Genomic DNA, 72,089 nt, shown 5'->3' on the forward strand with positions numbered 1-72,089 from the left:
TGCCATGCTGTGTACCAGACCTGATGTAAACCTTGCCGTAAGTTTGGTAGGAAGGTATCAAAGCAATCCCGGCAAGGAACACTGGACAGCGGTCAAGAATATCCTGAAGTACCTGAAAAGGACTAAGGACATGTTTCTCGTTTATGGAGGTGATGAAGAGCTCGTCGTAAAGGGTTACGTCGATGCTAGCTCCGACACAGATCTGGATGACTCTAAGTCACAAACCGGATACGTGTATATTTTGAATGGTGGGGCAGTAAGCTGGTGCAGTTGCAAGCAAAGCGTTGTGGCGGGATCTACATGTGAAGCGGAGTACATGGCAGCCTCGGAGGCAGCACACGAAGTAGTCTGGGTGAAGGAGTTCATTACCGACCTAGGAGTCATACCCAATGCGTCGGGGCCGATGAGTCTCTTCTGTGACAACACTGGAGCTATTGCCCTTGCCAAGGAGCCCAGGTTTCACAGGAAGACCAGGCATATCAAGCATCGCTTCAACTCCATTCGTGAAAGTGTTCAAAATGGAGACATAGAAATTTGTAAAGTACATATGGACCTGAATGTAGCAGATCCGTTGACTAAACCTCTCCCTAGAGCAAAACATGATCAACACCAGAATTCCATGGGTGTTCGATTCATCACAATGTAACTAGATGATTGACTCTAGTGCAAGTGGGAGACTGTTGGAAATATGCCCTAGAGGCAATAATAAATGATTATTATATTTCCTTGTTCATGATAATTGTCTATTATTCATGCTATAATTGTATTATCCGGAAATCGTAATACATGTGTGAATACATATACCACAATGTGTCCCTAGTGAGCCTCTAGTTGACTAGCTCGTTGATCAACAGATAGTCATGGTTTCCTGGCTATAGACATGGGGATGTCATTGATAACGGGACCACATCATTAGGAGAATGATGTGATGGACAAGACCCAATCCTAAGCTTAGCTCAAAGATCGTGTAGTTCGTTTCCTGTAGCTTTTCTGAATGTCAAGTATCATTTCCTTAGACCATGAGACTGTGCAACTCCCGGATACCGTAGGAGTGCTTTGGGTGTGCCAAACGTCACAACGTAACTGGGTGACTATAAAGGTACATTACAGGTGTCTCCGAAAGTGTCTGTTGGGTTGGCACGAATCGAGACTGGGATTTGTCACTCCGTATGACGGAGAGGTATCTCTGGGCCCACTCGGTAATGCATCATCATAATGAGCTCAAAGTGATCAAGTGGTTGATCACGGGATCATGCATTACGGTACGAGTAAAGTGACTTGCCGGTAACGAGACTGAACAAGGTATTGGGATACCGATGATCGAGTCTCGGGCAAGTAACGTACCGATTGACAAAGGGAATTGTATACGGGGTTGCTTGAATCCTCGACATCGTGGTTCATCCGATGAGATCATCGAGGAGCATGTGGGAGCCAACATGGGTATCCAGATCCCGTTGTTGGTTATTGGCCGGAGAGCCGTCTTGGTCATGTCTATGTGTCTCCCGAACCCGTAGGGTCTACACACTTAAGGTTCGGTGACGCTAGGGTTGTAGAGATATGAGTATGCAGTAATCCGAAAGTTGTTCGGAGTCCTAGATGAGATCCTGGACGTCACGAGCAGTTCCGGTATGGTCCGGAGGTGAAGAATTATGTATAGGAAGTGTACTTTCGGCCATCGGGAAAGATTCGGGGTCACCGGTATTATACCGGGACCACCGGATGGGTCCTGGGGGTCCATCGGGTGGGGCCACCCATCCTGGAGGGCCCCATGGGCTGAAGTGGGGAGGGGAACCAGCCCATAGTGGGCTGGTGCGCCCCCCTTGGGCCCCCCTGCGCCTAGGGTTGGAAACCCTAGGGTGGGGGCGCCTCCACTTGCCTTGGGGGGGCACTCCACCCCCTTGGCCGCCGCCCCCCCTTGGGAGATCCCATCTCCAGGGCCGGCGCCCCCCTCAGGGGGCCTATATAAAGGGGAGGAGGGAGGGGCAGACGCACCTCAAGTCTTGGTGCCTCCCTCTCCCCTGCTACACCTCTCCCTCTCGCAGAAGCTCGGCGAAGCCCTGCTGCGATCATTGCTGCATCCACCACCACGCCGCCGTGCTGCTGGATCTTCATCAACCTCTCCTTCCCCCTTGCTGGATCAAGAAGGAGGAGACGTCATCCGCTCCGTACGTGTGTTGAACGCGGAGGTGCCGTCCGTTCGGCACTTGGTCATCGGTGATTTGGATCACGGCGAGTACGACTCCATCATCCCCGTTCTCTTGAACGCTTCCGCTTGCGATCTACAAGGGTATGTAGATGCACTCTCCTCTCGTTGCTAGTTGACTCCATAGATTGATCTTGGTGAAACGTAGGAATTTTTTTTGTTTTCTTCAACGTTCCCCAACAGGGTGCTCATGCTAGCCTCAAAGAGTCTCATGATCAACTTCAAGTAAAGCGAACCATGGAAAAAGCCACTTTTCCTCGTATGATGTTAATTGATAATGCAAATGCTACTAACCCGTGTTGTGAGCATGTGCATCTCGTTGAGGAGAACGCTAAGCTAAAGGGGCAACTTGAGAGAGGTCTTGCAACTCGCATACAAGGCAAGAAGAACCTCAACGATCTCTTGATCAACAAAAGGGAGTTGTGGCCAAGGAAGGGGTTGGGTACGTGCCTGACTCCAAGAACAAGAAGAAGAATGACAAGACCAAACGGCCTCCTCCTCTCATGCAAACCTTTGTGAAGGAGGGAGAGAGTGCCTCCGAGGAGAAGAAGAAGAACAATGCGAAGGGTGGCGTTGTCAAAAAGGGCAATGTCACTCCTCGCATCAAAGCCGGCGACTTTAATCCTTCTTATGTGTTATGTTGTTCTAGTGATGGGCATGTCTATGCCAAATTCGTTGGTTCTCCTCATGAATACATTGAATGGTCTATTTGGGTTCCAAAGACCCTTGTTACTAACATCAAAGGACCCATTACAAAATGGGTACCTAAAACCAAGCATTAATCTCTTGTAGGTGTTTGCTTTCGGTGGGGGATCATGGTTGCTCGATAGCGGAGCTACAAATCATATGACCGGAAGCAAGGACTTGGTGGTGGACGTGCACAAGATTCCATCTATGCCCACCAATGTCGAGTGGGGTGACACCTCATCCTCTAAGGTATTGGGACTTGGCAAGGTGGTCATTTCTCATGATCTCACGATTGAGAAGGTCATGCTTATTGAGTCCCTTGCATACAATCTACTTTCCGTTCGTCAACTTGCAATCATGGGCTTTGCCACTTTCTTTGATATAGATATTGTGGCCCTCTTGTGGAGCAAGACTCTTAAAGTAACCTTTGTTGGGCATGTCGAGAACGGTCTATATGTGATTAACTTTTCGGAGCGACCCACTAAGACCGCGACATGCCTAATGGCTAAAGTTGATGTGGGATGGCTTTGGCATCGCCGTCTAGCCCATGTCAATATGAGATCTTTGCAAAGTCTCCTCAAGGGGGACCATGTCCGTGGACTAACGAATGTTAGTTTTGCTAAAGATCATGCTTGCAGTGCTTGTATCGAAGGAAAGCTAAATGATAAGGCTCACCCTCCCACGACTATCATTTACTCAAAGAGGCCTTTGGAGCTCCTTCACATGGATCTCTTTGGGCCTCCATCCTTCGATAGTCTTGGGGGTAGGAAGTATTGCTTGGTGATTGTGGATGACTACTCAAGATACACTTGGGTGTATTTCTTCAAGAGAAAGAGCGAGACCCAACAAACCGTCATTGACTTTGCAAATGAAGCACAACGTCAACACAATGCAAAGATCTTGACAATAAGAAGTGACAACGGCACCGAGTTCAAGAACTACACCTTGGATGAGTTTCTTAGTGATGAGGGGATCAAGCATCAATATTCCGCACCTTACACCCCTCAACAAAACGGTATTGCGGAGAGGAAGAACCGTACGTTGATGGATGCGGCAAGGACCATGATGGCGGAGTTCAAGTCTCCATACAACTTTTGGGCCGAAGCCATCAACACCGTGTGTCATGCATCCAATCGGCTCTACCTCTGCAAGGGCTTGAACAAGACTCCATACGAGATACTCACCGGTAACAAGCCCAACCTCAAGTACTTTCGGGTATTTGGGTGTAAGTGTTTCATTCTCAAGAAAGGTGTTCGGTTGTCTAAATTTGAGGCTAGAGCTTATGAGGGCATATTTGTTGGTTATGCTACAAACTCTCATACTTACCGTGTCCTCAATAAATCCACGGGACTTATTAATGAGACGTGTAACGTGGAGTCTGATGAGAATAACGGCTCCCAAGTGGAGCAAAGTGGCACTTGTGATGTAGGTGATGAAATTCCTCCTCAAGCCATAAGAAGAATGGGTGTTGGCTTTATCCTACCCATTGAGGAACCCCTTGTGGCCGAAGGAGAAGGACAATGCTCCACTCAAGTGGAGCCATCACCAACCCAAGGCCCACACGCTTCCGAAGAACAACATGAAGGCCCTCGTCCTCAAGAACATGACCAAGGGCAAGATCATGCTCAAGACGGTGTTGACACATCAAGTGATGCCCAAGGTCAAGTTCTCTCCTCCGAGCAAGTTCAAGAACAAGAACAAGCTCAAGACAACGCTCAAGATGATCAAGTGACCACTCCTCGTCTCACCCCCGAGGAGGATTTGGAGCGCCGTGCCGCCAAGGTTGCTTCCAAGCTCTCCACCAAGGATCATCTCATGACGAATGTGCTTGGAAGCTTAAGAAAGGGGGTAAGCACTCATAGACAATTAGCAAACTATTGTGAGCATCACGCGTTTGTCTCTTGTGTCGAACCCCACAAGGTCTATGAGGCGCTAGAAGATCCGAATTGGCTCAATGCCATGCATGAAGAAATCAACAACTTTGAGCGCAACAAAGTGTGGAGATTGGTGCCAAGACCGACGGGGAACCACAATGTCATTGGAACCAAGTGGATATTTAAGAACAAGCAAGATGCCCATGGGATTATCATTCGCAACAAGGCTCGTTTGGTAGCACAAGGCTACTCCCAAGTCGAGGGTATCGACTACGGTGAAACCTTTGCTCCCGTTGCTTGTCTTGAATCTATTCGCATGTTGATTGCTTATGCTTCTCATCATAACTTTAAGTTACAACAAATGGATGTGAAGAGTGCTTTTCTTAATGGTCCCATTAATGAATTGGTTTATGTCAAGCAACCCCCCGGGTTCGAGGATCCCTACTTTCCCGATCATGTGTATCAACTCGATAAGGCACTCTATGGCCTTAAACAAGCCCCACATGCGTGGTATGACCACCTTACCGAGTTGTTACAAGATCGTGGTTTTGAAGTTGGGCTAATCGACCCCACTATTTTTACTAAGAAGGTCAAAGGGGAGTTGTTTGTGTGCCAATTGTATGTTGATGATATTATCTTTGGTTCCCCTAACAAAGCTTTCAATGAGGAATTTGCCGCTCTCATGACCTCAAAGTTTGAGATGTCTTCCATGGGAGAGTTGAAGTTCTTTCTAGGGTTTTGTCGGGGATATACCCCGCGGCGTAAACCGGCCGGAAGTATAACCTGGCCGGACTTGGCGGTTTACTGAGATCCGGCTGGCACTTGGCGATTCACTGGCGAGCCGCCCTGACCTGGCGGTTTACAAGAAACCCACCTGGTCATTATGACTCACTGGTGACCCGGCGGGCGGGTCAGAGGAGCGACAAGACCCGGTTTCCCAACTGGTGGTTTATGGAAGGCCGGATTAAACACTATGGTGGGTCGGTTTAAGAGGAAAGGAATGTTTACCTTACAAAGAGTGAAGACCCGGACTTGTATCCGGTTTGTATTAGAAGGGAGACTAGTCCTAATCATAAAAGGACTCCATATGTAACCCGCCCCTTCAACATATATAAGGAGGGGAAGGGCTCCCCAAAGAGGGACAAGTTAGAAAGGACAAGCTACAAGCAAGAAACAATCTCTAGGGCTAGATACAACTAGAGGAGAGCCGGTTTACGGCGACTTCCTCATGATGATAATGAGATCTAGCCTCAAACAGCATGTAGGGTTTTTACCGGATGATGTTTCCCGGGGCCCGAAGCTGTCTAAACCCTTGTCTCGTGTTGCGTCTCTCGATTCCGCTCAACCCCTCTCAAGCTACCACATAGATGCGTTGGCCTCGCGACTAAGTCCTCACACTAGGACATCTGACGTGTTAATTCCACGACAGTTGGCGCCCACCGTGGGGCCTGCGCACGGTGGTGTGGAGTTCTTGAAGGGATCTTTTTCTGGGATAGAGAAGTTGCGACCCGCCGGATCAGCAAGAACCGGTTTGGAAGTACAAAGATCATCAGTCAAGATCGAAGAAGTTTTCAGCGGCGGTGTATAGAAGATTGAGCAGAACCAGCAAAATTCATTGTTTTGCGGTCAGGATCATAGTTAAACTTGGAATTGGCAGTACAAGGTTTTACGGAAAATTAGGTTTGCGTTCTGTGCGGCGGACATGACCTAACGATCCGTCAAATCTGAAGACAGATCGACACCTATTGCAGCGGTTGCCGTACAAACTGAGATGATATCTGATTTAGCAAGTTAGCCGTGTCCTGGCCGGACTCTTTGATACTCGCCGGATAAACAAAGACAACAAGCGGCGACAGGATCAGCTCCCAAGAAGATTGGATTGATCATTGATGTTGCTGCGCTCACAGAAAAGTCATGGCCAAGTATTAGGACTGATGGTTGCACGGTTTACGAGGTCTGTTTTTAATAGTGCTGCTGTTACTGCTAACACGTGAGCTCTAATCAGAACAAGATCAGCTCCTGTTGGTCATGAGAAGATGTCTGAAGCATTAAGGAAAGATTCCAACGCGTTAAGCCACCTCCGAGTCAACCCGCCTCGCCGCTGTTGAAAAAAATAATAGTAATAATATTACGGCGGCAGACGCCCAAAGGCCCCGGACAAAGACGTGCTCAAGGCATGTGCCCACTAGCCATGTTTGATGATGCACACACATGCAGCAGCAGTCTACGGAAGTCAAAGGCTAAAAAAAGGGAAGAATAAGAAAAGTACTACTAGTATACATCTCACAGAAGGTCTAGTACAGATAAATATCAGACCGGATGAGGACAGGCGTCAGACATCACAGGTCCCGAGGTCAACATGACCCGTGACCCGGAGGCTCTGTCCTAAACCGCCCGGCTCCAGGCCCCGTGACGGCCATAGTTGCCGCAACATGTTCCAGCGTCCGTATTCACCGGACAAAATATACCAGGTGCTATCTTTTTATATACCTTATCAGCACATATTAAATTACTTGAGAACAATTACTCTGGCCTATATCTTTTTATACAGGACAAGTGCTCACTATAAAAGTGATGCCCTACTGCGGACGGCGTGCGCTAGCTGTTCTACACCAGCATCTGCATATATCACACTGATAAATCGGACACAAACCGCCGCCCCGTAGTCCGGTTTACATCAACGCGTCGGCCAACTCGCCCGTCTGTACCACCTTACAGCACCACGGACGACTCGCCCGTCCACCCTGGCCACAGGTTCATGCGTCCGCGCCAGTTTACAACACGGAGGACAACTTGCTCGTCTGCACCGGTTTACAACACCGCGGCCGGATCATCCGTCTGCTCGTCTGGCCGACTCGGCCGTGATTAATTTTAGCATCACTGTGGTGATCATCAACTCCATGGCGGATAATTTCTGGCCTAAACGCATCAGGTGATGTCCATTTAATATATATTTTATTAATGCATATTATTTTTGTCAAAGAGCAGTTTATCTTTGCCTTGGTCTGCAATATTGTATGCAGGAAAATTATTCATTATAAACGTGGTTTATACCATGGGTACGAAGCACGCGCTGGCAACGTCCTGCCCGGTGTTCGTCCGTTCCACATTACACGGTGAATGGACGCGTGCAAGACACCGCCCTTACGAACCGGTTTACATCAGCTTGCCGGGACCGTGCCTGCGTTTGACTCGCCCGTCCGAACCGGTTTACAATACCGTGGCCGGTTCATCTGTCCAAGCCACCTCTAATATTGTGGATGTCTTTACCGTCCATTTATTGCGGCCTGGTCCACATCAACATACCAGGCCGCACCTGTCTGCATGAGCAAGTCACAGCTGGGGTAGCCCGGTTTTCTTTCAAAAATGGAGGCAAAATGTCATATACTATCAACCGCCGTCTACACCGGATGGTTCAATGGGCAGGCGCACAAGTCGCCGCCACTATAGTTTGGTTAACTTCAAATCGCCAGTTGGAAGGAGCCATTGGCCGAGTTGCTGACATGGCTCATACGGGATCATTTATAACCCGCCGCAGTCATCACAACCTTCTGTGGATTCACATCGTGCTATCAACACCAATGATATACAAGTTATGCCGGTTTATATAACAGTCGAACATGGAGAATCTCAAGCCAACTCCTCGAGTCACCTTTGAGACTTGGGGGCTACATTATTTAAGTTGAGATTACATCAATTATGCAAGTCTCATGTCGCTGCAAGCATGCACCATGACACTTGGGGGCTAATGCAAAGTCATTTTTTTGCTCATATTATTGAAGACCCGACTCATCACATTATAATGAGCCGGCCCTTGGGGGCTACCAATTGCTCCTGTCAACAACTCAAGGTACACAAGTTAAATCTATTATATTGAAGGGTCCACTTCTCAGTTGGTAAAGCACAAGGCTCTTAACCTTGTGGACATAGATTCAAGTCCCATGATGAGGGTTACATCATATGGTGTTATTTTTATTGAAGTATATATCAAGTCCCAGCTCAATATTATCTTACTGAGCCGGCCCTTGGGGGCTACACCGTTGCTGTTCAAAGATTACATGATTATATTTACAAAGTCCCTGCTCATTATTGCATAATGACCCGACCCTTGGGGGCTACACTGGTTGAAGTTCTTATGAGCATCAGGAAATTACAAGTCCCAGGTTACTGCAAGCATGACAACCCGGCACTTGGGGGCTACATATGGGGAATACTCAATTCTGACTAGTGATTGAGATGAACAACTTGGATTTCTTCAAGATTGTGATATTTATATTGAAGCAAGTCTTAAGCCATCACTTTGTTCTGCTCAAGACTTGGGGGCTACAGGTATTATATTATTATGGAAGAACTATTTTCAAATTCTCTGTTTTGAGCAAACCGGATTGACCCGGCGTCATCAATAAACATGAACTGGCGTTGGCAACAATCATGACTCGGAATTATCAAGTTTTATAACCTGACAATGGTGGTAATCATAAACCGGCAAGTTTTACATCTTCAAGCCGGCTGGATATCAGTTGAATATTTCAGAGACTAATATTTTTATCAAGTCAGAGCATTGAAGGCCAATTCAAATGGATTCTTTATTTACAATATTTTTTCTGCGAGCAAATTGATTATGAAGCTGGTCTATTGACTTGGATTTTCTAGAAGGAGGAAATGACAAGGGTTTAAGGATGATCAGGTGTCGGTCTACAAGAATTCTTAACCCGGAGCACAACCCGCCAAACTTGTTCTTGTGTTTATGTTGCAGATCAGTTTAACATGGACAAATCCAAATTAAACTGGGGGCTAATGTCGGGGATATACCCTGCGGCGTAAACCGGCCGGAAGTATAACCCGGCCGGACTTGGCGGTTTACTGAGATCCGGCTGGCACTTGGCGATTCACTGGCGACCCGCCCTGACCTGGCGGTTTACAAGCAACCCACCTGGTCATTATGACTCACTGGTGACCCGGCGGGCGGGTCAGAGGAGCGACAAGACCCGGTTTCCCAACTGGTGGTTTATGGAAGGCCGGATTAAACACTATGGTGGGTCGGTTTAAGAGGAAAGGAATGTTTACCTTACAAAGAGTGAAGACCCGGACTTGTATCCGGTTTGTATTAGAAGGGAGACTAGTCCTAATCATAAAAGGACTCCATATGTAACCCGCCCCTTCAACATATATAAGGAGGGGCAGGGCTCCCCAAAGAGGGACAAGTTAGAAAGGACAAGCTACAAGCAAGAAACAATCTCTAGGGCTAGATACAACTAGAGGAGAGCCGGTTTACGGCGACTTCCTCGTGATGATAATGAGATCTAGCCTCAAACAGCATGTAGGGTTTTTACCGGATGATGTTTCCCGGGGCCCGAAGCTGTCTAAACCCTTGTCTCGTGTTGCGTCTCTCGATTCCGCTCAACCCCTCTCAAGCTACCACATAGATGTGTTGGCCTCGCGACTAAGTCCTCACACTAGGACATCTGACGTGTTAATTCCACGACAGGTTTGAAGTGAAGCAAAGAAGAGAAGGAACCTTCATCAACCAAGCCAAATATACTCAAGACATGCTCAAGAGATTCAAGCTAAGTGATGTCAAGCCGGCTTCCACTCCAATGCCCACCAAGTGCCAACTTGACATAGATCCCAATGGTAAAGCGGTGGATCAAAAGGTATATCGTTCCATGATAGGTTCCTTGCTCTACCTTTGTGCATCTAGACCGGATATCATGTTGAGTGTGGGAATTTGTGCACAGTTTCAAGCCACACCTAAGGAAAGTCACTATGTGGCGGTCAAATGAATCTTTCGATATTTGGCTCATACCCCAAACTTTGGCTTATGGTATCCAAGTGGAGCAAACTTCAAGCTTGTAGGATATTCAGATTCCGATTGGGCGGGAGACAAGGTGGATAGGAAGTCCACTTCCGGAGGGTGCCAATTCCTTGGTTGCTCTTTGGTAAGTTGGTCTTCCAAAAAGCAAAGTTGTGTGTCTCTCTTGTCCACCGAAGCGGAGTATGTGGCGGCCGGTAGTTGTTGTGCACAACTCTTATGGATGAGGCAAACTTTAAAGGATTACAGTGTCATTTGTGACAAAGTGCCTCTTTGGTGTGACAATGAAAGTGCCATCAAGATCTCTCTCAACCCGGTGAAACACTTCAAGATGAAGCATATTGAGATCCGGTATCACTTCATCCGAGATCACATTAGGCGAGGAGAGATCGAGCTCAACTATGTCAACACTCATGATAACCTTGCAGATATTTTCACGAAGCCCTTGGATGAAGCAAGATTTCGCGAGTTAAGGCATGAGCTAAATATCATTGATTCGAGCAATGTTGCTTGAACCCTTGCACACCCCACCATACTCAATGTGTTGTCTTGTTTAGATGTAGGCATGGACATAGGGGGAGTGTTGTTCTCTCAATGAACTCTCGCTCCCCCCATTATGCATAAATTGATTACATCTTTCACTTTAGCCATGTTTGATGGTATTTGTGCTTCAAAGACGAGTTTTGGTCATGGACCCAAGGATAATTCTTTGCGGTGCCATACCAATTGACTCAAACATAGGTGGCTATGGCCACCGCCCTCTCTTTGGAGAGGTGGTGTATCGTGGTTGTTTCGTTTTGTCATTTGCCTTTTTGCCTATGTGTGTAGCATGGTCTTGTGGTGTCGTGTTGCCTCGGAGTGTTTGTGCAAAGACCTCATTTTTCGTGTGCTTGAAACGTGCATCTTCTTGAGCCCACGGTACTACCGCGGCTTGCCGCGGTACTACCGCTTTGAGAGGCACGGTACTACCGCGCCATAGCGCGGTACTACCACTCAAGTGTGGTACTTCTTCCGAGCGGTACTACTGCGATGGGGCACGGTACTATCGCGCCGTCGAGGGAGCGTGGGGGTTATGACTCGGGCAGGGGAGTTCCAACTCCCCATACCCATTCACTTGTCTCTCTCCCCACGTCTCTCTCTCTCTTTCTCAAGAACGGCGCCGGAGGCCCTCGCCGGATCTCCATCTCCGGCCACTCTCCTTGGATTCCGGCCGGTGGGATCGTTCCCCACCACTTCCTCTTGCCATGGACCAAGATTTTTCCCCAAATCCCTCTTTTTCTTGGTTGTTCTCTCGCTTCTAGGTTTTTTGGGAGATGCTTGTTGTTCTTGAGATTTTAGGCCAAATCTATGCAAGAGTAGGATGTAGGAGTCGTGTTGCGTAGGAATCATACTTGATATGTTGTCTTGTGGTAGATTTGTCCAACCGTAGTACCGCCGCGGTTTCGCGGGCTTTTCTCAGATTTGAACTTGTTCGGATCTGACGTGGTGTGGTACTACCATGTCTCGTGTGCGGTACTACCGCTCGTGCGGTACTACCGCCCATCAGGTGCGGTACTACCGCGCTAGCTCGTGCGGTACTGCCGCTCATCAGACGCGGTACTACCGCGCTAGCTGAGGCACTAAGCTCATACTACCGCTCCTAAACCCGGTACTACCGTGACCTTACACGGTACTACCGCGACTAAGAGCGGTACTACTATCTTAGTTCCGCAGCACTTGGCAGTACGACAGTAGGGGTCAAATCTCTCTCTAGGCAATTATCTTGTGTGCTTTCTGCATGTTTCTTTTGCTTTGTTGTGGTCTTTGCATTGACCCCTCTTGTTTGTCGTGGGTGTTTTGCGTTTTGTGTCTCAGGTGGTGGCTCTCACCGTTCCAATCCCAGTCGTGACACTGGCTCCAAGCGTCTGCGCAACCCCCAAGATGAAGCCCCAGAGGGCTCCAACGCCCCCAAACGCAATGTCAAGACCACTGCCAGCAAGCAAAAGGAACCTGCTAAGGGCATGGACAAGATTTCAGTCACTGAGTATGTCGAACGCTGGAAGATCAATCCCTATGTGAATCCTCGGGCTATCCTCAGAGGCACCGAGTTGTTCTGGACCAAGCAACGGGCTCTCATCTATCTGGATGTGATCAAGAACAAGCAGAATACCTTCGTGGATGTCAAGTGGATAGACATGAATCACATGTGGAAGGACAAGTTTCGTGACTATTTTGGAGAGGCTCTGGACTTGGTGGAGCAGTTTGTTATTGAGCCGGTGATCTCCTTTCACCTTGACTATGACCCTGAGCTTATCTGTCAGTTCTTTGCCTCAGTTTACTTTCATCTCGGGGATGAGCAGAGGATGACCTGGATGACCAACGGTCGTCAGCTGTCTGCTACATGGAAGGAGTTCATGGATCTGCTTCACATTCCTGATGACGGGATTCACACCCCCGTTGGTGTTCGCCCCCACGCCAACTCTGAGTCTGCCAACAAGAACATGCTTCAGCCTTTCTTTGTTGAGAAGGTGCTCCCCAATGGCAAGTCAACTTGGGTGTTGAACTCCTTTCTGGATATCATGCATCGCATCTTCCGCAACACTCTGTTCCCATGCACTGGCGACAAGGACAAGGTTCATGCCTATCTAGTGGACATGTTGCTCCTGTGTGCAGAGGCACGTTCATCTCAGACTCGGCCACTTGATGTCTCACACATCATGTGGTGTGAGCTTCGGTTTGCAGTGTTCACTCGCAAGGTACCTATCTATGGACCGTACCAGTTTCTGCTGCTCTCCACCACTTGGGAGAAGATGTACCCTGGTGATGAGTTCCTTGCTCCAGACTGGCTTCGCCATGAGTCCATCAGCCTCCGCGTCAAGCCCAACTGGGCCAACACCACTACCCGTGCTGAGGCCTCTTCTGCTAGGAGGGTTGTTGGTGAGGAGGAGGCTGCTGCTGAGAATATTGCTGAGGACCATGCTACTAGGTCCACCACACCTTCCTCTGAGCCGTCGTGGGCCAAGAAGTTAAAGGACAAGATGAAGACTCTCTTCTGCATGCAGGCAAAGGGACAGTACAGGGCTCACGTGGCAGACAAGGAGAGTCGCCGCCGTGACAAGAAGGTTGTGAGGCTCTTTGGAGAGGATGTGTCTGGCGGGTCTGAGGACGTCATCACGCCTGAGGCTGCCTGGATGTCGAAGCAGGGATACAAGTGGACCAGTTCAGAGGAAGACATCGAGGAGACCGTCCCCGCCGCTGAGTCTGACGAGGAGCACGAGGAGCAGTGGGACGCCTTCTCTGCCTGAGCCACCCCGTGTGTGTAGGTGTCCTCTCTGCCTTTTTGGCATCTCGATGCCAAAGGGGGAGAGAGTGTAGAGATTTGCGTTGTGTTGTGCTTGGTGTGTTTGTTTGCTTTGTCATTTGGACCTCGTTTGCTTTTGTTTGGTTTGTGCCTTCGAGACCTATCCTACATATGGTGTAAGACATATGCACTCTATCTATCTTAGTTAACTTATGTTTGTGCTATCTTATCTAGTGATAGCCTTCCTATTACTAGATATGCCTTGTCTCTATAATATAGGGGGAGCTTTGATCCTAGTATGTGTGTCGTGCAGTCCAAAGCACTCATCTAGGTGGCACACATCTAGGGGGAGCCCGTCTATATTCTAGAGAGGAGGGGTTTGCGGTTGCTTAATATTATTTCCCTTGTGCAAATCCCGTATTGTCATCAATCCACCAAAAAGGGGGAGATTGTAAGGGCATATTTATCCCTAAGGTGTTTTGGTGATTGATGACAACGCGTTTGCGGACTAATCGTGTGCCTTGAGTATCCCAGACATTTCATCGCTAGGCACAAGGCGGTTGGGTGCCCCTCGAAGACTGTTGAAGATGGCGTCTTTTCTATGTTTCTTTTTGGTGGATTTGAGTCGTAGAAAAGCCGTACTATTAAGAGGGGGTCCGCATCGGAAAGGTTTGGGTGGAATCATCACGTACACGTCTCCTTCTTGTCCCCTCCTTTTCCCTTGGAGCTTCCTCCGCTTTCTCGCCTCCTTGGTTCTGGCTGCTGAGTTGGGTCACGGTAGTACTGCTCCTAGTGAGCGGTAGTACTGTAGGCACCAGCGATAGTACTGTGTGGTGGCGCGGTAGTACCGCAGGTGCCCATGGTAGTACCGCTCCCCTGGAGCTGCACTACCACTGCCCACCAGGCTAGTACCGCTACTTCGCGGTAGTAGGGGCGGATGTAATTTTTTACATCCGCACCTACCGCGGTAGTACCGCTTTCGCTCCGCGGTAGTACCGCTCTATGTTGTCAGGCAGTAGTACCGCCCCTCGGCAGTACTACTGTGTCGGGTTTTTGCTTCTTCCGTTTCTTTGCGGAAGTAGGCACGGATGTTTCCTCCCCCCTGGCTAGGGGATTTCTGCCTCGCGGTAGTACCGCATGGAAGCGCGGTAGTACCACGCTCACGGAAGTACCGCCCTCAGCTCCTGCGCGTTAGATCTGACCTTGCTGTCACTGGGGTTGCAGCAGTACCGCGGGCATGTATGGTAGTACCGCATGGCCGTGCGGTAGTACCGCTTGGTAGCAAGCGTTAGTACCGCGCAGCCCTGTGGTAGTACCGCTGGCCTGGTGCAGTAGTACCGCTGGCCGCGGGCTGGTTGGTGGGTAACAGTTGGATCTTTGTCCTACCTATATAAGGAGTCCCCTTCTTCCCCATTGACTCATCTCTTCCAACCCTAAGCTCCATTATTGCTCTAAGCTCCATTTTCGCCCGATCTCACTCCCTAGCCAATCAAACTTGTTGATTTGTTCGGGAGTGGTTGAGAAGGCCTCGATCCACACTTTCACCAAGAGAAATTTGATTCCCCCCACTAATCCCTTGCGGATCTTGTTACTCTTGGGTGTTTGAGCATCCTAGACGGTTGAGGTCACCGCGAAGCCATAGTCCATTGTGGTGAAGCTTCGTGGTGCCGTTGGGAGCCTCCAATTGAGTTGTGGAGATTGCCCCAACCTTGTTTGTAAAGGTTCGGTCACCGCCTCCAAGGGCAGCAATAGTGGAATCACGGCATCTCGCATTGTGTGAGGGCGTGAGGAGAATACGGTGGCCCTAGTGGCTTTTTGGGGAGCATTGTGCCTCCACACCGCTCCAACGGAGACGTACTTCCTCTCAAAGGGAAGGAACTTCGGCAACACATCCTCGTCTCCACCGTCTCCACTCTTGGTTATCTTGTGCCTTTACTTGTGCAAGCTTATTTGTATCATATCACTTGCTTGCTTGTGTTCCTATCCTTGTTGCATCATATAGGTTGCTCACCTAGTTGCACATCTAGACAACCTACTTTGATGCAAAGTTTAAATTGTTAAAGAAAAGCTAAAAATTGTTAGTTGCCTATTCACCCCCCCCTCTAGTCAACCATATCGATCCTTTCAGATTTCTATCCGAATATTGGCTTTCTTGCAGCGAAAGAAGGGCACCAACTGCCTTACGGGGTGGCCACGAGGGTCAGGGGCGCGCCCCCTTGCCTCGTGGGCCCCTCGAGCATCATCTCACGTTGATTCCACTTCCCAAAATTCACATATATTCCAAAAAAATCCCCGTCAATTTTTATCCCGTTTGTACTCCGTTTGATATGGATTTTCTGCGAAACAAAAAACATCCAACAAACAGGAACTGGCACTGGGCACTGGATCAATATGTTAGTCCCAAAAATAGTATAAAAAGTTGCCAAAAGTATATGAAAGTTGTATAATATTGGTATGGAACAATCAAAAATATAGATACGATGGAGACGTATCAGCTGCTGGTGGATCTTCGTTCGGTCATGCAAGGGTCGTGGTCAAGCTGGTTGCGGCCGCTGCTTCTCAGCCATTTGAGACCCGTCCCCTCCTGGATCGATTTGGAATCGGCTGGACGCCGGTGTGGGTGACTCATTTGCCAAATCCATTGTGCCTGGTGCCTGATGTCGCATCGGGGATGGAAGGAGGCACCTTACATCTCTTCCTCAAGCGGCTGGCGAGCACACAGTCTACCGGTGGGCTGAGACCCAGGATTTTGGTTGCCATCAGCGGCCCTGGGTGATGGATGTCATGGTTGGCCCTCCGGCAGGCAACATGGCTGTGATGGTGGCCGCTCTTCTTGGTTGTGCTAGCAAGAAGGGGAGTAGTAGTGGGTGATTCCCGGCGACGTCACTCTGCAAGGGGTGGAGCCCAGATCTCCAGCGTGTTTGGTTCATGGGAATCAGAGATAGGGAATGGAATTTGAGGGGTGAGGAGATTAAAAGTCCTTGGATTGATTAGAAGTAATGGGATTTTAAGTGGGAAGAGCAATGTGAGTTCTTTATTTTTTTGATTCTAAGAGCAATGGGAGTTGAGAGAGCCAATTTCCACTGATTTCTTTACATGGGGTACTCTGTTAATTCATGCTCCATCCCAGTCTAATTCCCATCTTATAGCAAACAAAGGAATAAGAGTAAAAATCTATTTCCCATTCTTAATCCCTATACAAACTCCCTCATGTAAATTCCCATTCCCTTTCCCTAATGGTCACCAAACAGGCATGACTCGTGGTAAATTGATGACCTTGGTACCTTGGTTTGGCATGGATGAGACTTTGACGGAAAGTTTAGCACTAAGGTCGTGGCGGCGATGCCTTGGGATGTCACGTTCCTCTTAGGGGCATCGTTGTACTTCCCCTTTCCATGTCAGGGCTTCTGGTGGAAACCCTCGTCCTTCTTTTCAGTCTCGATGGTGGTGGTGACTCATAGTGCCTCTCCCTCTTGGGGACGTTGTCGTGGAGCTTAGATACCTTTTAGTCATGGTGTGTTGGCGGCTTTGGGCAAGCTTCTATCTGGAAACCAAGTTTCTTCGACTCTGGCGTGCAACGGTCTTGTTTGTCTCCTATATTATACATTGTGTCCTCATGGTAATCGTTCTCGGTCCTTGCTGCCCGCAGGCAGGATCAGCACTACTTGGCCTGGAGTGACAAGGCAGTTGGTCCTCTTCAGTGACAGCTTGGTGTGTGCGATGCAACGATGCCCATTGATATCCCAAGGTGTGTTTCATTTCTAGTCAGTAGTCTTGGCTGATTCTTGATGCGGTGAGGTTACTTATGTACTCATGTTTTATCATTGATCTTCTTGTAAGAGGGTCTCCTCATCATCATTGTATCAGTTCAACCGTGTTTCTTTATATATAAAGTGGAGCGAAAACCTGTGTCAAGAAAGAGATACCATAGAAAAGATCGTGATGAAATGGGATCTTAACACTTTGGATCCATAACATGAGTGAGAAATCCACTACCTCAAGAAATTCAACTAACACTAGTAGAAAAACGAGCATTAAGAGCGGGCATATATCAAAGGCGGTTGTGAACAAGCTAGTCAAAGTTGCCTGTAAAGACGCCCATAGTAGACAGTCTAAATTACTATGGACAACTTCGGAGGCTGTTAGAACAATGAAACCACTTGCAAAAAAAAGTAGAGGAGGTTGATGTTTTCTAACCGCCTCAAATTTCTCGTCAGTACAGGCGGTTTTTATTTGACAACCGGTCGCGTTTGTTCAGTTTCTCCGGGGGGTAGCCTTGCTACTCTATTTTTCTTCCATTTCCCTTGCCCTTCCCCATTCCATGGCCAAACCCGGGCACGAACGATCTATCCGCATGTCCGCTCGTCCCCCTTGGTTCTCTGCTCTTCCGCGACGCCACATTGGCTGATCGTAACACTCTTTATCCTTTAAATGGGACCGTAACAGTCTTGAATCCATAACATGGTTGAGAAAATCCACTAGCTCAAGAAATTCCACTAAATTGGTTGTACCTGGCTTGGCAATTCCAAATCAATACCAAACTAATGGGTATGCTTTTCTATCGTTGTACAATAGACCATGAGGCATCCGGGCGACCCGCCGGCCATGACCATGGATTGACCCCTTGGTCAGGTCTAGTAGAGCGGCGGACTGGTCGTCGGTGCTCGCTGAATAGGAAGCGCGGAGCCGTGTGAAAGGACTTCCTTATGATGAGGAATCGTTTGAGGACGAGGCAGGGGTCAATCTTCTTTCTTATGGCCAGTGATGTTTAGTTGATCTTCTTGACCTTTGAGATTTGTTCTCTTTATTAAAACCTTGATTGTGAGTTATCATGTTAATTGAGTGTTATGTATAATATAATTGTAATATTAACTGTTGATCGATATATAACTTTTGTGAAGAAGCAATCTTGTGTTTATGAAATGTAACATACTTAGTTTTTATAGTTTTTCTTTAGGCAATGAATTTTTTTCAGGATCTTTAAGCAATGATAGTTCGTATGTATCCCGTAGTTCATTTTTTAAAACATTGGCCTAGCACACTAATTAAAGTCATTATCATTCGGTATCAGCAATACAATTTATCTACGTACAACACAAGTTTCTCAGAAGCTAAGGAACGACATAGCCACCTTTGAGGAACCAGAGCAAGGTCAAGTAATAATATGCTTCTTATATGCTACTCCCTCTGTCCCAGAATATAAGAACGTTTTTGACACTATGCTAGTGTCAAAAACGTTCTTATATTCTGGGACAGAGGGAGTAGGTGCCAGCTAGTTGTAGTATCTGCTTTTGACGACCAACGGAACTTGGAGTCCCTGTTTCACTGCATACATTCCTGACACTACTAATCATTTTCCCTCCTTCTAGAACAATTCTGAGATATGTATAGTGAAGAATCATGAAATAAATAAGAACGCAAAATGACATGCTTCTAGTATAAACTCGAAACAGTTGCTAGTATTTTAGAGAATTGTTGCAACTTGCAGGCGCAAAAGCCAATTGATAGTGTAGCATGGGGTTCGGTATTGGTCCGGATAATGATCTAGTAAAGTGAGTGACGATGAGTCCTATCTTAGGCATCTTGCAGGTGCAAAAGCCAATTGATAATATAGCAAGGGGTTCAGTATTGGTCGGTATAATGATCTAGTACAGTGAATGACGATGAGTCCTATCTTAGGCATCTTATTTTTTATCGCAATAAATCGAGCATGCGACTCATGCTATCTATGTAACTCAAATACCTTGACTCACAATGTATCAGCTCTTGGCAACATGAAGCATAAATCCGGTTATTCTCTCATATAATTTGCATGCCATATAGTTGATTACTTTTGTCGACAAAATGGGTTCATCTTCTTATTTATGTGTGATTCAATGATTGATTATACAGAGCACCTTCATAGTTATGTGGACTATGATCACGTTCAAATATAGCCCTTCTCTCCTTTTCATGTCACAAGCCTCTTTATGTCACGAGAATAATCTCCAATGATAAAGCGGATCGCCAAGCATACCAATCGTATCCCATCAGTCAGTGTAGAGTTTATTTAGCCTGCGTCATGAAGGTAAGCAGGACATCAACTATGCATTACACTTCCAAAATGTTAGGCTTTCACCACATATGTGTATGTAAGACACACCCAACTGGATGCCTCACTCCTTTTCAGCACTACTAACTGGTAAACTAGACCTATTTCTTTCTTTTACACAACTTGATGCATAGCTTCAGTCCTAGAACTATGCATTATTTTTACCTAAGATCGCAAGATATTCCTGCCGCGGAAGTGTCATGTAAATTGTCAGCACATGACAGGCAAATGTCTCAACCTTGTGGCATATCATGCCTGTTCTCCGGAATCCTGGTACCTTCCATCCCCAACAAACCATCTTGTTTGAAATAAAGTAGCTGACAGTAGTCACTCCTAGAAAGCTTAGGATAAACAGGGAAGAGGAAAAACTGGCTGGACCAAAGCAGAGGGAGCTCCTCTGATGTACGGCACCTGCCGTTGGGCCACTGACAGGTGGGCCAAGTTCCAGCCGGGCCCATGTGTCAGTGATGGAACGGCACCCTGCCGTACGGGAAGGGATCCTCGTCCGACTAAAGCCTGTGGATATTGTAAAGCCTAGCAAGTAAGAAGGGAAGAGAGCAAGACCAGTGTAATATATAACCAGAGATAGCTAAGATGCTAGAGTTGTACTACGGGCAACCTTTTTATTTAATTTATTTCGGAAGGACAACCTGAGCACGGCCCAAACAACCATTGTGCTTAACCACAAGAGAATGCACTGCCGGATTATGTCATGACAATTCACATTAAATAAACCTGCTACTAACACGACAGGTGAACAGTCTCCATAACAGCTTTATCTTTTGAAGATCCCAATTCAATTGCAAAGGAGCACATACATTGTACTCCATCCGTCCAAAAATACTTGTCATCAAAAGACAAGTATTTTCGGACGGAGGGAGTAGTTACATATCACTCATTCTGAACGGGGTGGAATCCGGGAAGTCATATTTATTTGGGAAAATGGATACAGCAAAGGAGCTATTACATCAAATTTATCAACATAAACATAAACCGAAGAGCGGAGGGGCAGGGATCATAAGACGCAGATTTTTACTTCGTAGCCTGGGCAATGATGTTACTGATGGAGCCAGCTTCCTCTTTAGCAGCCTCTACCAATGAATCCTGTGCAAGCAGGGAAGCAAATTGTTAATAGGAAACTATGAACTTCTCAAGAGCAGTCCAGCACAGGTTTTGCAATTTCTATTGTACAGCGTTTTTATTTTTGTACAAACTATATTGAAAGCACAAAGTAATTCAAGCGGTAACAGAATAGATTTTAGAAGACGATGTTGTTTATCCTATATTTAAGCACAGAAATGAGCTATACTGAACCATAGGAGAGAAGGTGAGGTCCAGTCAGGACATGAATGAACAGAAAGATTTTAATACCCGAAGTTATACGCCCTTATAACTTTTTTTTTGAGGGATTATACGCCCTTATAACTAATCATGGAAAGTAGAATTTGTGTTAGCCGGTGGTGAGGATACCTGGGCAGCAATAAGTCTTGCGAAGTTTGTCAGCGACCCAATTACGGCCACAGCAGCCCATGGGCCGGGCCTGGTTGAGTGCCACATGAAGGGAGGCCTGATTACAAGTATCCACGTAGGAAGCAGCAAAGAGGCATCCGGGCTTGGATCAGGCAAAGGCAACGGCGGCTCTCTCCTTACCCTTATCTTCTCCTACCTGCTGTTCTTCCTCCTCCCTCCTTTCCCAAATCCATGTATCTGAACTCGAATCATCTGTAATGGAGTAATTCGCGTGCGGAACCTAACATCGTGGCATCAGAGCCTTCTCACCACCCTTCCAAAATTCGTTCAAAATTTTGCCCAATTTTTTTTTCCCTCGCACCATTCTCTCCACCACCATGCATCCCGAGTTGAAAGCTTGCCTTGACGAGTTCAAGGCGAAGGCTCAGGCACGCTTCGAGGCCAGTGCCAGGCTGTTCGCGCAGCACGACGAGCTGCTCTCCAAGCTCCTCACAGGAGCTTCGACCCCGCAGCCGGCGCGCTCTGCGGTCGTGGCCTCCAATGGCGACCTCACTGTCAACGCCACTGTCGTGGCGGTCGTCCCCGACACCTCTTCCTTTGCCACCAAGGCCCAAGAGGTCATCGCGCCCCACTATGGCGCGTTCCTGGACTCCATCGATCTGATGCCCATGACCTGTTCGATGGCTGGCTCGACCCAAGTCGCCTGTGCTGCGAACGCCAACGAGGTCCACAACGTCACCACATCCGTCCGCCTCGAGCCTTTGGTCGCCCACATCCACCAGGAGGTCGACGCCGAGATCGTCACCCCGGTGGCAACCACCACCGATGTCTTCTCCGCCACTACCCAAGCCCAAGAGGCCCCCACGTCCGCCAATGATTCATCCCCAGTTTCCATTGAGATGATGGCCGTCACCTGCTCGACGGAGTGCTTGACCCAAGAAGTAGAGCAACTCATGCCGGAGTCTTCTATCAGCACCAACACCCCTACTTCCGAGGTTCTGTCCTCTGCGCCCGTCACCTCCGACATCATCCCAAGTGTTGCCACGGCAGCCAATCCAGTGTCGACGAAGTGCTTGGCAGAAACCCATGTCTACGCAAATGACTCCGTGCAGCTTCTGATCGCCGCCATCGACAGTGCCGACGAGACACATGCCACTGCCACCACTGAGAGCTTTGAACATCAACCATGGCCACCGCCTGTAGAAGTGCAGACCAGTCACATGGGACAACTTTTCAGGCCTAGCCCGTGGCCGTCGTTCAGACCTCTATCAGTCACAAGCTACCCGGAAGAGACATGTTCAAGTATCCACAGTCAATCACATAGAGGTTCCTGCTTTAGTCCTTGGTTAGTTTGGTTGATGTTCAGAGATGTTCACCTGGAGAAGCATGGTAATGGAACTGATACAATCATGCCGTGCACCAGTGGAATTCAACATAATGTGCCTGAACGTTTAAGTGAAATTGCAAGGAGATGTTCGGTTGATGTTCAGATATGTTCGCCGGGAGATGGTCTAGCAATCGCAAGGGAGTCCGATGTTCCTATGAAAATCAGAAAAATGGATAAAGGCTCCGTGGGTTCAAGTGTGGCTGTAGATGTAATCTCACTTACAAGATGTGCAACATGCAAATATCAATTTTCAAGAGATTCAAGCATGACTGATTTTCCGGCTGGATCAGAAGTTGAAAACGAAGATGAATATTATGAAGGGAATACAACTCCTGGATTGGTTGGGTGTGAAGCTAGCTTAAACCTCCAAAGTATAGACGAATGCTCAGCAGACACTGACAGCGAAACTGATAAAACATCTGACAGTTGCGAGTTTCTTGGTGATTTGAACCCCTCATCTCTTCAGAAGTACTCCCTACTTATGTCTGAACTAGAATCCCAATTTGCATATTCCAGAAAGGTGGACAACTTATTCAAAAATGGTGTTCTACTGCTAGTTGATAACTCTTGCTTGGTAAATTCAGTATGCTTTGTACCTGGTCATCAGAATGATCTTGCTGTTACTGATGTCGACGGCATGCTCAAGTCGACTGCTGAAGATAACTGCAGTACACGCATTTTAATATAGGGAAATGCATTGCGTTTTCCCTGTGAGGCTAGACCTGAACAGCATGAGGACATATGCAACAGGGAGAGTGCCGCTGGAGTTTCTACAAATTTGCAAGTGCAAGAGCATGCTGCCATATGCAACTTTCCTACATCCGACCATCAGTCAAGGATGAAAGAAAACTGCAAGAAATGCTATCTTATACTCCATTGCAGAATTTTCTGGTCTCTTCAATGGAGCAGTAAACCATGGTCTTCTGGACATCTTGAATCTTATCTGAATTCTTACTCAATCAGCGTCACTCTGAATTGCAACTATGGGCATTTGTATGTGCAGCTTGAGAAGTTACGGGCCACTGGAATTGAGGGAGAGATATTTGGTCAAAACTGTACTTCCTGCTGCGTCTGGGATCTTGGAGCCGAGCCAAGGAATGCAAAGGATAGTTCTGCACAGTTTCACAAAGTCCAGTCTAGGTGCAACCTCAAATGGCCCATTCCAGCAGCTCCATTCACAAATGTGCATAAACTACTTGGATATATGAGTTCGCTTTGCTTTGGTTTTATTCAAGGAGTTTCCTGTGATTATGGTTCTTCTACTTCTGCTTGTACTCTCTACATTGGTGATCAATCCCCGGTGGCCTTCATTCCATCCGCAAGAACTGCTCCTTATGTTGTGTGGTCTACAAGATATATGCAGATCGTCTTTGAAGGATCACATGAGGGTCTGATTCTTCATACAGAATTCAGAAGCTATATGCGAACTAATTCAGAGTCTCTGCACCTCATTGGAGTTCTTGGGGAATTGACTCAATCTTGGAGCTTTACTGATCATGTCAGTACCTTGTCAAGCTATTGGTGGTGTTTCTCTTGGGGACCAGATTGGGATCCAGGAGGACCGCTCTTGGATGTTTCATCCCCAATTTCAACTAGTATGCACACTCCATCTCCAGAAGAAAGCATGGAATGCACGGGCTCAAAATGGTTACCACCAAAGGGGACTGCCACTGGTATGGAACAAGATGAAAATAATATTGGTATCCACCTCAACCTCGTTCAAGTACACCTTGACAATGGCTACTTCCGCGACAAATACCACGAAAAATCTGACATGATCAAGGATCTTCAAGCACCCTGGGACCCTGGTGAGCCCTGCGTGAAAGCGGCTTGGGGTCAAGCCGAATCTCAAGGGGTAGGGGATGTCAGCGACCCAATTACGGCCACAGCAGCCCATGGGCCGGGCCTGGTTGAGTGCCACATGAAGGGAGGCCTGACTACAAGTATCCACGTAGGAAGCAGCGAAGAGGCATCCGGGCTTGGATCAGGCAAAGGCAACGGCTCCTTACCCTTATCTTCTCCTACCTGCTGTTCTTCCTCCTCCCTCCTTCCCCAAATCCACGTATCTGAACTCAAATCATCTGTAATGGAGTAATTCGCGTGCGGAACCTAACAAAGTTTTTCTTGCTAGATTCCTGAAGCTCACCAGAAATGAGAATCTCATCCAGTACGTAGTAGGCCTGCAAATTTCCCCATGTACTCATGAAAATGAGCCCATGACTCACAAAAATGGCATAAGTCTGGCAAGAAATTGCATATAACTCCAGTCCTGGGTCTTCAGTGTCAACATTTCAACATATGTGAAAGAGATTACCTTGTGGAAATTGAATATCAAAATCAAATCCAGCTCGCATACCTAAAGATATTATGAAAAAGACAGTCAAAACAATAGTAGTACATTCTAGAAATAATGCTAATCCATAAGAGAAATCACAGGGAAGCACTTACACTGCCCAGATAGCAGTCGAGTATCTCAACAAAATGATGGATAATTACAGGTATCATATGATTTTCCTAGGATTTAAATGCTTGGATCAGGCATGCCACCGAGATAATTTCGCCCCCCCCCCTCCTCCCGGTGGTAGGGCCTGTCCCTCCCTCGTCTGCGTGGGGAATGTGGACTGTCACTATGGACCTACTCTGCCCGGAACAGGTGAAGATTCATAGTGACAGTCCATTCTAACCTATAAGGCCTTGTACAATGAGAGATGCTTAGGGGGGTGCTTAGAAAAATAAACCGAGATTTTCTGAAGCACCGGTGCCTATTTCTATAGGAGAGATGCTTAGTTAACCGTCTACCTATACAAATAAACACCGGTGCTTAAGAAAAATCTGGTTTATTTCTCTAAGCATCTTCCCTAAGCACCTCCCATTGTACAAGGCGAAGGCTGGACAACTCGTCTCCACTGTTGTCCCTCGATTTGCTTTGATTTTGCCGTTGGATCTTGGTGAAACTGCTCTTTCTTTCGTTGGTAGACGTTTGATCTTCGCTGGAATTGTTTTGACCGTGCGGTGAGTTCATAGCGGACCATGACCTATGGGCTCGGCCTCTCACGTGATTGGCTGGGCGAGCGCTTATCGGGTGCACAGACGAGCCTCTCCGCGCACGCCGCGCGTCGTGGGTGCATTTTCAACTGTTGGGGGGAGCAGTCCGAGCAGATGGCCTGACGCTTGCACACCTGCCGCTACCTTTACACACAATGACTGGTGGTCCGCAATGAATCCTGGTCCCACAAATCCGTCGCTTGGGTTGTTTACTTTCGTGTGATGAGGATCTGTTGACTGTGTCTCGTCTGCGATTGGCTAGAGGGAGATAGAGGATGGACCGACGCGTATGAACCCGCTGGTTGTGTCTCGTCTGCGATTGGCTAGAGGAAGATAGAGGATGGACTGACGCGTATGAACCCGCCCCGCGAAATATGACGGGTGGGCCTTGTTGGCTGATGGTCCCACACAACGGTAGCTGGGCTTGTTTTCTTCCGCGTGCATATTGACCGGGTCATCCAGCGGGAGATAAAAATCGTCCCCGCCGCGCCCGGCACACCTCCCTCCTCCACTCCACTTGGAAGCCTTCGTCTGCGGCGTCATACCACTGCCGGGGTGCCGCGCAAGAGGTCAGGATCCGCCGCCACCGCGAGCCAGGGGACGCCCGTTGGTGAGCCTGCATGCAGGAAGCCGACGGGGAGCACGGCGTCAACAAGCCGACAGGAGGCGGGGTCTTCCCGCTGGGATGGAGGAGCAGGCGATGGCCGGGAGGCCACCGGTGGGGGAGCAACGAGGCCCGAGCTCTAGGATCCGCACACATTGCGGGATGGAGAAGAGGCCGGCGTGGGGCGCAAGGAGCAGCAGGGGAAGAACAGTGGGGCTTTCATCTCCTCTCTCATCTCGACTCCTACAAACCTCGCCACTGGTGCTTGCTCGGCTTACTCATTCTCCTCCTCTCCCCATATTTTCCTCTGTTGTTTGTGTTCCTTCAATTTGCAGGGATTGTGGGAAGCAAATGTACGTGGGTGAGTTATTTCTTTTGTGTGAAAGTCTCTTCCATGCTGGTCTATGGATTCCTTGACGCTCTGTTCATGACTGACTCTGTTCTTGTTTTATCTTTTTTACCTTTGCACGGAGTTGTTCTACTCTCTCCCTCGAGGTAAGTTTGCTGGGCAGTGGCTTACTCCTCTCGTGTTTCGTTAGTTTGACCGAGGTGTACCGTGTACCTGGACGAACAAGGAACGTCCCAGCCACTGGTACCCTCCTTTGTTTTGTGAATTTTTTTGTCTTTGTTTTGATTTGGTTGTGTGGCTGTCCTTGCGATCCAGGTGGGTTGAGTTGCAGTTTAGGTGGAGATGTTGGTGCTGTTTGAGACGCCCACTGGGTTCGCCGTTTTCAAGGTTCTGAACAAGGGCAAGCTCGACAAGATCAAGGTGAGTACTCACCGTTGCCTGAGCTCTTGGTTTGGTTTGGATTACTCACATTGATCTCTGCCTGTTTTCTGGACCGACAGAGCTTTGTGTTCATCTTTGTCCGTAGGATCTATGGAAGGAGTTCACCACATCAGACTCGGCGAGAAAGGTTTGTGCTTCATTTTTTATTCTTTCAACGGCAAAGTAACTTCTCTTTTCAAAACACTTAGCACATGATCTATCTATCACACTATAATAGAGGAAGTCAGCAAAAGCCGTTTATTTGAATGAACAAGAATCCGTGGTGTGCTCCTGAGCTATATGTCCCTTCTCCAAATGTTAGAAAGGTTATCTGAAATTAGTTGTCACATAGAAGTTGGTTTGGGAAACTAGGCTCATTTGATGTTTGCATGCCTTCTTTGAACCACAAGGAACACTCTACAACTGAACTCACTTAAGCAGGCTGATAGATGGCAAGTGACATCCATGACTGCACTTACTTTTTGTGAGCCTATTTGCTCAAAATAATAAGAGGCTGAATGGTTCAGTTAGACACTGTGCTTCTTCTTGGTGATATCCACTAATTTTTTGTTAGGGATATATAAAGTTCTTGATAAGCTGTTGAGAGAATTCATATGCCTCTCAGTCCTATTTCTTATATTATGATACTTTTTTTAACTGACTGTAACTCACGCAATATAACTTCAAGCAAATAGGCTCAAAGTTCAGCTCCAAGGAATAAGCAGGTCAGCGGACATGCATCCGCTGACATCCTTATTTCTTGTGCAAGCTTGATGGATGTAACAATGCACATCACAAATGGTTCATTCCGTGTAACCATATGTGATGCAAGTCACCTCACACTCCAGCGGCTCGAGCGTATCTCATCGCACACGATCATGTTTTGGCAATTATCGCACACACTTACCAGCTAACCTTGTGTGATGAGGGGTGTTAATAGTCTTGCTCTGTAGTAGTGTGAAGATCTGAAGGACGCAGGCTGTTGGGGATATTACTACTGGGCGTAAACCGGCCTACCTGGGCCGGATTAACTTCATCAGTAGTTCAAAGGTGTTAAAGCCCAAATAGGCAGGTAAAGGCCTAGGGCCCGTAGTCGGTTTAAAACCTATAGCCGTATACCGGCGTTTGTACATATACTTGTACTATAAGTTAGGAACAAGGAGAGACCAACCCGGATACGAGTATGAACCGGTGTTGGGACTCTCTGAACCGGCAGGCGTCACCCATGTATATAAGGGGACGACCCGGCGGCGGTTCAAGAGGAGACAGACAACTCGAGACATAGGCGAAGCTTGTTTGCTCCCTAGTCATCGAAACCCCATCAATTCCATCACAACTAGACGTAGGCTTTACCTTCCTCGAAGGGGCCGAACTAGTATAAACTCTCTTGCGTCCTTGTGTCCGCTTTAACCCCTTCAAGCTAACCCGTCGCGATGGCTCCACGACTAAGTCCTTTCTCTAGGACATCTGCCGTGACAAACCCACGACAGTTGGCGCCCACCGTGGGGCTATCGCACGATGGTTTCCGGTTCTTGGAGGGCCGCTTTGAAGGACTCAAGGGCTACGCTGTAGGCCGGATGACTAAAAGTCGTCGCGGCAAACTCTACATCGACGACGCAGGCTGGGGCCCCGAGGCCGGCTCAATTGAGTACGGGTACCGGGTCCCCTTTGGTAGCATTCACATTTTCATTGGCAAGATCGGTGAACCGGGCCCTGAGCCGGACATCTGCGCCGACCTCGTCGAGACGGCTCAGCGTGCGCGATCTGCCCGGGTTAAACCGGCCATGAAGCGTGCCTTCGTGGGAATGATCCATGGAGGGAGTTATGAGGATGTATCGGAGCTTCGCGGGGCAACTACCGTTTGTTCCGGTGACGACTCTTCGACCGGAGAAACCGAATCTCTTTATCAGCTACAAGATGGCCGGATTGAGAGCTGTTCCGATGGTGACAGTATTCCGGACCCCTCTGATCTGCCTAACCGGGTTGGAATATTTATGACCGGAACACAAGCAGCGCTTCACTCTTCGACAGCCGCGGCAGCGATCTCCGGTTCAGCAGCGGCAACGGCTGCCGGGGCAGGAGGCCCTGTGCGCCCGCCGGCTCAGGTTCTATCAGAACTGTTTGATGCGTTGGCTGTGCTTATGGCAGAAGTTAATCCGCCAGATCAGGATGCTCACAACACGGAGATTGCAAAGGTAAAGGAACAAATCACCCAGGCCAAAACGGATTTGGCGGCTGAGGACACCAGGATGGCCGCAGAGCGGGCCGCTTTAGATGCACAGGCCTACAGGCTTATGTTGGACCAGAGCGCGTCGCATGAAGTCATGAGGAGGAAGCACCGATCCCGCTTACCTCCGGTTTTCGAGGCCAGGGACCTTTTCAACACTCCAGGACCAAGAGCCAACAATCCGCTGGAGGGGAACCAGGCAGAAGCCCCTGGGACCGGTGCGCCGGTTCAGCCCCGTCAGATGGACCCGCCTCGTCAAAACACCGTTATACCTCGGGATGCTTTAACACCTCCGGGTCATTATTCCAACCCAATGGACAACCTTGTTGCCGCTGCTGCACGGCTGGAGGCCATTCCAGTTGAAGGTGACTCGCCACAGGCAGTAGAGACGCGACGGGTCAAGGAACTTCTGAGGACAGCTTTGGCCCAACAGGAAGCGTACTCGTACAGCCGCGACCGGATCCACTCGACCCCCCGTCCAAGCCGGAGTTATAGCAGACATATGGATGAACCAGCAGTGTCGAGTAATGAACGACGTGGAGCACCCCGTGGTAACAACCCGACGGGTGGTGCTGATGACGCTCAGGAAGTGGTGAACCGGGCCCGAGCGCGCAGGGAGGCCGAGTTAGCCGCACAACATCAGGCTCGGCAGCTCACGCCGGTTCGTCCAACCATTTCGATCGAACCTGGTGTTACTTCTAGTTCTTTGGGGGTGCCTTGCCTCGTCCCCGCTTTACGCAACGTGCGCCTGCCCAAGGATTTCAAAGGCCCACGCAAGGTACCAAATTATACGGCGGATCAACCACTAGAGACATGGGTAGAGAGCTATGAGATGGACATGGAGATGCTTGATGTGGATGACACGGCGTGTGCGAAATACTACACCATGATGCTTGAAGGAACGTCCCGTACTTGGCTAAAAAGCTTGCCCGCTAATTCTATCAGCTCGTGGGCCCAATTACGAGCCCGGTTTATCAACAATTTCAAGGATACCTGTAAACAGCCTATGTCGATAGTGGACTTAGCTGCATGCGTCCAGGAGGAAGGAGAGTCAACGACTCATTGGGTGCGCCGGGTTTCACAAGTGTTGCACTCCTCAGACCGCATCAACGCTGACACCGCAGTATTAACCCTAGAAGGCAACTGCCGGTTTGGGCCCCTGAAGTTGAAATTGGGACGGATGAAGCGTCATTGCACCGACATGGGAACCCTCATGGCCGCTTTGGTAAAATATGCTGATTCTGATAGTACCAAGGATCCCGAGTCTGATGATGACAAGACAGGGAAGGGGAAGAAGAACAGCAGCTCCAAAGGTCAGCAGCATCACTGGGTAGGCAATGGCGGAGGAGGCAAGCGTAAAGCGGATGGCAACATGGATTTTGTGGCTAATACCAACGTACAGGACAATGGCCAGCGGCGCAAGGGCAGGCCGAAAAATCGTAGTGGAGCGCCCAACCCCAACCCAAACCGCCTGAACTATTTGCTAAACCAGCCCTGTCCAAAACATGGGACGAAGGAGGAGCCAGCAAACCACCTTTGGAAGGATTGTTTTATTATGCAGGAGTTCAAGAATTCTAATAATTTCCGGTATGATCACGGATCTGGCGGCGGCTCAGGATCCGGGCCGGGTTACGGTGGAGGAAGTTCCGGTTCAGGATTTAATGGTAATCCGGGCGGGCATAATGGTCAAAATAGTCAGAACAACCAGGGTGGTTACAACCAACAGCAGCAACAGTCAGGTTACCAAAGCAACCCAAAGCAGTTGAGTAGTGGGCAGTACCATGTCTTTACCACTAGCTTGGACAAGCGAGACCGGAAGGTTCAGAGGCGGGCAGTCAACTCTGTTGAACCGGCCACACCCCGTTATCTACGTTGGTCTGAACAGCCAATCATATGGAGCAGAGAGGATCACCCACTCCAGGTCGATAATCCGGGTCAGTTGGCTCTGGTGGTGGCGCCTCAGGTGGGAGGTTACAAGTTCACCAAGGTGCTCATGGATGGAGGGAGCAGCATTAACATCCTATACTATGAGACCTTCCGTCGTATGGGACTAACAGATAAGAATCTCAAACCGTCCAATACAGTATTCCACGGTGTAGTGCCTGGCAGATCAGCATATCCCGTTGGTAAGATAGCTCTTGAAGTGGCCTTTGGGGATGATCATGATTCCAGGTCGGAGACATTAACGTTTGAAGTGGTGAAAATCCAAAGTCCATATCATGCCCTGTTTGGGCGTCCGGCATACGCCAAGTTTATGGCTCGGCCCTGTTATGTGTATTTGCAGCTCAAGATGCCGGGTCACAAGGGGACAATAACGGTTCACGGAAGCCGCAAAATCGCTTTGGAATGCGAGGAAGGAGATGCGGCTTATGCAGAGTCGGTTTGTGCCACCGAGGAGTTGAAATACTATAAAGACAATGTTGATCCGGCGGACATGACTCCGTTGAAGAAGCCAACTACGGAGCACGATCCGGCCCTGAAGTTCAAATCGGCAGCAGAAACTAAGCTGGTTGACTTCGTACCTGGTGATTCGTCCAAGCAGTTCAACATCAGTGCCAACTTGGATCCAAAATAGGAAAGCGCGCTCATCGAGTTCATCCGTGAGAATCGGGACATTTTTGCATGGAAACCCTCTGACATGCCAGGTGTACCGAGGCAACTCGCTGAGCACACACTTAATGTGGATCCTAAATATAAACCGGTGAAACAGTTCCTCCGCCGGTTTAACGAAGAAAGACGCAAGGCAATTGGAGAAGAGGTAGCCAGGCTCTTAGCAGCTGGCTTTATTATTGAAGTTTTTCACCCTGAGTGGCTTGCCAATCCGGTGCTGGTCCTTAAGAAAAACGGCACCTGGCGCATGTGTGTAGATTACACAGATCTTAATAAGGCTTGTCCAGCAGATCCTTTTGCCCTCCCCCGTATTGATCAAATCATTGATGCTACGGCGGGTTGTGAGCGTTTAAGTTTTTTGGACGCATATTCTGGCTATCATCAGATCAAGATGGCAGTTAAGGACCAGGAGAAGACGGCATTCATAACTCCCTTTGGAGCCTTCTGCTATGTGTCTATGCCTTTTGGGCTCAAAAGTGCCCAGGCAACTTATCAACGGTGTGTACAAAATTGTCTTCACAAGCAGATTGGCCGTAATGTACATGCTTACGTGGATGATATCGTAGTTAAATCCAGGGAGAAGGAGACTCTGATTGACGATTTGAAGGAAACCTTTGATAACCTAAGGACGTACAAGATGATGCTCAATCCGGACAAGTGTGTCTTTGGTGTACCGGCGGGCAAGTTATTGGGTTTTCTGGTGTCCAACAGGGGAATTGAGGCTAATCCGGAGAAGATCACAGCCATCACCTCCCTGGCTAAACCGAAGTGTATCAATGATGTTCAACGCCTGGCAGGCCGGATTGCCGCGTTAAGCCGGTTTATCAGCCGCCTTGGGGAGAAGGCGATCCCTTTATATCAGATGTTAAAGAAGACGGATCAGTTCATCTGGAGTTCTGCTGCGGATGAAGCATTTGAGGACTTAAAGCGGCAATTGGCCAATCCGCCTGTGCTCGCCGCTCCCATTGACAAGGAGCCGTTACTGCTATATGTTGCTGCTAATGCTCGTGCGGTCAGCGTGGCTATTGTGGTGGAGCGAAAGGAGACAGGTAAGGAGCATCCGGTTCAACGTCCGGTCTATTATATCAGCGAGGTACTCATTGAGTCCAAGCAAAGGTATCCGCATTGGCAGAAGCTGGTGTACGGAGTTTTTATGGCAAGCCGGAAGCTTAAGCAATACTTCCAAGGGCACCCAATTACAGTGGTCAGTTCTGCTCCTTTGGGGGATATCATCCAGAACCGGGAAGCAACTGGCCGGATTGCAAAGTGGGCTATAGAGCTGGGACCGTACGGTTTGAAGTATGTGCCCCGAACAGCGGTTAAGTCTCAAGCACTTGTTGATTTCATCAATGATTGGACGGAAATGCAAGCACCTGAAGAAAAGCCGGATCATACGTATTGGACCATCCATTTTGACGGATCCAGGCAGTTGGAAGGCTCGGGGGCTGGAGTCGTATTAACTTCCCCATGAGGTGATAAGTTTTGTTATGTTCTCCGTTTAATGTTCCCTTGTACTAACAATGCAGCTGAGTATGAAGCCTTGCTCCATGGTCTCCGGATGGCTAAAGAGATGAATCTAAGTCGAGTTAAGTGCTTCGGTGACTCGGACCTTGTGGCTCAGCAAGTGTCTGGCACTTGGGATTCCAAGGACCCACTCATGGCAGCATATCGTCGGGAGGTGGATATTGTTGCAGGTTATTTCCGAGGCTATCAGGTGGACCACGTGGACCGGCAGAAAAATGAAGCGGCGGACGCTTTAAGCCGGCTGGGCTCTCAGCGCAAACCGGTCCCGCCCAATGTTTTTCTGGATGTGCTGCACAATCCGTCGGTAAAGATCCCTGGTGAAGAGGATTTGGCTATTCCTGATCCGGAGGCTCAATTGGTGGCAGTTCTTCATGTTATTCCGGATTGGACGCTTCCTTACCTGGCGTACAAGAACCGGGGCGAGTTGCCAGAAGATGAGATTCTGGCCCGGCAGATAATCCGGCGATCCAAGTCCATGGCTATCATCAACGGTGAGTTGCATCATTGCAGTGTGTCAGGAGCTTTTCAACGTTGCGTGTCTCCTGAAGAAGGCCGTGAAATTTTGCGTGAGATCCACGAAGGAGATTGTGGTCACCATGCCGGTTCAAAGTCTCTGGTGGCTAAAGCGTTTCGCCATGGTTTCTATTGGTTAACTGCTCATGCTGATGCGAAGGATCTGGTCAGACGATGTGATGGTTGCCAAAGGTTTTCAAGACGTGCTCATGTACCGGCTCAAGAATTGAGGATGATTCCAATTACTTGGCCGTTTGCGACTTGGGGGCTGGATATGGTTGGGCCTTTCAAAAGGTCCAAAGATAAGAAGACCCACCTCCTGGTGGCGGTGGACAAGTTTACAAAGTGGGTGGAGGCAGAACCTGTTAGCAAATGTGATGCGGCCACGGCGGTTCAGTTCATCAAAAAGGTGATTTTCCGGTTTGGATTTCCGCACAGTATTATCACAGATAACGGTACCAATTTGTCCAAAGGTGCTATGAAGGAGTTCTGCGAACGGGAGCACATCCGGCTCGACGTTTCATCGGTGGCACATCCACAGTCCAATGGTCAAGCAGAAAGAGCTAATCAAGAGATCTTGAGAGGCATCAAGCCCCGGCTCATGGTTCCTTTGCAGAGAACGCCGGGTTGTTGGGTAGAAGAATTACCATCTGTGTTATGGAGCATCAATACAACACCCAACAGATCAACAGGATACACACCGTTCTTCATGGTTTATGGAGCGGAGGCGGTTCTCCCCAGTGATATCCGTCATGATTCACCTCGTGTCACGGCTTATATTGAAGCGGACAACGAGACAGCACGGCAAGATGCCTTGGACCGGTTGGATGAAGAGCGTGACATCGCAGCCGCCCGATCGGCGATTTACCAGCAGGATCTTCGTCGTTATCATAGTCGCCGAGTCAGAACCAGAGCCTTTCAGGAAGGAGATTTGGTGCTTCGGCTCATCCAAGATCAGACTGGTATGCATAAGCTATCCCCACCTTGGGAGGGGCCTTTCGTGGTCAGCAAGAATCTGCACAACGGGTCGTACTATCTGATTGATATTCGAGAGCATAAGGACTCACGTACATCAGAGGAGGAGACTAGCAGGCCATGGAATATAGCTCATCTTCGGCCTTACTATACCTGAGCCATTGGCCATACTTATGTACATATTATGACAATGTATATATTATGATAATAAACCGGAACCTCAGCTAAAGCGGGGTATCTGTTCTTTTACATCATGTGAGGTTACACGGAGTTGCTCTAAAGCGGCCTCCGGTTTACCCCTTGAGTTCGCTTTGCTAAAAGCATCGTGTTATATCACTTGGAGGATTGGTCGTGTCCGAACCAATACCATGCCTCTTGATAGGCGAAAGCCACCAGATCACTTGGGGACTTGGTCATGTCTGAACCAGTCACGCCTCTTGATCGGCCTAAGGCCACAGAATCACTTGGGGGCTTGGTCGAACCCGAACCATGACCACGCCATTTGGTCGGCATAAATGCCACAAGAATCACTTGGGGACCTGGCTAACTAGAACCATAGTTACACCTAACGGGAGCTTGGTCGTGTTTGACCATGGTTACGCCATTTGATCACCTTAAATAAATCTTTTTTGGCAAACGTTTTTGTCGTTGCTTTTGCTTCATACTTTTCTTTGAAGGGTTTTTTTTGCTTTTTATTGTGTTCTTTAAACTAGCAAAGTTTTTTAACCAATCAATTGACGGAACACAGTTCACGTCAATCCGGAGACTATTTGCCCGGTTTGATCCTTGTTGTTAACATCCTCTTACGGAGTAACACGGTGTTTATCACAACCCGGCACGGTTTTATTATAAACCGGCACAATATGGAAGGAATTATCAGTACTCAAATTTTGGGTTATCACCCTTACTACAAAAAGTTGGTAAAACCAACGATGTGATTCAATGTCACAGGTATGATATATTTCATATTTGATTATACATATATACAGGAGTCGTTATTTCCTCCAACAGTGTGGGTTTACAAAACTCCGCTTCAAGGTTGGCCAAGCCAACTTCACACTCAACGGTGGCAGGTATTATGTATCGCAAATTTTTTTGATCATATATACTTAAAATTTTTGTTTTGGATGTTTTGACTTTATACGTACAGACATCATATTCCGCCTGACGGTACAACCGCGGTGGCACTTAACGAATTTCTTATTTCAGAAAGTATTTTGGAAAGTTCATTACCACAGGAAGAACACGTTATGCACGAAGGCATATCAACGTCAAAGGTATCAGCTAGCCTATTACAAGGCAACATGGTGCCCATAATAACATAATTGTTTTTCACAAAGGAGAGACAGTTTTAAAACCGGCTTCCGGTTTAAGATTGGCCACCAGCCTGGCCTGATGGTTGTGGGTCATCCTGCGCCGCTTCAGCTTCCGTTTCTCTACCCAGTGGCTGGAAATCCACAGTTGTCCAGTCGATTCCCATTAATGCTTGAAAAACAGCTTCGTCATGGATTAGCGAAGACGGATCAATATCGGGAGCGTAAGTATGCTTACGGATTGGAGGGATCAGGTTTTCCGATTCATGGATTGGTGCAGCTATTCGCTTGTTCTGGCTGTCATATTTGGCTTGATAATGAGACAAATCTGCCTCCTCAGCCAGTTGACAAGCTAGCGGACGTACCTCCCGGTTTATGGCTCGCAAATCCGCTTCACCAAATTCTGACCCGTCTTCCTTCAAGCTGGGATAACCCTGAGCCGCTTCAATAGGATCAAAATCCGGCACCCAGGCTTTTGCCCGGATTAAAGCATTGATTGCACCGGTTCGAGCAGCAGATTTCTTCAGCTCTTCAACCCGGGCAGGAAGCACTGACAGTTTCATCAGAGTATCTTGAATCAAATTGGGCGCCGGTTTGTTATGAGATGCGGTGCAGATGATCCGCTGGGCACCAGTGTACAATTGTTCAACTAAGGTATAGGCGGCTTTCAGTTTCCTCCGCACATCTGACCCCAAGTGACCAATGCGTGTCCCTGAAATACCATAAAGGGTTAATAAACCGGCGACCCTGTAAAGAAGGCAGAACCAATTCAGAAGGCAAGATGGCTTACCAAAGATAGCAGTGGTCATGGCATGAACGTGCCGCTTTATGCTGGTCAGTTCATCTGTCACTGGTTTTAATGCAGCCTCGGCATCCTCTGCTCGTTTGGTCAAAGCGGACTTTTCAGTGGCCCAATCCGCCCGTTTCTTCTTGAAGTTCTCCTTAAGTTGTTCCATGGCGCTTAAGGCACTGGCCAATTCCTCTTTTGCTTTGGAGGTTTCAGCTTGTTGGGTTTTCAAGTTTTCTTGAAGATCGACGACTTGGTTTTCTTTCGCCTTCAGCTCCGCCTGCAGGCAGACAGATATATGTTTCAACAAATCGGTAGAAGGATTCAAGTGCCAACCACATAACAAGTTATGTGCTTAACACTTGGGGGCTAATGCATATTCGATCTTCATCTTTCAATGGTTTACAAAGTCCCAAGCTCAATACAAGTATTCAACTTGGCACTTGGGGGCTAATGCATATTCGATCTTCATCTTTCAATTGTTTACAAAGTCCCAAGCTCAATACAAGTATTCAACTTGGCACTTGGGGGCTAATGGCTATTTGATCATATGTATTCTGATGCGGCAGTTTCATTTACTTAAAGTACCGGTTTAACTACGCTAAGTTGAACCGGCCCTTGGGGACTACATCAGCAAATTTCAAAGCATCAAGATTCATATTATTAAGTCCCGGTTTGAAAGAATATTTCAAATCGGCCCTTAGGGGCTAGGAGAGTCAACAAGAATGAAAGCATACAAGCAAGAAGGAGCATATGGAAGTTACCTCATATTTATCCTTCATCATATTAACCAGACCGACTTCATAGTCACGGCTGGTATACAGCCGGTTCAGATAGCCGGAATGGATATCTCGGGCGTTCAGAGCAGCGTAAGCCGTCAGATCAGCATTCCACTTGCCTTTGCCAAAAGCAGCTAATTCCTCCTTGGCAGAATGTTTGGATAAAGCGACAGGGTTGCTTGGCTCAGTATGGCCAGTGCCAGTAATGACAACTTCATCATCATTCGTACCGCCGGTTTGCACTGGAGCTGTTGGCTTGTCAGTAGGTTTCGCGAGACCGGTGGAGCTTTCAACCCGGAGGGAACCTGTGGGCTGATGGATAGGACCTGAGGTATCAGTAGGTCTTTCCTCAGCAGTAAGATCATCATCTGGCTGCGGTGGATCATTGGGAATATCCTCAGGAATAGCCGCTTCAAGATTGGGTGTTGTGCCTGGTTCAAGAATGACATCTTCTTCGGCCGCTTTATCCAGGCGGGCCTTCTTGCTCGGCCTAGGTTTGGCCCTGAGAAAAATAACAAAATTAAATACAGCATATGTTCTAAGGCAATATACTGCAAACATCACAATAAATATAGCTTACCCAAGCACCGTTTTGAGCGGTGGGAGCTGAGTAGCCGACGACTCGCCAGAAGATGAGTGGGAAATAGCCTGATAATCGGAGTCAGACGGATTAAGAGGTTGACGAAAGCAGCCCGCTTTAGGACAAGTACTGACAAGCGAATTAGAGACCTCGGAATGACGTTTCCGAACCGGACTGTTCGGTAAACCGGCAGAGGTAACTACCTGGCCGCTGTGCCGGGTGGTGCGGCGAGCTTCGTGTTGTTGAGTCTTCATAAGAAGTTTAGGATCCAAATAAGCAAGAGGATGAGAAAATTTAACTTTCCGGTTTGCCTGACGGATTTTTTGTGAAGGCAAAGTTTCTGAATCGGAAGAGAGAATAATTACCTCTGCAACATCCGCATGGCTGGCTTCGGCATCATCCTGACAAATATCATCATCAATAAGATGCATGAAAAATAAACCAAGTGAGTCAAGCTCTACCTCAAAGTCCGGATTATCCACCTCGTCATCAGGGGCCGGATTAGAAGATGCAGTGGTTCTTTTCCGGTGGGCAGTCTTCTTCACAGCTTTAGTTTTTTGCCGGGTTGCTCTTTCCGGTTTATCTGTTTTCTCTGGTTTCTCCTGCGGCAGCTTTTTGCTCCAAAACGGATCATCACCCTGATTATGCAGACACTGATATTAGAAACAATGGCCAGACATATCGATAACAGATTCAGCAAAGAGAAAAATCAAAGTCTTACAGCTGGCGGTTTGTTGGTGGCGCAGAAGGGAAGCAGGCCGGTTCTAGCGCAGATGTGCTCCGGTTCATTCAGTATCTTACGCACAGCCTCCGTGATTTCTTCACCGGACAGCTGGAGTCTTGAATGTCGCAGTGGGTCATCCACACTATCAGTATATTCGCACATCAAACCGGAGCGCTGACTAAGGGGCAGTATGCTCCATGATATCCAACAGCGAGCAAGGTCAACCCCTGTTAAACCGTTGGCCATAAAGGCTCTGAGCTTTGACAGCTGGGGAGCATATTTGCTTCTCTCCTGGGCAGTCAATCGTTGAGGAAAAGGATGGGTATTGCTGAGCCGCTCCGGACGAAAACCAGGCAAGGGATTCTCACCAGCAGGGGAGGTGTCTTTGCAGTAGAACCATGTCTGATTCCACTCCTTGGGGTGACTGTGCAGCTTGGCGTGAGGGTATGTGACCTCTTTCCTTTTTTGAATCGCCATGCCACCCAACTCCGTATTAGAGCCATCAGTAAACTCAGTACGGCGGTTTAGATGGAAAAGATCTCTGAATAATTCCACTGTGGGCTCCTCTTGAAAGAACACCTCACAGAGCACTTGGAAGTGGCACATATTTGTAACAGAGTTGGGGCCAGTGTCTTGCGGATGGAGTTGGAAATCAGCTAGAACATCCCGGTAAAATTTAGAACCGGGCGGTTTAAAACCCCGGGCTAAGTGGTCTACGAAGACAACAACCTCTCCTTCTCGAGGTGTGGGGGGGCATTCTTTGCCAGGAGCCCTCCAATGGATGGTGTCTTTGCTGCCCAAGGCGCCAATCAGGACTAAATCGTCCAGTTGATCCTCTGTGACGCGAGAAGGGACCCAGTTGCACTCATACACTTGCTTGGCCATGATGAAATCTACAAGGTACATTGATATGTGCAACGTTAAACCAGAAGCAGATCTATCTAAACCGGAGTTTTATGAAGCAACAACATATGGCGGTTCAACAAGGGGACTAATGGCATATACCGGTTTGGAAAATTTTGTATCAGGTTAAACCGCCTGATCTAAACATTGAAGCAATTGAGATTGTGGATGGTTAAGTATGCAGAAACAGGTTTCACAAGGTCTTGTTACGGCGTTGGATCTGAAGCAAGTTCAGAAAATAAGAAAAATAGTCGAAGATCAAAGCAGAATAGTATTGAATCAATGGGCAGAAGTATATGTGAGATCTACGGTTTTGGGCAGGAAACTAACGGCGGATACTAAAAGTTACCGCTACACAAAGCAAGGGTTCACATGTGCATCCAGGAGCTAGAGTATGAACAGATGATGAACACCGCAAGAACACGAAGCCCTAGATCAGATCTATGTTGAGAAGAGCAGAAGACCTACCAGAGCTGAGGAAGACGCGAAAGGTCGCCGCGGTTTTCTGGTGCGTTCAGGTTGATGCAGCGGCCAAAGATGATGCAGAAGACGACGGCGGCAGTGGAGCTCTGAGACTGGCGACGCGAAGAAGACGAAGAGGAAGGGTACAAAGGGGAGAAAGGAAATGACCCTTCGGATCTATTTATAAGGCAAAGGACATGTGTCAGGCGCGTGAATCAAGGGACCGCAGATTTTGGAAGTGGAGCTGTCACCTCGGTCATTGCGAATCTATTAAACAAGAAGATATCATGGATGTTTTTCTTTATGACAGATGACGTCACGCCGGTTTACAGCAAACAGAGAAGATGACATCACATCGGTTCAACAACTACAAGAAGATGTTGAAGACGAAGATTTTTTGCTAAGGATTGACATGAACCTGTTCAAATCAATCTGGGGCCTAATGTTGGGGATATTACTACTGGGCGTAAACCGGCCTACCTGGGCCGGATTAACTTCATCAGTAGTTCAAAGGTGTTAAAGCCCAAAGAGGCGGGTAAAGGCCTAGGGCCCGTAGTCGGTTTAAAACCTGTAGCCGTATACCGGCGTTTGTACATATACTTGTACTATAAGTTAGGAACAAGGAGAGACCAACCCGGATACGAGTATGAACCAGTGTTGGGACTCTCTGAACCGATAGGCGTCACCCGTGTATATAAGGGGGCGACCCGGCGGCGGTTCAAGAGGGAGACGACAACTCGAGACATAGGCGAAGCTTGTTTGCTCCCTAGTCATCGAAACACCCATCAATTCCATCACAACTAGACGTAGGCTTTTACCTTCATTGAAGGGGCCGAACTAGTATAAACTCCCCTTGCGTCCTTGTGTCCGCTTTAACCCCTTCAAGCTAACCCGTCGCGATGGCTCCACGACTAAGTCCTTTCTCTAGGACATCTGCCGTGACAACCCCCCGACACAGGCCATGGCCTCCTCCAATCTGCTGGTCCAAGATCTGTCTCCCTTTTGTTCATGTGTCTGCCTTTTTTATTTTGAAATTTTTCTGTAATTTGCAAGGAATTTTTTGGAAGTTGTGAGAATCTAAAAGGTTTGCAAAGATTTCTGAATGTTGTGTCCAAATTGATGGAAGTTGTGAGAATTTTCTGAATGTTTCATCATACACATTACAGTCAATTATCCATTTCGTTCAGCATGGTGGCCAAGATGCGGCAGCCCCATGCTCTGTTCCGATGGACCTCCTCTGCTTGATGGTTGCCGCTGGTTGAGGTTCGTACTTCTTGTTAGATGTGTATAGCCCTTTTCGGTTTATCCCCATTGTATAAAGGGTCTCTTGCACTTTACTACACACCTGTATATGTATTGGCCTTTGGCCTTCCTGAGAATACAGTTGCTGATTATCCAACATGGTATCAGCTGCTAGGTTAGCCCCTTCCTCCCGCACGATGCAACTCCGTGCGCCTCGTACCTAGTCTCCGGCCGTCGCTGTCCGTCTCCGGCCGTTTCCTTCTCGCTCCCCGGCCCTGCTTCGCTCCCAGTCTGCCTCCTCTTCTTCAAGCCGCTGCACCGAGCGCGCGCGTGGTCGCTCACGGCCTGCCTCCTCTCCCTTCTCTCCATACGCCACGTCGGGTTCGTCTCCTAGTCTCGTCCATGCGCCGCCGTCCCAGGCCGATCTCCGCCTTGGTTGCCGCTTCGCTTGGGGCTGCTCCCGCTCCGACTTGGCTGCGTCCGCTCGGGAGCTCCGCTTGGGCTGCTCCCGCTCCGGCTTGGCTGCGTCCGCTCGGGAGCTTCGCTTGGGCTGCTCCCGCTCGGGGGATCCCGCTTCTGTGCGCAGACTTCCCCTCGAGCGAGCTTGCCTTCTGCGCGCAGGCTTCCCCTCGATCCAAAATCGGGGGCGCCTGAGTCCCCTGATCCCGATCCAGTTCTGGTTCCGTTGACCAAAAAAAAGAGGGATATCTCAGTATGTCATCTTCGGGCTATGTGGCTGTTCCTTGCTGCTCGATGATCTTCGATGGCACCAACTATGCTGAGTTTGTGGGCTTCATGTGCATCCATATGCGTGGACTTCTTCTGTGGGGTGTTCTGTCTGGCAAGGTCCCTTGTCCGCCATGTCCTGTTGCGCCCGTGGCCCCAATTCCACCCGTGCCGCCAGTCCTTGCTGCTGATGCTTCTCAGGCTGACCGGGATGCTGCCAAGGCCCTAGATGATGCTGGGGTTGATGCTTATGATCAACAGGTATCCGCTTATTCAGATGCTCTTTCTGTGTACCGGGATGACCTGTCTGCTTACACTCAGTGGTGCAATGATGATGCTCGTGCTGCTGTTGTTCTTACTGCGAGTGTCCTCCCTCAGTTTGCTTCAGAGTTCATGGGACTTGGCACCGTTGCAGCGATGTGGTCTTACCTCTGTCAGCGCTATCAGCCCTCTGGTGATGCTCTCTACCTCTCTGTGGTGCGTTAGGAGCACGCCCTCCAGCAAGGTGATTCCTCTGTTGATGACTTCTACTCACAGTGCTCTGCCATCTGGCGCCAGTTTGACTCTCTTTGGACAGTCGTTTGTGGAACCTGCCGTTGCTGTCAGACTACTTGGTCTGATCTGGAGTTTCAGAGGGTTCATGAGTTCTTATCTCGTCTCCGGTCTGAGTTTGAGCCCCGACGGGCGCACCTGCTTGCTCGTGGTCGTGTTCCTCTCTCAGAGATACTGGCGCTATCAGCATTCGAAACTTCAACCTCACTGTTCACGTCTTAGCACAACAACCAACTAGGCCACCACACGTTAGGTGCCTAAAAACTGTTTTTCCTCCTTTTTTGTGTGCGTCAACTATGTAACACTAAAACGAAGGCTCTGATTATATATTTTGTTTCTTCTTTAGTTTTTACTTTTTTGCTTTATTTTTTATTTTCTTATTTTACCATTTTCTATTTTTTTATTAAAAGCATGAACTTTTTTTAACTTGCACGATTTTTTTTCAAATCCGTGAACTTTTATTCAGTTTTTTTTTGCTAACCATCTAGTGAACTTTTTTTTCAAATACATGATTTTTTTTCAGTTTTTTGGAACTATTTTAGTGAACCTTTTTTTTAATTCCTAATTTTTTAGGAATATGTGAACTTTTCTCAAACCCGTGATTTTTTCTTAGAAATTGATGAACTTTTTCCAAATCTGATTTTTTTTTGTTCAAAATCCACTATCTTTTTCAAATCCGGGAATATTTTTTCAAGATTGATGAACTTTTTCAAAATCCATAAACTTATTGGTCAAAATCAATGAACATATTTCAGACCCGAGAACCATTTTACAAAATCTGTGAAGTTTTTTTTCAAACCCGAGAACATATTTCAATGAATTTTGACACTGTATGCATTTTCTTGCTTTTTCCCGGCGGAAAAAAATCCTAAATAGTGGTCGGACATGACGCAACGTGCGTTCGGTCTCCAAATTTGTTCCATTTTTGCGTGGAGTGATCCAATGGGTATGCCCACTAGCTGGCAGAAGTTGGGTAAATTTTATGAATGTACACCGATACTTGCTGTCATTGTTGAGGAAATCGTTAACTGGTAGCTGCTCGGTTGGCTAGCGAGTAGGGGATTAATCGGCAAGTTAATCGGCCATTTAATTAATTAATCAGACGATTTTTCGGTTTATCGGCTACTCGATGAACCTATGAGTAGGGATTAATCGGCAAGTTAACTGGTTAATCGGATGAATTCTTCAACAGGGCTTGCTGTAGAACGAAGGGATTTTGGTTAGGACGGAAGGGTTCGTTTGGTACAACTTCTTTTCTCACATCCACCAAACAGGCTCAAAGTTTTTCCACACGCTACAATCACCATGGCAAGCATCGGTGCCAAGTTTCAATGATTTTTTTTACACCGTATGCATTTTCTATGGTTTTCTTGGCAAAAAACCCCTAAAATAGTGGTCGGACATGACATAACGTGCGTTCGGTCTCCAAATTCGTTCAACTTTTGCATGGAGTGATCCAATGGGCATGCCCACTAGCTGGCAAAAGTTGGGTAAATTTTATGAATGTACACCGTCGAAGATCCCGTAGCCGCCTGCCGGAGCTCGCCCATGATGGCCCCATAGTTCTTGCCGTCCCAAAAACCAGGGCCTCTCGTCGGGTACCCGTCAGCGGTGATTTTGAACTCCTTTCGGAGAGGGCAGACCGGCGGCACCGTGAGGCCGAAATGGATGAGCTCCTCCGTCTCAGGCGTGCCCAGGCTCGACGCCCAGGCGCTGCCCACCGGACCACCGCTGCCCGCGCCATTGGACGACATCGTCGCCGAAAGGGAGAGAGAAGAGAGTGGCGACAGGGTGAAGGAGAAGCAGTCGGTGGCGGGGGAGAGAAGAAGCAGGGGTCGGGTGCGTGGACGGCCGGCGGGGAGGCGGCGTTTGTAACTGGAATGGCCCCATTTTCGAAAAACTTTTTCATAATTCGAACATCATTGGAATGGCCCCATTTTTTTTCCATAACCTTGTATTCAATAATATCTAAAAAATACCATATTGCACGTAGGATGTGTCAGGTCTTGGCGCTTCAGCCTCCTGATTGTATTCTCGGTATTGTAGCTTCAGAGAACCCTGAACCTTTTGAATAATAAATTGCATCGACGTGGTTGACGCGAAAAAGAGCAGCGATGACCTTAAGATCTACAGAGAATAAGTAATAGAATATTTCGTGCTTTATAGATCACTAGCAGTGGTGCAGTCGACTGGTAAGCTCCTGTAATTTTAGTTGCACATTCCTGGTTCTTATCTTTTTTCTCAAGATTTTTAGTTGCACATTCAAATAGCAAGTGGCGGCCTGTTGGGCTGGCCCAGTCATACCGCTGGCTCGGCCGAGGTCTCGTCACAGGTGATGTATTTTCAGAAATGACCATCGTATCCTTTATTAGGAAGGGGATGGGCTAATCTTAGCCATTGATGTGTTTAGGGGGCGGGGGGGGGGGGGGGGGGGGGTACCCAAGCAGAAGTGAACAAAAAACAAAACGAGTTCTTTGGTGTACACTCATGCTACTCTGAATAATTGCTGCAGAATGAAGTGGCAAGCATAGAAGAAATGCAGAGCCAGTTTCCCTCGGATGCAGTGTATTACACTGAGTCTGAGGATACACAACAGTCTATTGAGGTTGGTTATTGCAATTAAAAGGTTTTTACTATACATCTTACTTCTTTAGGCTTGGCTTGTCTTACTGCATGCTCTTAGTTACAAGTTATGTTGGTTAATATTGATCATTTCGTGAATTAGATCCAGTAACAACAAACAAAATTAGTTCCTGTTGCTATGACCTGGGCAATGAACAACAGATGCAGTTTGCCTCATTTCTAATGTTCCCTGTAAACACTGTTGTGAATGGAACAGCTTGAATTGATCACTGCTTAATATGCACTGGAATTCCTTTTTTTAGATATAATTTCCTACAATACATTTGTTGCTTCACAGAATTTCGATGGTTGCCTTCAGTAATGTCGACTATTTATTGTGGGCGCCTTTGCTATGCCAATTTTTTTTTCTATAGCAGCCTAGCAGGCATGGTTTACCCATAGGCTTCTGTTATTCTTATGTTTTGGGTGTCAAATAAATTGATGCCATTTTAGGCTATGCCTTACATTCTTTTCATACTTTGCAAATTAATAGCATCCATTTAAAACCACAGGCTACTCCACCATCGGTGAAAATCCCCTACAGAATGATGCTGGATGTCCTTTTAGAATCTTTGGGTCTGCCATTGGCTGAGTATCGAACCAAAGTATGCGAGGATGGTTTGAAGTTACAAAGAATCCCATTTTCGTTCAGATATGCACGCCTTTTTTTCATCTAGAATCTTTGCATTTAGGTTTATATTATTGATTCAGGTTCAGCTGTTTAGATCAAAACTGTAATCTTGCGTGTAGATTGGACAGATTATTTCTCACTTTGAGGACTCCGTTTTGTTCATCGGAAAGTTTTCCCAGTGTCGTTCTTCCAAAAATGAATTGAAATTACTAAGATTCATGCAAGTTACTTGGCAAAGAAAATTGTTCTCTGCATAGTGGATACATGTACTGATCATAGATTCAGATGTAGGCTAGGTTTCTGTTATCCGAAAACACACATTATATTGCCTTTGTTTTTACATAAAGATGTAGATGTTGAGAAGTATATTATTTTGATTGTTGAGTCGGTCTATGGTGTAACTTCGGGTTTTTTCTTTTGTGGATACATTTGTAAAGAAGTGACATGGCTTAATAACCCATATTAAATGTTGTGAAAAAAAACATATTAAATGGTGTCCTTGAATAGGGAATAAAAGTGGGAGCAGATTGACTCTTTGTAGTGCTCGTTCAGATGTACTAGGTCAGGTGTTCTGTTATCCAAAAAAACAACACATTATACTGCCTTTGTTTTTACATCGAGGTGTAAATGTTGAGAAGTATATTATTCTCATTATTTTTACCGTATGTGCATGCTCATAACTAAAACAACTAATTCATGTTTTTTTACAATGTGCACATGGATTCAAAAATATCCATGTACTTCCAGCGGCATGATTTTGAATGGGACTTTGTACTACCAAATTAGAATGTGTATGTACATCTCATTACAGACAATATAATACCATTGTTTCATACTAAAGGGGATTAGATTTGTTACATAGATTTTGTTTCAAATAGAACTCTATGCTACCAAGTTTAAATGTGTATATACATCTATTGTAGACAACAAGACCCTGTTTTCCCCAACTAAGAGAGATTAAATTTGTTGTCATATGTGCTTGCCCGTAACAAAATCAACTAAACCATGGGTTTCTTTTCATCGCTAACATGGAATCAGCAGGTCTCTGCGCTATTTGGCACAACGATTTCGCAGCGTGATAACCATATTTTAGCATTCTATTATAAATATCAAATAGTTCCTTGCAAAATAAAACTATTTTCATCGACAACATGACTTTAACGGATCTCTGCGTCATTTGGCGCAATGGGTCAACTAGTATACTTAACAAAAGTGTAATGAAGACCGAAGCTTATTGCTTCTGGACTACCTGACTATTTAGACCGTTCGCGGCGCTCGTGCTTAGGCGAGGTGGGACTAAACCCAGCTCTCACACAGACGAAGAAGTCCAAAATAATCATGCAATGAAACAGCGCTTTGCCAAGAGCCAAGTCACGGGCTCTCGACAAAGCCTACCCACCGTCAGCGAGCCGTTAACCACTACCAAACATGCCACGTGGCACCTCTTTACCGTGGGTTCACTGTTTGGTTCTCGGCCTACAGAGCGATTGTTGTGTTGCCTCCTTTCACCGAGCGGTTGCTGGGTCTCAGTACATGCATGTATTTGTGGTGCTGCATCTATTGCCGAGCATGACTCTTGGCTTACACCGCTTTGTCGAGTGCCCGTGTTTTGGTTCTCGGCGAAGAGCCGGACACTCTGCGTAGAGTGAAATTACAGTAGTGCACACAACTGGATGCATGACTTCATTTCTAAAACTATGCATTATGCTTGAATGAAACGAGTGTCATGTAAATGGTATGCGCAAGAGGGCCAAAACTCTCAGCGTGATGTCTGTGTGCGCTTGTTCTCATGAATCCTGGTACCTTCCATCCCCAAGCAAGTTATCTTGTTGGAAATCCAACAGTTGATCGTTCTCACTCATAGAAAGCCAAAGATCAACAAGGAAGAGGGAACTGGCTTGGACCTTAGCCCGTGGATATTGTCAAGCCTGGTGCGTACTACGTAAGAAGGGAGGAAAGCAAGGCCGGTGTATATATAGGCAGAGACAGCTAAGATGCTAGGGTTGTGGTTGTACTACCCATTTATTTTATTTATTTCCTAAGGACAACATGAGCACGGCCACAACAACCAGTCTGATTAAACACAAGATAACACGCTGCCGAATTACGACCAAGAATTTACAAATATTTCTTAGATACCCACTAAACAGACTACTGGCGAACAATCTCCATGACAGTTTTATCTTTGGAAGATTCCAAATTCAGTTGCAAAGGAACACATGCATTGTAGTTACATATCACTCATTCTGAACAGGCCTGAAGCCGGGAAGTCATATTTCTTTGGGAAAATGGATACAGCAAAGGAGCTATTACATCAAATTTACCAACATAAACATAAACCGAAGAGCGGAGGGGCAGGGATCATAAGACGCAGACTTTTACTTCGTAGCCTGGGCAATGATGTTACTGATGGAGCCAGCTTCCTCTTTAGCAGCCTCTACCAACGAATCCTGTGAAAGTAGGGACACGAATTGTTAAGACAAAAAAAAAAAAAAACTAAGGACTTCTTGAGAGCAGTCCAACACAAGTTTTGCAATTTTCTATTGTACACGTGTTTTTATATCTGTACAAACTATTGGAAGCACAAACTCATTCAAGAGGTAACAGGATAGATTTTAGAAGACGATGCTAATCCTAATATTTAAGCAAAGAAATGAACTCTACTGAACCATAGGGGAAAAAGTGAGGTACAGTCAAGACTCAAGACATGAATGAACAATTTATGTTAGCCGGTGGTGAGGATACCTGTGCAGCAATAAGTCTTGCAACATTCTTCTTGCTAGATTCCTGAAGCTCACCAGAAATGAGAATCTCATCCAGTACATAGTAGGCCTGCAAATTTCACCATTGGTAGTCATGAAAATGAGTAGATGACTCATAAAAATGGCATAACTCGGCCAAGAAAAAAAATCATATAACTCCAGTCCTGGATCTTCAGCATCAACATATGCGAAAGAGATTACCTTGTGGAAATTGAATATCAAATCCAGCTCGCATACCTAAAGAAATTACGAAAAAGACAGTCAAAACAATAGTACATTTCACCCAGAAAAAAAAAATGGTACATTCAAGAAATAATGCTAATCCATAAAAAACATCAAAGGGAAGCACTTACACTGCCGAAATAGCGGTCCAGTATCTCAACAAAATGATGGATAATTTCAAGGACTTCGAGCTCATTGTCATCAGCATCGATACACATGCAGAAATAGAGGCTGGCATACCTGTACATAATTATAAGCAGATATATATAAATAGCTAACAAGCATATCTTGCAAACAGAATAGACTCAATGGCATTCCTTATTCCTAAAACATACCTTCTGTACACAACCTTGTAACCTCTCCACTCAACAAAGTTGCAGAGTTTTGGCCCTCGAGTAAGAATGAGCCCACTAAGCTCACGGATGACCTTTCCAAATGAGAAGGGTGTGGAAAAATTAGCTAACTAGTACAATCCTCCTAGCCAACAAAAATCATGTAGTCGGCAGCAGCAATTTCAGAGGATTACATGTAAAACCGTTGTCGGTGTATGAGCACCTATAATACTTAGCCATCTTTCATAGAAAACAAATACATTGAATGGGCACCCAAGAGGCCAGGAAAATACCAAAAGCATGCATTAAAGCATTAAAGAGCTAGAATCACAAATCATCAACACTGGGCAGCAACAGAAATACGAGCATAAGACGGAGGCTGGAACAGGTCGTAAGGACAGTACAATAGCTGAAATTTATCCTTAGAAGAAGCATTTGCCACCATCTACTCATAATAATAAGTACTCCCTCCATTCCTAAATATAAGTCTTTCTAGAGATTTCAATATGGACTACATATGGAGGAAAATGAGTGAACCTATACTCTAAAATAGTCTATATACAACCGTATGTACTCCCTCCGTCCCAAAATTCTTGTCTTAGATTTGTCTAAATACGGATGTACCAAGTCACGTTTTAGTATTAGATACATCCGTATCTAGATGAATCTAAGACAAGAATTTTGGGACGGAGGGAGTAGTTCATATTGAAATCTCTAGAAAGACCTATATTTAGGAACGGAGGGAGTATACACTAGCACAAACACACATAGCAGCAATCTCTGCTTTGACATATAGTTTGCATCAACTTGCAAGTTGTTTAATTAGCAACAGACAGACATAAAAGCTGTTGACAGAAAGCAGTATAAGATGCTAACCTTAGTCCTCTCCTTCTGGGTGTAAGGCGAGTACCACTTGGTGAGCCTCACCTTGCCCTGGCGGCTGATTAGGAGCACGAAATTAATCTGTGAAGACGCAGAGAAAAAAAAGGAAAGTTAAGCGACAGTGAATCCCAAACAAGATCCAGTGCTAGTGGCAACAAGCAACTGCCTGTGTTGCACAGACACAGACAGATATTTGTTTTTTCAAACAACGTTGACAGAGAAACACTGCTATATGTATTTAAATATAATGTATATAATTCATTAAATCTTAAAAGTGCACTTCAGCTTGACAAATTATCGACTACACTTATTCTGCATCACATTTTTTAGAAGACGACACTTTCGTTGATTTCCAGTGGAACAGATGGGCATGTCCCACTCGCCAAATATACAATCATTAACAGGACAGGTACAGCTACATAACAGGGCCATTCATGGTTGTATCACTAAAGAGTTTGTCCTATCAGTCAATTCCGTTGAAATCCTAAAACCTAGTGTTCTGAAACCATGATACAGGAAATAGTTTATTAAGAAGTTTATTTTCTACATGATCGTTCCACGCTCGAATAATATGCTGGGAAACATGGAAATGTGCCTTAAATATGATCACCAGCAGCCATCAATGTGGTACTGAAAAACGTAGCATTTAAAAGGAGATTCAGTCTACACTCTACAGACAACAAACTTCTCCAAACTACAACAGAACAAAGTGGCGTTCAGAAAGGGGGTTTGGCCTAGGCGCAGAATCGGTGGACAATGGCTGCCCAATTCATATACCGTACAGAAACAGAAAAGATCGTGATGAATGGCTGCAATTCCTCCTTGAAATGGGATTGTGAGCAAATCCACTAGCTCGAGAAATTCAGCTAAATCGGATGTGCCTGGCTTGCTAATGCCAAATCGATAGCAAACTGGTGGGTACTCTCTCCTATTCTCCGAGATCCGGATCCGAAACGAGATCCCACGGCCTCTAGCGTAGCCCAGGGGATCTACAGGAAGGGGGGGAAGAGGAACTCACCATGGCTAGGGACGGTCGCCGCCCGCGTAGATCTGCCGGGGCCTAAGAAGAAGAGCGAGGTGGGGTAGGCGTGGCCGCGCGGATCTGGCGGCGAGGGCGGAAGGGGTGGCAGCCGGTCGTCGGAGAAGGGAGGATCGCCGAGAGACGGGAGCGCGAGCGGCGTGGGTCGGCGTCTGGGCTGGGCGGTCTGGGTCGCGTCGGGTGCGCGATCTGCTACCAGTGTTGAGCCAAACCGGTCTATTTGCTGGTTTTGCCTTGTTCTGGGGTCCTTCCTGCATTTGAAACCCAACTTTGTGTGTATTCTTTTTCATTTGAAACCCAACTTTGTGTGTGTTCGAGAGTGGACTTTCCATACTCCATCTCATGTAGCTACACATTCTATCTAAGCCATCTAGTTTTCGTCAAGATCCGTGTTATCCATAATATTTTTTTATATCTTTCAAAGAAGGGAACATTTAACATTGAAACTTTGTAGATCGACTATAAACAAGCCCCACCACACCAAAAGCATATGAATTTGGTGTCAAAAGCATGCGAATTCCACACGTACACCCAAAAAATGAATTTGACATGCAATGCATTTCTTGTCCATTGCAAACAATCTTACAACTTGAGATGCAAAATGGTTTTCCAACGCAAAGGGTACTTCTTGTTTACGTAGAAAGTTGCAGCTTCAGAAAAAAAATATAGCCAAATGCTAGGGGATTTCTTCGTGAGAAACATCTCTCTTGTGGCAACTTTTGTTTTTTAGGAAGAACAAAAGCAGAAATGCCTAATGGAGCTCGAGCTCCATGGAGCCCTTTATTTGAAAACTTCAAATTTGGATTTATGTTTCGAAAAAGTCTAAAATACACATATACATACGGATGTATACTACTTGTCTGCGAAGTTTCATGACGAAATACTTCTCTACAACTTCACAAAAATGACAAAATCATGTATTTCTAGCACATGTACTTGTACATGCTACATAAAAACGTATTTCATGATGAAATTTCAGACATGTCTAGTATACATCTATAAGTACTTTAGTATTTTCTAATTCTTTTGAAACTTAAAAAGTTATTTTTTTGACTGTTTTGAAATAAAGGGCTCCATGGAGCCCGAGAGAAAAATATCCACTTTCAAAAAAAAGTGCCTAATTGTCAAGAGGAGATGATACAACAGCGTCACACCTAATAATGCTAGGCTTGGAGCTATAGACACTACGAAAATGATACAACAAGCAAAATAGTTCATGTGATTCCCAAACCCCGTGCATAAATCCAACTGCTATACATACCTGATAAATTCAGTTGACTTTTATACAATAATCAATAGATAATTATTTCACCTAAAATGTCTCGGGCACTCAAATGTTATTCCTATGGTTTTTATTTTGTCAAGTTACGCCAGTTATGTATGATGACCGTTGCAAGGACCAGTAACCTCGTAATATAAATGACGGCTCTCTTTTTTTGCGAGGAACATACAATGCCGGTTCTACTACAAAGTGGGTCAAATGATTAGACCTCTCTTAACTTAGTCATATGTCTTTTAGTTTTTGGACCTTTTCTGTTTTTATTTATCTCTTAAGCGTAGCAAGGTAAAAAAACCTTAAGAAAGGATCATGTGAAACATTCTTCCTTTTTGCGAAATGTGATTTATTCTTCAAATTTTGCAAAAAAGGAAGGATGTTTCACATGATCCTTTCTTAAGTTCATGACATAGCGTTGTTTAGTTGTGTGAAAAAAGAGATCAAGTCCAATTTACATGTAAGAAAAGATCATATGAAAGGGGGGTATGGCATGGTGATAGAATTGAGAACATGTTTTCTCTATGAACGTGCATGTATCAACTATGGATGACTAAAGAGCTAGAAAAATAAGAGGGCAATGATCAGTAGTGCTTTCAATAGAAGAGATGAGTTCTACAACTACAAGAACGAGTATATATCATTTATTTCCCCGGCTAAATTATGTGTATGTGGCTTGCATGTGCTTCAACGATATGGAACCTACACGGTTTTCTTGTATATTCACAACTCATATATAATAGTCACACCTACCCTTACCACCAACAAGATCCAACTCCATTAATCCTTGTCAACTTAGATATTTGGAACATCTCAAAAGCTACAAACTTGCATCTATATTTACTCCATGCATTATTATTTTTCAGGATTGGACGTGTGTGGTGAGTGGAAGAAACTTGCATGATAAATACACCAACTAAAAATCAAGAAAACGCATGAAGAAGGTTGAGGTAGAATGGTGTACAATTGTTCGAAGTAGTGGTGAAAAGGATTTAACAAGGATAACTGATAAGAGTTCCATTATTAGAAGACATAAGGATATTGACTAGAGAGAGTTCTAGGACTGGAAGGCGTTGGGATTGCATCCGAAGAAGCATATAGACACATTGCACAAAAACGATTGCATGCACAATATTGATTGCTAGACCTCTCTCTTTGACCTTCTCATGACTAACTTGGAGACCTAACTTTGACCTTATCTTGTAATGCAAAGGTGATTGTCTCTCTTGGTCTTGAAGACCTAACTTAGAACTATTAGTAGTTGCAAAATCTAGATGATATGATGTTGTATTTTCATCACTCAGATGGTGCAATTAGTGACCATGAAACCGGCTAGCAGAGAGAACCCATTTGAAACCCATGTCCATGAGAGCAAGCGGTCTTCTCACACTCTTATATGAAATACCTCCTTGTCATCTGCCGCACCCAGGGCCACTTCTAATATACTAGAGAATAATAAGACGCCCCTATCATCCCGCAAACAAAAAATGTGTATTTTTTCTTGCATTTTTTTGAAACTAAACACACTTTCTTTATTAATCAATAATGTTCATGGCGATACACTGTAAATCTGGCTCTGAAAGATATTTTCGTGCAGAGCTTGCCTTCTAGCACACCAAATTGCCCACAAAGTCACAAGTTCTTGGGTGAATTCGTCTGGGATAGCATCTCCATAAGAGCAAAACCCCATCTTTTGGCGTTAGGTTCAGTAGTACTGTTCAAAGCTTCCACTAGATCGGGATCTTGTAAGGCACATACACATCAAGCAATGCTGCAGTGAAGCGGGGAGTGTTGCCACGAATCATCTGCTCGACATAGCCCGTAGTTCGTGGTGGTTGACATACTTCGGTCGTGAAGTAAGTCAGCAGTGGGGATTGATTGTTGGGCAAATCTCCACAAGAATATCTTCGCTTTAGAAGGAACATCCACGTTCCATAGCTTTGACCATGCCCTCTGCTCACTTTCTGTGCTTGACGAGTTTGGCCGGCCCTCAAGCCAGGCTTCCCTCCTCATCTTGGTGTCCACAAGCATGCGGTTGGCCGAACGAACAGAAAAGGTCCCGTTCTTCTCGTCCACCCATGACCAGAAATGGTCGACATGCCTTGTACAAAGTGGAATGGATAGGATGGCTTCAACATCTATTGGTAAAAAGATCTCCGCAATAGCGTTGTGATCCCATTCCGCGCCCGGTAGGATCAGAACACCCACATATTTAGGTGGGTTTGGAACCCTGCTAACGATAGGTCTCATATTAGATGCTCCAGCAAAATACTATAGTTCTGGTGATTTTCTGAATGCAGATTTGGGGGCCGCTCCGTCTCAGATTTTAAGAGCTCTCCTAGAGGGTTGTGATGTACTCATATAGGGGCTGATTCGATGCATCATCAATGCCCAAACAACAACTATAGGGCTGTGATGTATTTTCTCTTGCGGGAGCCTACATCATCAATACGGCGGACCTACAGGCAAACTTTTAAAGTACATCACATAATTAGCATGGTTTAGTGATCACAAACAAGTTCAAGAAATACTTATTTTTGGAATACTCCCTTGTCTGAAGTCAAACTTTGTAAACTTGATCAACTTTATAGAAAAACAACATCTAATACCAAATCATTATCATTAAATTTACTATGGAATTTATTTTCATATCATATATACTTGGTATTGTAGAAATTCATATATAATTTTCTGTAAAGTTAGACAAACTCCACAAAGTTTAACATTGGCAAATTTAATATGCAAATACATAAATTAGCACGAGTGTTTGACGGGTTTCCCTAATTGACGCATTCTTTGTCAAAATGCCGGGGTGCCGCACACACGGTCAAAGCGATCAACCAAGATAGGCCGGTCAGTTTAGAAGCGAGGCGTTCGTTCCACTGATCCTGGTTTTGGGAACCTTCTGAAAGGTTCCAGCTGGTTTTGAGAACCTTCTAGAAGGTTTCTGAACAGGTTTTTTTGGTTTCTTTTTCGTTTTCCTTGTTCATTTTTTCTTCTCTCCATTTTCTTTTTTGATTTTCATTCTCCTTTTCTTTTTCTTTTTTCCTTTTCCTTTTTCTTTTCTTTTATATTTTCTTTTTCAAGTTTATTTTCATTTTTCAATAAATTTTCAAAAATTTCAAAAATGTTCGCTTCATAAATTCTGTCACATTTGCCAATTTCAAAAAATATTACCATTTTCAAAATTTGTTCACAATTTTTTTAAACATTCATGTTTTGAAAATTTGCTCGCAAATTTAAAAAATGTCTGGGAACTTAAAAAATGTTCTAAATTTCTAATTTTGTTCACGAATTTGAAAATTCTTCATGTTTTCAATTTTTTCCTAAAATTTTAAAACCATCCATGTTATCAAATTTTTTTAAAATTAAAAAATGTTTACGGAATTTCAAATAATGTTCGAGTTCTGAAATAATCGTTCGTAATTTTAAGAAATGTTCTCGTTATCAATTTTTGTTCCTTTTTTCAAAAAATGTATGCATATTTAAAAAATTGTTTGTAATTTTGAAAAATGTTCTTGTTTGCAATTTATTTCCTTTTTGAGAGAAATGTTTCATAATCCCAAATAATGTTCGCGTTTTCATGGAATTTTCGGTGTTTTAAAATTTTGTTCACAATTTTGAAAATGTTATCGCTTCACAAAAAAATACTTTTTTCAAAAAGAAATCATGTTCGTAATTTAGAAAAATGCTTAAATCGGTTGCAGCTTATAGTTAATATACACCGGGCTACAATTTTAGACACAAATTCCCAGGCTAGTGACCAGGCTCCCTACCAGGAGTTGGTCGTTTCGATCCCACAGTGGGACTTTAGTTTTGGGGATTTTTTAGTGAATGTTAAGTTCTATCCCATCTAAAAAATGTTAAGTTTTATCATTGTCCTTTGTTTCTTTTAGTATTCCTCTGCTTAGAAAGCACAAGATCTAGTTGGCCATAGCGGCTAGCACAACACTATGAAGTCACGGGTTCCGATTCCCAGCGCTAGCGCGTTCCCTCTTTCGCGTTTTTTCACCTCGCGAACGCTAAATGGACCGGCACAGGTGAGGTACGCCTGTGCGGAACGTCGACTCTTCAAACGCAAGGAGCAGCACATTGGAGCTCCCGTGTTTGTCTCAAAAAGAAACATAGGATCGTCCAATGCTCAGAGGAATTAGAAAATCTTGGAGTTCATTGTAGAAAATGAAGGTACCCTAAAAAATAAGGATTTTCCTATGGCGACTTGCACACCATTATCTCCCTACTACCGATTTTCTAAAGAAGCGCAATATGTCAGGATGCATGCCCGCTTTGTGGTTGTCAGGGATTCATGGAGGCTTGCCCTAGTGTCATGCACAATGTCCAGGTGCATATGGGCACTATCCGACGACGATCTTGTCTTGCACATGACAACTAACGAAGATCCCAATGCGAGACTATGGCTCTTTGAGCTTAATGATGAGCTGGACCAGGCAAGCTTCACCCGGATGGTTATCACATTATGGTCAGTTTGGTATGCGAGACGCAAGACAGTTTATGAAGCGATTTTTCAAAGCCCCCAACAAATAATATTTTTTGTAGATAACTTCATTACAGAACTGGGATAGGTTGCCAAAGACCAAGGGCACCATGTTGCAAGAGCAACTTCATCCACCCATCCCGAATGGTGGTTACCTCCTCCTGTAGGAGCCGTGAAAATTAATGTTGATGGTGCGGTCGCAAGATCACATCACGGGAGAGCCGTCGCATCAATATGTAGAGACCAAACGGGCTGTTACTTGGGATCTTTGGTCGTGGTCTTCCAAAGAATCAAAGACCCACTAATTCTGGAGACTTTTACTTGCCGTGAAGCTTTAGCTCTTTCAGCTGATCTTGTTGTGCAAAGTATTTGTGTGGCCTCGGATGTCAAGAAGCGGTGAATGATATCAACAAGGGGACAGGAGTCCTGATGTTGCCATAGTACATGAAATATTGAGGTGTCGCAACAGTTTTACTTCTAGTTCTTTCATTCATGAACGTAGGAATTTTAATTTCGAGGCTCATAAACTCGCGAAGTTTGCTTGTAATTTAGGTGTATGTCGACATATTTGGTTGGGCAATCTTCATGACCCAAACCTTGTGCCTATGACCTTTGCTTTGAATGAATAAAGATGGCGAGTTCTCTCTCTCTCAAAAAAGGAGCTCTCGTGTTTGACCCCCACTAAATCTTTTTTTAGAACTACCCCACTACAATCTTTTTTTATAACTAACCCCACTAAAATCTAGGTAGCAGAATTTCGTTGCTCTCCTGGCCTGCGGTGTGAGACGGGCCTAGTGTCGTTGACATTTTGTTTCTTTGCTGGTCGGTGCCAACACTATGCGAAAGCAACTAGTTGACGAGTGCTCCATTGGGAGCCTTCCAGCGATCACTTAGAGGTGGGCTAAGAGCGCGTCACTTGGCACGCCCTCAGCTGCTGCCACATGTCGCGCTCTGGCGCTCGCTACAGATTTGTTTTTATTTTTATTTTTTCGCACGCGTTTTCTGTTTTTAAACGGTTTTTTTTATTTTTTTCGGCTTTCTGGTTTTCCACGGTCTTTCTTACCCTTTGAACAGTTTTTTAATTTAAAAAAATCATGAAAAAACGTGTTTTCTTTTTCTTTTTTCCTTTTATGAGAGGCTCGATTTTGCTTCCACGAGAGGCATGGTCGTGCCTCTCGGAAACGAAAAGAAATATGTTTTCTCTTTTTATCCTTCCGTGAGAGGCACCGTTTTACTTTCGTGAGAGACATGGCCGTGCCTCTCGTAAACAACAAAAACAAGTTTTTTTTTTTCGTGAGAGACACGGTTTTGCTTCCGTGAGAGACACGACCGTGCCTCTCAAAAATGAAAAAAAACATGTTTTCTTTTTTTTCCTTCGGTGAGATGCACGGTTTTGCTTCCGCAAGAGGCATAGCCATGCCTCTCAAAAATAAAAACAAAAATGTGTTTTCTCTTTTTTTCCGTTCGTGAGAGGTACGGTTTGCTTCCTCAAGAGGCACAGCCGAGTATCTCGAAAACGGAGAAAACATATTTTCTATTTTGTTCCTTCCACGAGAGGCACGGTTTTTTCGTCAAAAAGAAGTTTGTCGAAACCTATCGACATAGGATCTAGTTTTGGAAATCTTGACGTGTGGCAGCTTGGCTCAGAGGAACCGGAATGCCCCATATTCCATCCCAGAGATCGAGGCAAAGTGTCGTGGAATTGTCACGGCAGATGTCCTTAGTGTCAGGACTTAGTCGCGAGGCCAACGCATCTATGTGGTAGCTTGAGAGGGGTTGAGCGGGACGAGAGACGCGATGTTTTACCCAGGTTCGGCCCCTCACGGTGGAGGTAAAAGCCTACATCCTGCTTCATTGATATTGATGATGATGATCATGGTTACAAGAGCGCTCTATCTTGAGAGCTATTGTCTAAACCTAACTTGTCCAACTTGTGAAACTTGTGCCTCCTCTCTCCTTTGAGGAGCCCTGCCCCTCCTTATATATGTTGAAGGGGCGGTTTACATGTGGAGTCCTCTTAGGATTAGGACTAGTCTATCTCTAATACAAACCGGATACAAGTGCAGGTCTTAACTCCCTGTAAGATAAACGTTCCTCATGCCTTTCCTCTTAAACCGGCCCACCGTTAAACGTGAACCAGTCTTCTGGGCCTTGGGCCTTGTCATCTGTCTGTCCCGCTTGCCGGATCACCAGTGAGTCATAATAACCAGGTGGGTTGCTTGTAAACCGCCAGGTTAGGGCGGGTCGCCAGTAACTCGCCAAGTGTCAGCGGGGTCTTCAGATAAATCGCCAAGTCCGGCCGAGTTAACTTCCGGCCGGTTTACACCGCGGGGTATATCCCCGACATTAGCCCCCAAGTTTAGCTTGGATTTATTCATGGTAAACTTATGCTGCAAAATAAACACAAGAACAAATTTGACAGGTTATGCTCCAGGTTAAAAAAAATTGTAAACCGGTACCTGATCATCCTTAAGTCCTTGTTATTTCCTCCTTTTGGGAAATCCGGGTCAACAGACCAGCTTCATAATCAATTTGCCGACATTGGTTTGTCACCGAGAAATATTGTGAAGAATAACTCCTTTAACTTAGCTCCGCCGGTTTAAGAAATATGGATCTAAAAATACTTATCTGATATTCAGCCGATTTGAAGATGTAAAACTTGCCGGTTTAATATTACCAAAATGGCCGGTTTATAAATATTGATGGCACCGGGTCATAATTGTTGTCAACACCGGGTTATGTAATTGATCTTCCTGATTTGCTCAAAACTGATAAAATGAAGATATTCCTCCTTTATATGCATAATACCTGTAGCCCCCAAGTCTTAAGAGGAGAACATAGTGATAACTTAAGACTTGCTCCAATAAATGTTTCAACCTTGAAGAAATCCGGTTTGTTCATCTCAATCATATAAACTGAATACTCCATATATGTAGCCCCCAAGTGCCGGGTTGTCATGATTGCATCAACCTGGAACTTGCAATTGCTTATAAAAACTTCAATCAGTGTAGCCCCCAAGGGCCGGGTCATTATGCAATAATGAGCAGGGACTTTGTAAGTATAATCTTGTAAACTTTGAACAGCAACGTGTAGCCCCCAAGGGCCGGCTTAGTAAGATAATACTGAACCGGGACTTGATATATATACTTTAATGAAAATAACATATTATAATGTAGCTTCCATCGTAGGGCTTGAACCCATGTCCACAAGGTTAAGAGCTTTGTGCTTTACCAACTGAGCAATGGATTCTTCAATATTATGGACTAAAACTTGTGTACCTTGAATTATTGACAGGAGCAATTGGTAGCCCCCAAGGGCCGGCTCATTATAATATGATGAGTCGGGTCTTCAATAAGACTAGTAAAAATGACTTTGCATTAGCCCCCAAGTGTCATGGTGCATGCTTGCAGTGACATGAGACTTGCATGTAATCTCAATTTGAATAATGTAGCCCCCAAGTGCCGGGTTGTAAGCCTGCAGCGACTCGGGACTATTCCTTCCATTGTAGAATAAATCATATCCTTTGATAAAAGAGTAGACATTGCGCTATAGCGACTTTGAAAACCTTAATAATAAAAATCCAGCCATGTTGACTATTCAAGATAATATAATCCGGTATGAAAACCTTATTCATTCAACATCATAATGAAATTTCAGCCAAGTTTGGCTACTTGAATAATATAACCCAATGATTTATAAGAGCATGATTCCAATGGCGCAATCCAAATATATACTGGCGACTTGTTGTCCAAAGCCAGGCCGGTTTAACAAACATGTTTCTGCATACAACAAGTTTAAAGTGTCCTGGCGGTTTACCGCCGGACGGGTTATAATACCCAACATATAACCCGGGTTTATAACCAAGGCTGCACTTAAGAATAATCAAATATGAAATATATCATACCTGTGACATTGAATCACATCGTTGGTTTTACCAACTTTTTGTAGTACGGGTGATAACCCAAATCTTGAGTACTGATAACTCCTTCTATATTGTGCCAGTTTATAATAAAACCGTGCCGGGTTGTAATAAACACCGTGTTACTCCATAAGAGGATGTTAACAACAAGGATCAAACTGGGCAAATAGTCTCCGGATTGACGTGAACTGTGTTCCGTCAATTGATTGGTTAAAAAACTTTGTCGGTTTAAAAAACACAATGAAAAGAAAAAAAAACCTTCAAAGAAAAGTGTGAAGCAAAAGCAATGACAAAAACGTTTGCCAAAAAAGGTTTATTTAAGCTGATCAAATGGCGTTACCATGGCCAAACACGACCAAGCTCCCGTTAGGTGTAACTATGGTTCTAGTCACCCAGGTCCCCAAGTGATTCTGTGGCATTTATGCCGACCAAATGGCGTGGTCATGGTTCGGGTTCGACCAAGCCCCCAAGTGATTCTGTGGCCTTAGGCCGACCAAGAGGCATGACTGGTTCAGACATGACCAAGTCCCAAGTGATCTGGTGGCTCTCGCCTATCAAGAGGCATGGTATTGGTTCGGACACGACCAACCCTCCAAGTGATATAACACGATGCTTTTAGCAAAGCGAACTCAAGGGGTAAACCGAAGGCCGCTTTAGAGCAACTCCGTGTAACCTCACATGATGTAAAAGACCAGAGACCCCGCTTTATGAAGCAGAAGCCCCCATGTGATCAATAATATGTCAGGCCAGTAAGGCGGAATATCCATGTTTGAACCGTGCATCGTGGCAGCAGGTCCTCTTCGGCAATTTTTAACTTTTTGCAAGAGATAAATTCTTCTTTGAACCGGGATCTTGAACCGGATATTGAGAGCTTCAAAGCTTTGTGGGAGACATCTTTCCCTTGAACCGGATTTTAAACCGGAATCTTCATTTTTAGCCGGAAATTTTCTGACGGCCTTTAAACTCGAATTTGCGAGAAGTTAACTCCCTTTTGAACCGGACATTGTTAAACCGGATTTGAGCGCTTCAGAGCTTTGTAGGAGAATAGATTTTTCCTTGAACCGGACTGTAAACCGGATATTTGAGAGCTTCAGTGAGACTGACTTCCCTTGAGCCGGATTTTAAACCGGAATCCTTTCTGATGACCCAGATCTTCTTCATTGAACTGGGATTTTGTAACTGTCATATACTTTCTAAGCCGGAAATTTTCTGACGGCCTTTAAATTTTCATCAATATAACAGCAGCCTCCGGGACCGGGTTATATTTCTCTCCATCATCCTGGGTTTCTTAAATTTGCTGAAACTGGCAATATTCGCTGATTCGTGTCATCGTAACCCCCGAGTCTCAAAGGTGACTCGAGGAGTTGGCTTGAGACTCTCCATATTTGATCGTGATATAAACCGGCATAACTTGTATATCATTGGCGTTGATTGCACGATGTGAATCCATAGAAGGTTGAGGTGACTGCGGCGGGTTGTAAATGATCCCATATGATCCGTGTCAGCAACTCGGCCAATGGTTTCCTCCAACTGACGATTTGAAGTTAAAACTGTAGTGGCGGCGACTTGTGCGCCTGCCCATTGAACCATCCAGTGCAAACGGCGGTTTGATGATAATTTGTCTCCAATCTGAAAGAAAACCGGGCTACCCAAGCTGTGACTTGCTCATACCCAATAAACAGCTCATGCAGACAGGTGCGGCCCGGTATGTTGATGTAGACCAGGCCGCGAGAGACGGACGACAAAAGCGACCGCAACATCAGAGGATCGGATAGATGAATCGGCCGCGGCATTGTAAACCGGTGCGGACGGGGAAAATCTTCACCGGTGTTGTAAACCGGCACAGACGGAGAGTCGCTTGCGGCCATTGTGAACCGGCGCGGACGGGGAGTCGCCTGCGGGCATTGTAAGCCAGCGTAGATGGAGAACCGGCCGCGTGTTGACGTAAACCGGACCACAGGCGGTTTGTGCGCCTCCATTGAGCAGTGCGGAATGGTCAAAAGCCAGTATATAATGACGCCAGTACGCGCTCCATATGCATGGTGTAACACCAATGTTGTGGCGAATAATTGTCCTGCATATAAAAATATGAAAAACCAACGTAATTGTTCTTTTTACGAAAACAATATATGTCAAAATAGACTTAGATAGATGTCACCTGATTTGTTCGGACGACGGATGATCCGTTTATCGCGACCGAGGCGGCTGAACATGCCCCTGGCGGCTCAAGACCGCAGGGCGGCTCTGATTTGTTGATATACATATCAGAGTCAACCGTGATATTTAAATGACAGAGCGGACGCGTGAGTCGGCCGTGGCATTATAAGCCGCGCGGACAGACGGGTCGGCCGTGGGCGCGGACGGTTGAACCGGCGCAGGTACGGTCGAATGAACCGGCTACAGGCGCGACCCGGTGAGTTGATGTAGACCGGACCGTTGAGGCGGCGATTTGCGCACATCTGATAAGCCATTTGATATAGTGTGGATATAGCCGCGACCTCCAATGACAGCGCGCGGGGACCGGATCATACTTTAATCATGAGGTAATTGACCTGTGTATACAATAGCATACCTCGAGAAAATCTTTTGACATTATGTAATTACATCAAAAAAGAGTTTTAGAAAAATAGCACCTGATTGTTACGGCCGCGACGGCTCTTGTTGGAAGAAGTAAGGCCGGCAACTCAGAGACGGGACGGTGCCAGCTCAAGGCTAAAGCAACAGCGGCTGGATGGCAGCCGCGGCAAATGGCGACCCAAACAGTGGCCGGTTTGGAAGCGACGATGGATAACAGTGGCCTCGACACGCGACAGCGGGCATGGCGGTTCAGAGGCGAAGCTGACTCGAAGGCAACATGAGTCCGCAGCTACCTCCAAACCCCCTCTGGGTCATGGTTGGTTTGTCCGACTCGGTTAATGATTGAAGCTCCAAAAAGTCTTTTCAATTGATGACAACCTTGGAACGATTTTTCTATATTGTACGACAGTTTGATTCCTTCGATCTCGGACTTAGCGTTGATGCGGCTTCGACGGATCTGTCATGTCCGGCGGCTCAAACGATGGAACCCTAATCTCCTGATCTTCAAACTATATGCTGAGAACTCCAAATTTAATCATTGAAATTAATTGACCCGGGAGGCTTCCTGTATGATCATCCTCTGCCGGCTCTTCTTTTATCCTTCTAATGGTAAACTTCTCGATCCCTGAAAAGCTCCCTTCAAGAACTCAACACCACCGTGCGCGGGCCCCACGGTGGGCGCCAACTATCGTGGAATTGTCACGACAGATGTCCTTAGTGTCAGGACTTAGTCGTGAGGCCAACGCATCTATGTGGTAGCTTGAGAGGGGTTGAGCGGGACGAGAGACGCGATGTTTTACCCAGGTTTGGCCCCTCACGGTGGAGGTAAAAGCCTACATCCTGCTTCATTGATATTGGTGATGATGATCACGGTTACAAGAGCGCTCTATCTTGAGAGCTATTGTCTAAACCTAACTTGTCCAACTTGTGAAACTTGTGCCTCCTCTCTCCTTTGAGGAGCCCTGCCCCTCCTTATATATGTTGAAGGGGCGGTTTACATGTGGAATCCTCTTAGGATTAGGACTAGTCTATCTCTAATACAAACTAGATACAAGTCTAGGTCTTAACTCCCTGTAAGATAAACGTTCCTCATGCCTTTCCTCTTAAACTGGCCCACCGTTAAACGTGAACCGGCCTTCTGGGCCTTGGGCCTTGTCATCCGTCTGTCCCGCTCGCCGGATCACCAGTGAGTCATAATAACCAGGTGGGTTGCTTGTAAACCGCCAGGTCAAGGCGGGTCGCCAGTAACTCGCCAAGTGTCAGCGGGGTCTTCAGATAAACCGCCAAGTCCGGCCGGGTTAACTTCCGGCCGGTTTACACCGCGGGGTATATCCCCGACACAAAGTCTTCTGGAATACGTCACTGCTTGACATAGAACAAATTAGCTCTTAATACAAAGAATAATGATACAAGGGTATGATGTTACAAAGGATCACATCAGCACGGCGACACTATGCCTGCGATACTACACTTGCTCTATGCCAGTAGCGGAATACTTCTAGCAGCGGAACAACGATGAAGGTGGTGAACTCCACTCCATAGGGACTCTGGCTGGGACACGATCTAGCTCGCACGAACGGTAGGACAAGCAATCAATCAATCACTACATCACCTGCAATCTGGCATGACACGCCAGGTCAGTACATTGAATGTACTTGCAAGCTCACAACAACCAAAAGCATCAAGGCAAAACAACAACATAGCATAAAACAGGTTAATTAATTAACAACTACTATGATGCGACATCAACTACTAAGCATGATATGAAACTACTAAAATTACCGTCGAACCACCATCTCAAATCTCAATAACCATCTCAATGTTGGCTATCCGGCCAAGTAATATACCATCTCGATCACCTCGTGATCCACATGATCACCTCGTGATCAGAACATCCACATGATCACCTCGTGATCAAAATATCCACGTGATCACCTCGTGACCACATCACAAACTGAATGATCATCCTCGAGATCATCCCAACATCATCATCGACATCCTGCCAAGCTGCTACTGCTCACAATATATCAACATATAAATCAACTATAAGTCATTCCGTCATGTGAGTGTTGATCAAACGGTGTGACCTAGTACGAATTGTGCCCATGACCGAGGACGCGGCTATCGATAGATTAAACACACAAACACTCTGCAGAGGTTAGCACACTGTACCCACACCATGGAATCCATGGCCTCGCACTCCCATTCGGGTGGACCAACGGCATTCCGACAAAACGGATCTATTGCCATCACACCCTCCCAGCCACTCTGACAAACTCCCCTTTGGTCTAAGTCCTGGGTGGCCCCGATGTCAACCAATGACATCCAACGGCCAGCGTCGTGGCAAAAACATAAATGCTCCCAAATGGGGACAAAGGTATACCAACCACAACAACAACGGGCACACAGGGCTTATGCCGTCCTACCCGGCCAAGGTAGCGCCCGTGCATAACCTTCCCTCGTTGGAGGCACCAGTGAGAGGCATGAGAATAGACCGCATTAGGGCCTTCCCATAAAGGTAAATGTGGTTGTACTGGAAAAGCCCGGTTCGGTGGCACCTGACTAACAAAATGACGGAATTTCTCCCCAAACTATATCTTACGAGAATTGATGCTTTGATATCATATCACTTGTAATCCAAGTCATAGCAATATCCAACAACTAATCCAAAGCATAATATCGTCATAACAAAATACTCCGAGGGCAACATATCACTACTATCATGATGAATCCAAGTACCAAGGTACTACTAATCCAATAAAAAGATCAAAATATTAACCTAAGATCCACATGATAGCATCAAATCCAATATAATACTCCAAAGCATAATATCAGATACCGACATGAAATCATAATATAAGACACTAATAATTCAATGGCCACATGTCACCCACATAAGCTGCAAAATATTAGTCCTAGAACTCCAAGCAAGATCATGGCAATAACAAGATCAGAATACCACTCTGAGAAATGCCATGAACAAGTCAAATGTAGCTAATGCAAATTTTAAGCAAGTTTAAATAAGTAAACCATGTCGCTGTATTGCAATCATGCAAATGGAGGGTGTGGCTTGCCTGGGGTGGAGGGATTCATCGGGAAGAAGTGCGAGAAGCTCGCGGAAAGAATCGCTAGAAAATGTTCTCTCTCGAAGGGGGCTGAATAAGGGCAAGGTCATAATGGTCATTTTCAAAATGTGACAACATCATGAAAATGATACTAACAAAACGAGCTTGACGAGACGAAGAAGTGGGCTTTGGAATCACCTTAATCGGAGTCACGGTTGAAAAGATATGGCCGTTCGTTCATAAGCAGAAAAACAAATTAAAATATGTGCTTTTCTATTGCTAACGGGTGAACGTTCACAAATCAACAGACTCGGCCGGCGGCTGGAAACAGAAGGCGCATTTTTAGAAATACGTTTCCACGGTAATGAAAGCGTATTCTTAACAGAAGGCATATCGAACTACGCTTTCAGTACACAAAAATGTATTACCCGAAATGCGTGTCCACTTGAACACGTCAGCGGGTGGCCCGGGTCAATGCCTAGAGGCTGACAGGCGAGGCCCACTTGCAGGGTAGGGGGCGTCGTCTTCTTCTCCAATGCCCAACGGGGCAGAGCAGAGGGCGCTGGCTCCGGCGAAGGTTGCTGGCGGCTCCAACCACCGTTCAAGGCACCAAGCACACCGGCGAGATCGGGATTGAGGCACTACTAGAAAAAAGGCTATAGATGAAATTGACACTAATGACGCGTCATACACGTAGTGCGCCACTACTATATACTAATGGCGCACCATGTGCAGGTGCACCATTAGTGTGGAAGACACTAATGGCGCACCAGACACATGGTGCGCCACTAGTAATAAAAACTTTTTTTTCATTTTTCCAAACATACTAATGGCGCATCCAGGCACAGTGCGCCATTACTAGTTCTAACTAGTAATAGCTCACCAACAACCAAGTGCGCCACTACTGTATTTTTTTTATTCTTTTTTTGCAAAACTACTAATGGCGCACCGTGGCAGAGTGCGCCATTACTAGTTTAAACTAGTAATGGTGCACTCTGCCACGGTGCGCCATTACTAGTTTAAACTAGTAATGGCGCACTCTGCCACGGTGCACCATATATATATATATATATATATATATATATATATATATATATATATATATTGTAAACCTACTAATGGCGCACCACCAGCAGGTGCGCCATTAGTATGTAGGGTTACTAATGGCGCATGAGTGGGTGGTGCGCCATTAGTAACCTGGGACCAGCTAGATATTTTGGACAGCCACACCCACACACTCATTTTCCCCACTTTATTCCCTCCACCTCCTTCTCCAAGCTTGTGTCGGCTGCCTCCTCCTCCTCACCTCATTTGCACCATAGATTCATCAAAATTAAGTGGTTAAATTACCTTTTTTTTGATAGGTAAGTAAGGGGAAAGCTATCTTTATGTTGTAGATCTACTTTTTTTCTCCCTAGCTCGCTCCAACAACATGCACATGCACTTTTTGTGGCCTAGCTAGATCTATGTATGTTTGTGGTGTTGCATATATGTTTGTGGTTGCAGGTACCGGTATTTGAAATGCGATAGTTGCCAGTATTTTGCCGGAATGTTGATTCATTTCTGTTTCGGCAAGAATTTTGGCACTATGCATTCTTTTTGGTCCTATTTTTAGGGAAAGTCATGCCAAATTTTTTCTTGGTTCTAAAATATCGTTTTGCTCTACCCCGCAAGTGACCATGGTCCGCACGATGACCGAAGGCATCGTGAATAGGTTTTTGAGCTCCGCGAAGGCTGAGATGCTTCAAAAGAACGAGATGGAGATAAGATGTCCATGTCGAAGATGCAAGCTGAAGAGCCTTATTGCGGACCCGGATTCCGGGCAGGTGCAAGACCACCTGCTCTTGCGTGGTTTCATGGATGGCTATCGGTGGCAAGGTGATAAAGATGACTATGAAGCCGTCCATGGGGGCCGGACAAGAAATGAGGAAGGGCAGCAAGACAACCACCGCGGCTCGGGCGGGCGAGAAGACGAAGAATCTCTAGGACATGATCACGACGGTGATGCTGTACACAGTCATCATGTAGAAGATGCCAGACATGATGATGAGGAAGATCAAGACGAAGGGCATGATCATGAAGATGAAGATGCCGGAGCAGACGACGATGGAAGCTGGGTGCAAGACCCTCATATTCAAGAGCTGCTTCTCAAGCAGATGGATAACGCAAGAGCTGCCGCCCGAGAGAAAGCCAAGCTGGATCAACTGGAGATAGACGCGGTTACTCCATTGTATGAAGGATGTAGGCCCGAGGATACCTGCCTGAAAGTAACACTCATGGCTCTGGAGATGAAGGTAAAACACAAAATGACTGACGCATGCTTCGACGAGAACATGTCATTCTGGCGCGAACGTCTTCCGAAGGGGAACAAGTGCCCGACCAGTTTCGAGGAGGCGAAGAAAATCGTGTGTCCTCTGGATTTACCGCACGTGAAATACCATGTGTGCATAAACAATTGCATCATTTATCGGGACGAGCACGCGGAGTCTACCATATGTCCGGTGTGCGGCGTCACTCGATACAAAAAGAGGAAGAAAGCTTCTCGAAAAGTGGTGTGGTACTTTCCGATCACTCCTCGTCTGCAGCGGTATTTCGCGGACCCTAAGGTAGCAAAGCTCCTGCGTTGGCACGCGGATAGGGAGGAGAAGAAGCGGGAAGATGACGAAAATGATTCGGAGATAAATAAAAAAGACAATATGCTGAGTCACCCTAAGGATGCGAGCCAGTGGCAAGCGTTGAACTTCGAAGACCCAGAATTTGGGAACGATCCAATGAACATCGTGTTGGGCGCGAGCACCGATGGAGTCAATCCGTTTGGCAGCCAGAGAAGCACACATAGCACCTGGCCTGTGTTTGTGTGGATGTACAACCTCCCCCTGGTTGTGCATGAAGAGGAAGTGCATTCACATGAGTATGCTAATTGAAGGGCCGAAACAACCAGGGAACGACATCAATCTGTATCTGGGGCTGCTGAAAGTGGAGCTAGACACGCTGTGGAAAACACCAGCCAATACGTGGGACGCTGCAGAGAAAGAATATTTCCCTATGAGAGCCGCACTGCTCACGACGGTGCACGACTATCTCGGTTACGGATATCTCGCGGGGCAGGTGGTCCACGGATTTTCTGGATGCATCAGGTGCATGGATGACACAACGTATCGCAGGAGCTTCACGCTAATGATGATGATGATGATGATGATGATGATGATGATGAGGTGAAGCAGGACACAGAAAGTTGTCACAAAGGCAAAAAGGCCAAGAAGACATGAAATGACTACCCTCCCGCGTGCTTCACTCTAAGTCAGGAGGAGATCGAGCATTTTTTCACCTGCCTTGTAGGAGTAAAACTTTCTTACGGTTACGCAGGGAAGATAAGCAGATACCTAGACCTAGCGAAGCAGATGTTCAGCGGGATGAAGTCTCACGACTGTCACGTGCTGATGATGCAGATACTTCCAGTTGCAATCCGTGGGATCATGGACGCGCACGTCCGTGAAATGCTATTTGGCCTATGCAACTTTTTCGATGTTATCTCTCGGAAGTCGGTTGGCGTGAGGCAACTCAAAAGGCTACAGGAAGAGATCGTGGTGATACTATGCGAGCTTGAGATGTACTTCCCGCCCGCATTCTTCGACGTTATGGTGCATTTGCTGGTCCATATCATGGAGTATATCATCCAACTCGGGCCGACGCTCCTGCACAACATGATGTCGTTCGAAAGGATGAATGGTGTCATCAAAGGATACGTTCGCAACATGTCACGTCCAGAGGGAAGCATAGCCAGGGGCTTTCTGACCGAAGAGTGCATCTCCTACTGCATGCATTATCTAGGCATCGAGAACCCCGTTGGTCTGCCCGTCAATAGGCACCTCAGTAGGCTCGCTGGATGGGGTCACCGCAAGGGTCGCCGCGAAATGCATGTCGACTTCGAGGGTCGACTCGCCGACTTTGAAAGAGCAAACCTAGTCGCGCTACAACACATAGACGTGGTCGATCCTTGGGCGGTAGAGCACAAAACCTTTATTGAGAAGACGTACAATGACCGAGGGCAACAGAGGACAGACGGAGATATAATCAAAGAGCACAACTCATGTTTCACGTGTTGGTTCAAGCAGAAGCTTCTGTCGTACCCTTTACATGAGGATTCTTCCGCGGAAGAACAACTCATATTCGCCTTGTCACAGGGCGCCGAGCACAACCTGATGACCTATGAGGCGTACGATATCAACGGCTACACATTCTACACCGAGGACAAGGACATGAATAGCGATGGTTATCAGAACTCCGGGGTAACAATGGAATCCTACACCGGTAACGACAAGGACAGATACTACGGAAGGATCGAGGAGATCTGGGAGCTGAGCTATGCTAGAGAGAAGGTCCCGATGTTCCATGTCAGATGGGCCAAGAGCGTCCTAAAAGAAGACCGTTATTTCACCACCATGGTTATACCCGAAGCCAAATCCAAGACCGCGGGCGCAAACGTCACCGCGAAAAATGAGCCATTGGTACTGGCTTCCCAAGTGGACCAATGCTTCTTCATTACCGACCCATCAAAGCCCAGCCGTGTTGTCGTGAGGAGAGGCAAAAGGAAGATCATCGGAATAGATGGAGTAGCAGATGAGCAAGACTTCGACAAGTACGGCGACCCGAAGATCGAACATGACGACGACGATGAAGTAGCAGCATACACCACAAGAAGAAGCAGGACCACCCTACCTAAAGGACGTCCGTTCAAGAGAAGAACTCCATTTACGTAAAAATAAGGGCAAGAAGATTGTGAACATATAGCTAGCTAAGATCGATTGTATTTAAATTGTAGCTGAACGAAACTGGGAACGACGCTCAACGCCATGGTGCCTACATTGATTCATGGGCTGATGATGTGGATTGCGGGCGGCCAACAGGGGCCTCCCCCGGTTCCCAGCTTCATGGCCAGCAACTCGCACAACGCGCAGGCGGCACCATTGGTGTCTCCGGCGGAGGCGGTATTCGTGTCTCCGGCGCCGGCACGGGCATTGTAGCTTAATGCACCCGGGTGTACGCCGGCCGACACCTCGCCAGCAAGCGGCCCCTCCGTCAGTTGCACGCCTGCCGTTGTGTTGGGGATCGTAGCAGAAATTTAAATTTT

General features: G+C 46.3%; 2 protein-coding genes across 5 annotated transcripts; one reads left to right on the forward strand and one right to left on the reverse strand.

Annotated features, from left to right (window-relative positions):
• The first annotated feature begins 26,029 nt into the window (after positions 1–26,029).
• LOC123105291 (uncharacterized) lies at positions 26,030–46,629 on the forward strand. Of its 4 annotated transcripts, none has more exons than XR_006450780.1 (6): positions 26,030–26,814; positions 26,927–26,948; positions 27,118–27,222; positions 27,303–27,370; positions 45,652–45,744; positions 46,274–46,629. XR_006450780.1 is itself a non-coding variant. In XM_044527330.1 (6 exons), exons 3-6 carry the CDS (start codon positions 27,145–27,147, stop codon positions 46,436–46,438), a joined length of 378 nt encoding a protein of 125 aa, XP_044383265.1. In that variant the 5' UTR covers positions 26,030–26,814; positions 26,927–26,948; positions 27,118–27,144; the 3' UTR covers positions 46,439–46,629. The 4 variants fall into 4 exon arrangements, 2 of the variants coding, with proteins under 2 accessions (XP_044383265.1, XP_044383264.1); XM_044527330.1 differs by having other exon boundaries at positions 27,329–27,370; XR_006450779.1 differs by having other exon boundaries at positions 26,030–26,948.
• A 1,837-nt stretch (positions 46,630–48,466) lies between these two features.
• Positions 48,467–51,876, reverse strand: LOC123105290 (AP-1 complex subunit sigma-1). The gene is made up of 7 exons (XM_044527328.1): positions 51,609–51,876; positions 50,585–50,671; positions 49,712–49,803; positions 49,508–49,616; positions 49,356–49,391; positions 49,138–49,224; positions 48,467–48,842 (listed from the first exon to the last, which is right to left on the reverse strand). Exons 1-7 carry the CDS (start codon positions 51,609–51,611, stop codon positions 48,771–48,773), a joined length of 486 nt encoding a protein of 161 aa, XP_044383263.1. The 5' UTR covers positions 51,612–51,876; the 3' UTR covers positions 48,467–48,770.
• Positions 51,877–72,089: the final 20,213 nt, after the last annotated feature.

Source organism: Triticum aestivum, chromosome 5A (assembly GCF_018294505.1).
Source record: "Triticum aestivum cultivar Chinese Spring chromosome 5A, IWGSC CS RefSeq v2.1, whole genome shotgun sequence".
Lineage (NCBI taxonomy): Eukaryota > Viridiplantae > Streptophyta > Magnoliopsida > Poales > Poaceae > Triticum > Triticum aestivum.

Bases quoted from the DNA above. Each gene is read 5' to 3' on its own strand.
- LOC123105291 (XM_044527329.1), top strand. From the start codon at position 27,145: ATGTTGGTGCTGTTTGAGACGCCCACTGGGTTCGCCGTTTTCAAGGTT. The intron at 27,223-27,328 runs GTGAGTACTCAC...CTTTGTCCGTAG, and splicing joins GCAAGCTCGACAAGATCAAG to GATCTATGGAAGGAGTTCAC. The intron at 45,745-46,273 runs GTTGGTTATTGC...TTAAAACCACAG, and splicing joins ATACACAACAGTCTATTGAG to GCTACTCCACCATCGGTGAA.
- LOC123105290 (XM_044527328.1), bottom strand. The intron at 49,804-50,584 runs GTTAGCATCTTA...TCATTTGGAAAG, and splicing joins CCCAGAAGGAGAGGACTAAG to GTCATCCGTGAGCTTAGTGG. The intron at 49,617-49,711 runs GTATGTTTTAGG...AATTATGTACAG, and splicing joins TACAAGGTTGTGTACAGAAG to GTATGCCAGCCTCTATTTCT.